This window comes from Carassius carassius, chromosome 22 (assembly GCF_963082965.1).
Source record: "Carassius carassius chromosome 22, fCarCar2.1, whole genome shotgun sequence".
Taxonomy (NCBI): domain Eukaryota; kingdom Metazoa; phylum Chordata; class Actinopteri; order Cypriniformes; family Cyprinidae; genus Carassius; species Carassius carassius.
In genome coordinates, this window is record NC_081776.1 from 20,637,463 (window position 1) to 20,690,195 (window position 52,733).

Consider the following 52,733-nt stretch of genomic DNA (forward strand, 5'->3'; position numbering starts at 1 on the left):
TGCAAACATGATAGCACTGCTCTTTGCTTTTTTAAGAAAGCTCTTCCTAATGAAGCTTTGTTGGAAGGGCATCATGAGGAAACAGGATAGGAAAACTTTAAGGTTGAAGGTCAAATTCAGGCAACCTCTGCTAATGACATTTTTCACTCTCTTTCACCTTGAGGCCCAGTCATTGTTTATTTAACAATTTTTGATCATGTTAATCATGTTAATTATCTACGATAGCTAATAAAATAGAAATCTGTATGTAGCAGCCTCTGTCTAATATGCCTAGAGATATTTTAATGCATATTTATATTTACAGCTACAGACAAGTATACAAGTGCTTATGCAAGTGCTAACAAGTCTTTGTATATATTAGAACAAAAGAACAATGAGCCGGATGGGAGGGGGTGAACGGACTGAAAGAAATGACCCACAGTCAAACTGTTTTGGAGTTTAGCTCAGTTGCATATACACAGCACATTATCAATACTGGCCAACCTTTCCTTATAATTATAAGAGCTTTTGACACTTGGCAAATTGGATTTGCTCAACACATAGAACTCCAGATCTACATATGTGTGTTTTTTTCAAGTTCTTTCATTTAGTTGCTCCCATTAAGGAGATACAAAGTGCAAAGGTGTGTTAACACTTCAACTTTATACTCAAAGTGTGTACAGAAATCCAATTTTTGAACATTTTATTTAAATTTTTTATGGAACTATGAATTTAGGAATTTCCTAAAAGATATATAGTGCTGCAGGAATTATATAGTTTTATAAGTAAAATCCTGAAACGAGTTAGAAATTTAGCACTTCCTGTCCCAATGTTCTGAAGTGGGTTTTTGAATAGGTTCTTGGTTACATATCTGAAATAATGTCTGTGTCTGTGGTTTGCACATGTTCAAGATATTTTCATGTTTTATCCTACAATGTGATTAAAGCTTTTACTTTACTACAAAAAGAGGGTTGCTAACAAGTTAAACGAGGCTACAGAGTCAATCGGGGTCATAAAATATCAAGTCAAACAGGAAAACTCATGAATCCACTTTTACATCTAAGTACCTCACACTTTCGTGAATGTTTTTTTTGGTTTTTGGGCTGAAGGCTGAAAGTTGTTGAAGCTTAGTGGTGGTGACATTTAAAGCAATGCAACTGTGGTGTAGTTAGTTTATAGCCCACATTTAACTTGTTACTTCTGCTAGTTATATATAGGCTAAATTCATTAAAGTTGTCAATTTAATTATCAAGAAGAACAAAATGTGTATAAGAATCACAAACTTTTTTGTTGGTCGGGGGTGAGGCTAACTTCCAGATTGGCCTACAAAAATATGGCATTACTATGGAGCCAAAAGAGTCTCAATAAAGATAAATGCACACACTACATTCACATATGCACACATAGGATTCATACATGCACACACAGGATACACAAATGCGCAAAAAATTCACAAATGCACACACAAAATTTAAAAAGCACAGAAGATTCACAAATGCATACAAAATTCAGAAATGCACACCAAATTCAGAAATACACACACAATTCAGAAATGCAAACAACATTTACAAATGCGCTCAAGATTCACAAATGCACAGGACAAGATTCAGAAATGTATTTCTGATGCACACACACATATATCTTGATTTACAAACTGCTTGCGGTCTGTGAACTTCACTGCATTTGTGTGTGAATTTTGAGACTCCCTTGACTTGGCTCGACACACAAATGCCTTTTTTTAAACAGGGAATGATCCAATCAGATATCTCCCTTGTTTTAGCCAATCACAAGAATGCACCCCACGTGGGGGATGCATTCACACCCACAAGGGTGTGTTCTCAGTCCCATCCTCTAAACACTGTCCATACATGACTGTGTTGCATCACACAAAGACAACATAATATTGAAGTTTACTGATGACACCAGAGTGATATGACGGATCACTGGTGGGGATGAAGCGGCCTACAGGAGGGAGGTGGCCAGTCTTGTGACATGGTGTGAGGTCAACGATCTTACCCTCAATATGGACAAGACAAAGGAGATGATAGTGGACTGGAGGAATAAGACGAGAACTCTTCAGCCACTGTTTATTCGTAAGATTGAAGTGAAGAGGTTGAGCAGCTTTAAATACCTGGGGGTCCACATCAGTGAGGACCTCACCTGGACACTCAACACCAAACAGCTGTTTAAAAGAAGGCACAACAGCGGCTGTACTTCCTGAGGAGGCTGAAGAAGTTTGGCATGTCACCCATGATCCGCAACAACTTCTACAGCTGTGTAGTTAAGAGTCCGGCAACCAGCTGCATCACTGCATGGTACTGCAGCACTACAGTGAGGGACTGCAAACGTCTGCAGAGAGTGGTGAAGACTGCTGAGAAGATCATCAGGACTCCACTGCTCTCTCTGCAGACCATTTACCAACGCAGAGTCCACAGAAGAGCTGCATCCATTATTAAAGACCCCACCCACCACCAACACAGACTATTCACACATCTACCCTCAGGACAGGGGTATAGGAGTGTAAATTGCAGGATTTCCAGATTAAAGAACACCTTCTTTCACCCAGCTATTAGATTCTTAAACAAGTAGCTAGCTAGTGGACATATCTATATTAGAGAACAATCAGTTCAAATGGTTTAATCTCATTTGAACATTTGTAATGTTATTGCTGTTGTTACTACCACTGTATATTCATTAATATTATTCATGTAGCCTCATCTCAATTTGCACATATATTAGTGTTACTACTGCTATTGTTATCATGTAGTTGGTAATAATGTACATTTGCATATATAGATGTCATAAACATAGTCTATATTTCTATTTTTCACATTCTATATTCATACTCTGTCCTCACATATATACATAGTCTGTATTTCTATTTTCATAGTATATATCCTTCATAGTAATATTCCTATTACTGCAGCAATAGTTTTTATTATTATGTTTCTTACATTGTTTGTATGTATGTGTGTATAAGGGAAAGTGAAAGTCAAAGTCAAAGTCAAAGTCACCTTTATTTATATAGCGCTTTAAACAAAATACATTGCGTCAAAGCAACTGAACAACATTCATTAGGTGTCAATAATGCAAAATGATAGTTAAAGGCAGTTCATCATTGGATTTAGTTATGACATCTCTGTTCAGTTAAATAGTGTCTCTGCATTTATTTGCAATCAAGTCAACGATATCGCTGTAGATGAAGTGTCCCCAACTAAGCAAGCCAGAGGCGACAGCGGCAAGGAACCGAAACTCCATCGGTGACAGAATGGAGAAAAAAACCTTGGGAGAAACCAGGCTCAGTTGGGGGGCCAGTTCTCCTCTGACCAGACGAAACCAGTAGTTCAATTCCAGGCTGCAGCAAAGTCAGATTGTGCAGAAGAATCATCTGTTTCCTGTGGTCTTGTCCTGGTGCTCCTCTGAGACAAGGTCTTTACAGGGGATCTGTATCTGGGGCTCTAGTTGTCCTGGTCTCCGCTGTCTTTCAGGGATGTAGAGGTCCTTTCTAGGTGCTGATCCAGCATCTGGTCTGGATACGTACTGGATCCGGGTGACTGCAGCGACCCTCTGATCTGGACACAGACTGGATCTGGTGGCCACGGTGACGTCGGAACAAGAGAGAAACAGACTAATATTAGCGTAGATGCCATTCTTCTAATGATGTAGCAAGTACATAGGGTGTTATGGGAAGTGTTTCCGGTTCTGGTTTACCTAATTAATGCAGCCTAAAAATCCTTTAACGGATTTGGATAATAAAAGCATATTAGTATGTTATGTGTATGCCAGGTTAAAGAGATGGGTCTTTAATCTAGATTTAAGCTGCAAGAGTGTGTCTGCCTCCCGAACAATGTTAGGTAGGTTATTCCAGAGTTTTGGCGCCAAATAGGAAAAGGATCTGCCGCCTGCAGTTGATTTTGATATTCTAGGTATTATCAAATTGCCTGAGTTTTGAGAACGTAGCGGACGTAGAGGATTATAATGTAAAAGGAGCTCATTCAAATACTGAGGTGCTAAACCATTCAGGGCTTTATAAGTAATAAGCAATATTTTAAAATCTATGCGATGCTTGATAGGGAGCCAGTGCAGTGTTGACAGGACCGGGCTAATATGGTCATACTTCCTGGTTCTAGTAAGAACTCTTGCTGCTGCATTTTGGACTAGCTGTAGTTTGTTTACTAAGCGTGCAGAACAACCACCCAATAAAGCATTACAATAATCTAACCTTGAGGTCATAAATGCATGGATTAACATTTCTGCATTTGACATTGAGAGCATAGGCCGTAATTTAGATATATTTTTGAGATGGAAAAATGCAGTTTTACAAATGCTAGAAACATGGCTTTCTAAGGAAAGATTGCGATCAAGTAGCACACCTAGGTTCCTAACTGATGACGAAGAATTGACAGAGCAACCATCAAGTCTTAGACAGTGTTCTAGGTTATTACAAGCAGAGTTTTTAGGTCCTATAATTAACACCTCTGTTTTTTCAGAATTTAGCAGTAAAAAATTACTCGTCATCCAGTTTTTTATATCAACTATGCAATCCATTAGTTTTTCAAATTGGTGTGTTTCACCGGGCTGCGAAGAAATATAGAGCTGAGTATCATCAGCATAACAGTGAAAGCTAACACCATGTTTCCTGATGATATCTCCCAAGGGTAACATATAAAGCGTGAAGAGTAGCGGCCCTAGTACTGAGCCTTGAGGTACTCCATACTGTACTTGTGATCGATAGGATACATCTTCATTCACTGCTACGAACTGATGGCGGTCATATAAGTACGATTTAAACCATGCTAATGCACTTCCACTGATGCCAACAAAGTGTTCAAGTCTATGCAAAAGAATGTTGTGGTCAATTGTGTCAAACGCAGCACTAAGATCCAATAAAACTAATATAGAGATACCCCCACGATCAGATGATAAGAGCAGATCATTTGTAACTCTAAGGAGAGCAGTCTCAGTACTATGATACGGTCTAAATCCTGACTGGAAATCCTCACATATACCATTTTTCTCTAAGAAGGAATATAATTGAGAGGATACCACCTTTTCTAGTATCTTGGACAGAAAAGGGAGATTCGAGATTGGTCTATAATTAACTAGTTCTTTGGGGTCAAGTTGTGGTTTTTTGATGAGAGGCTTAATAACAGCCAGTTTGAAGGTTTTGGGGACATATCCTAGTGAAAGTGAAAGTGAAGTGACATTCAGCCAAGTATGGTGACCCATACTCAGAATTTGTGCTCTGCATTTAACCCATCCGAAGTGCACACACACAAAGCAGTGAACACACACACACCCTGTGAGCACACACCCGGAGCAGTGGGCAGCCATTTATGCTGCGGCGCCCGGGGAGCAGTTGGGGGTTCGATGCCTTGCTCAAGGGCACCTAAGTCGTGGTATTGAAGGTGGAGAGAGAACTGTACATGCACTCCCCCCACCTACAATTCCTGCCGGCCCGGGACTCAAACTCACAACCTTTCGATTGGGAGTCCGACTCTCTAACTCTCTAACAGTTTTCCTCACTGGGTATATGATAATAAATGCTTTGAATCCTTGAATCCTTCCCCAAGTATGATGTCTCATACATCAAACACTCTCACATGGCAACATTTTTTCGATATGTCAGCTGGAACTGTAAGGCTGTCAATAATCCTGTTAAGCGCAACCAAGATCTAAACCATCTAAAGAGCTTAAAGGCAGACTTTGCTTTTTTTTTTTTTTAGCAAGAAACGCATCTTCGTTCTGTTGATCACTTTAGATTAAAATGAGACTGGATAGGACAGGTTTTCCAATCAATATTTTACTCTCAATCTAAAGGCTGTGCAATTTTTGTGCATAAATCTGTCCCTTTTGTACCCTCTGGTACTATTGTAGATCATAAAGGACGATAGATTATTGTATCAGGAACACTTTTCTCGACTCCTTTGACTCTTGCAAATGTTTATGTTCCCAATTATGATAATCCTACTTTTATTTCTTCTTTTTTTTATCCTGTATTCATCCTAATATACATTCGAACCCACTTATTCTAGCTGGGGATTTTAATTGTATCATGTCTCCTGTTCTTGATAGATCTTCCAAAATGATCATAGCACTATCAAAATGTGCCTTAGTTATTCCTACATTTATGCAAAAGTATGGAATGTGTGATGCATTCTGACATTTGCTTCCCTCTAAAAGGAAGTATTAATTTTTTTTTCAGGTTCACCAGACGTATTCTTGCATTCTTTATTTATTTATTTTTTTGGACCAAAAATTTCTTCCAAACTTAAAGGATTGTTCTTACCAAAGTATTGTAATTTCTGATCATGCACCAATTATATAAGAACTTCAGATTTCACATCAGCCACCTAAATACTGTCAGTGGTGTTTTAATCCAGGACTCTTATCTGAAAAGGATTTTATTGAATTGATTTCTTCCAATACATCAAGTTTTATGGTAATCAATATTACACCAGGCATGTCATACTCTACTATTTGGGAATGCTTGAAATGTTATTAACGTTGTCTAAATATGTCTTACTCATCCCAAAAGAAAAATTGTAAATTTAAAAAGAAGAAGAAAAATATATTATTCCATACTGCTTTTTGATAGCCAGTATGACTCTGATCCCTTGTTTGCTCAACAGATTTGTGTGGCTGTCGCGTCACGTATGATTCCCCAACTAAGATTACAGTCAGGAGCCATCACTGTAAACTATACAGCAAGTATACATTCTGAATTTTAGAAATTTTATTTTAATTTATATTCCTCAGAATCCCCACTCGCTTTTCGCAATGAACACTTTTATTAATGGAATTTCCCACTATTAATAAGTTGCCTCAAACATTCAAAATGAATAAATTAAGGAATCTATAGCATCTATGAAATCTGTTAAGGCCCCATGGCCTGATGGATTTCCATCTGGATTTTACAAAGTCTTTTCTAATTTGCTAAGCCCAATTTTACTTTTTTTTTTTTTTTGAGAAAGTCTTCAGATTGGTTGTTAGGGTTAGGGTTGCCTGCAAGCCTCTATTTAGTGATGATTTCGCTGCTCCTAAAGAAAGATATTAATACATTAGAATGTGGTTCATATCGTCCCATCTCTCTACTAAATTGTAACAATAAGATCTTATCCAAACTTTCATCTATCCGTTTAGAAAATTCTATGGGTCAAATAATTTCACCTGATCAAACTGGCTTTATTCTGGGAAATATATATATATATATATATATATATATATATATATATATATATATATATATATATATATATATATATATATATATATATATATTTTTTTTTTTTTTACATCAGACCCCCTTTTAATATATTATATTCTTCCCATTCAAATGATCCAGAGCTGATACTATCACTTGATGCAGAAAAGGCGTTTGATCGTGGTGAATGGAACTATCTCTTACAGATCTTAGGAAAATTCAGATTTGACCCATATTTATATCTTGGATTAAAGATGTATGTGCAGCCCCTAAAGCTACTGTATGCACTAATAATGTGTTTTCAAAGTATTTCAAATTACTTTGGAGCGCAAGACAGTGTTGTCCCCTTTCCCCATTGTTATTTGCCATAGCTATTAAAACCTCATGCAATTATCCTACGTTCCAGTGCACAGGTTTGTGGTATCAACCGTGCAGGTACAGTGGTTAAGGTTTCCTTATATGCAGATGACCTTCTTTTTTTATTTAACCCTTTTACTTTAATTCCTCAAATTCTTTCTATTTTAGGTACTTTCAGTAGTTTCCCAGGATACAAATTAAATCTCTGTAAAAGTGAATTGTTCCCATTGAACTCATACTCCCTTCAAATTTGATATTCAGACTTTCAGTTCAGGGTTGTCAGAAATCGATTTAAGTACCGCCAGGTGATCCGTAAATACTCTGACCTGTTCAGTGCTAACATTAGTCCTCTCCATAACCATGTCAAGTCTCTCTTCGTGTCCTGGAAATGTCTCCCTCTATCTTTGATAGAAAGGGTAAAAGTGATCAAAATAAAATGTTCTCCCTAAATTTGTATATTTTTTTCAGGGCAGCGAACATTAGAAATCTGATATATTGGGTGCAGCATGATTTACAATTAAAGAAGTGTGACGATCGTGTTCAGTGAGACACAGGAGAGAGTAGATCCAATTGCAGATATTTATTAATATAAAGGATAATCCAAAATCGTGGTCGAAAACAATCCCACCATTCATGAAGATCATTGGTGACTTGTATTTGTTCATGAAGAACAATGGTGACTTGCCTTTGTTCATGAAGATCAATGGTGACTTGCCTTTGTTCATGAAGATCAATGGTGACTTGACTCTGTCCTTGAAGATCAATGGTGACTTGACTCTGTCCTTGAAGATCACCAGTGACCGGACTTGACTCTGGAAGGTCAACGGTAACTAGTCCAGACTCTGGAGGGTCAACAGTGACTAGCCCTGAATCTCGGAAGGTCAACATTGACTAACCCTAACTCAGGAAGGTCCACGGTGACTGGCCCTGATTCTAGAAGGTCGACGGTGACTAACCCTGACTCTAGAAGGTCAACGGTGACTAACCCTGACTCTGAAGGGTCCACGATCACCTGACTCGACTCTGGAGGGTCCACGAGCACCTGACTCGACTCTGGAGGGTCAACCGGAACCTGACTCAACGTGACATGAACACTCCTGGGAATCGCTAGGATTTTGAATAGCATGGAGAAATAATCCAAAATGTTTCAGTGGCCATCTTGGGCATTGGCGCTGGGCTGGCGGCCATCTTGCATCGTGGCGCTGGGTTGGTGACCACTTTGTGCTGTGGCGATGTGCTGGCGTCCATCTTGCCTCGTGGCGCTGGGCTGACGGCCATCTTGTGCAGTAGCTCTGGGCAGGGCGGCCATCTTGTGTTGTGGCGCTGGGCTGGTGTCCATCTTGCCTCGTGGCGCTGGGCTAGGTTGGCGGCCATCCTGTGCAATGGCGCTGGGTCGGCAGCCATTCTGCGCATCGGCGCTGGGCTGGCGGCCATCTTGTGCAGCGGCACTGGGCTGGTGGCCATCTTGTGCAGCGGCGCTGGCTCGGCAGACTTGTGCCTCCTCTCCCCTCTCCGTCCACAATGGTGAGACAGCGGCTCCCATCCGAACCCAGGGTCGACGGGGGGCCAAAGTGAAGAGTGATGCCGGACCTCACTCACCACTCACTCCTGAGCGACCTCCCCTGGTCCCACGAAATACGACCAGGCGGGTACCCTCAAAACCATTTCCTCTATCCCGCTCAGTGGCTGGGGAGGAAGTATCAAAAAACATACAGCTGGATCTTCTGGATGGAGTCCTTCTGTGACGTTCGTGACCCAAAGAGACACAGGGAGAGAGAGAGATCCAATCGCAAGTATGTTTATTAAAGGGTAATCCAAATCGAGGTCAAAAAACAGCCAAGGTCAAAACCAAACAAGCAGTCCAAAACAAATAAACAAAGGAAAGGGACAGGAAAAGGAAATCGGAAAACGAGGAGTCTCGGAGAGCGAGAAGACAATGAGAAATCTTGGAGGACGAGAAGACTGGAAACACGAAAGGTAAGGACTCCATACAGACAACGTGAGAAGACAGGTAGTTATAGGGAGGCTAATGACAATTAAGTGAATGCACCTGGTGCAATTAGCAGGAGTGCAATAACTGTGATGACAGGACAAGACTAGTGGAATACTAGTGCCTACGGTGAAGTGCCTAAGGGGAAGTGAGCCTACTAGTGGACACCCAGGGAAACAGAGACTAGACAGCGTGACAAGAAGTCTCAGTGGGTACTGATGGAAGCTGCCTCTTGTACTCTAGCAAATTTATCATCCTTACTAAGTGTACCAGTTCCCTTTAAGTATACTACGAAAAATCCGTAATTTTCGTAATTATTAAAAAATAATTACGAAAAATCCAGTTGTTACGCATTATTAAGTATTTGGTCTCAATTCTGTTTAGTGGTAGACCTTAAAGACCCATGTACTATGGAGCAGATTTTTTGCAACATTTCATTTCCACCCTCTTTGATGGATAGGGCTTTTAACACCTGGAGGGAACATGTCTTAGCTACAGTTGGTGAGCTATACATTGACATCAATTTTGCATACTTTACAGAACTTAGGTTAAAATTTGACTTATCCAGCTCCCATTTAGATACTTTCAGATACAGAATTTTATCCATAAGCAGTTTTCTAAGTTCCCCTTTTGCCCACTAAAAATATACTTGATGATATATTAGGCCTAGATATATCTGTGAAAGGGCTATTTCTGAAATCTATACTATAATTAACACAAAACAGTTCCCCTCAATATGTCTATTGAAGGCGCTCTGGGAGGAGGAATTGAATATGAAGTTTGAGGAAAATATCTGGGATCTAATTCTTGCCAGTATACACTCATCTTCTATAAATGCTAGACACACACTCATTCAATTTAAGGTGGTGCACAGAGTCCATTGGTCTAAAACTAAATTAAACAAAATATGACCTGATTTTGATCCAACCTGCCTTCGCTGCACAACTGAACCAGCAACATTATTTCATTCTTTCTGGTCTTGTGCAAAACTGTTTTTCTGTTATTTTTTCTTTATAGATAGACTTCAACCCCTTAACAGTATTGTTTAGCATTTTGCCAAAAATTGTTCGATTAAGCATATCACAGGCTCATAATGTAGCTTTTGCAAATTTACTGGTTTGGTGACTTATGAATTGGAGGTCAGCAGCTGCCCCTCCTTATCACCAATGGGTTTTTGATTCGGTTTGTGATAAAACAAAAGTCTAAACTTATTTTTTGAGAGTCTGGAGCCTTTTCCAAAATATTTTAAGAGACTGTATCCTAGACTGTACCCAATTAAATTTTATTTTGTTTATTTATTTTCTTTCCTTTTTTTTCTTTCTTTCTTTATTTGAATGTATAACTATGATTAACTTTTTTTTCTTTTTTCTTCATCTGTATTAATGTGGTTGCATTTATTATGTGGATATGTTTATATCTATATTACTATGTTTACTGTATTGCTACTTTCTGTTTGACCTAAGATAAACCAAATAAAAGCTTAAAAATGTAAAATAATAATAGTAAAAAAACAACAACAATAAAACATTTTTATGTCATTTTAACAAGTTAAATGATATTCAACACAAGTATTACAAGTATTATTGGTAAACTCTATCTAAACAACTGTTCACACTATATACAATATACATTAAAAATATATTAATTGTTTTGAAATGGTTCTCTGCATTTCCTCTAACCACAACTGTTTTGTAACATTCTCAGTCTGTGGGCAGTGGACCTTGCCCCTGTATTGGCCATGTCCCATTGCACTTATTTCGAATTGCCCACACTTCTTACGAATGTTCACCTCTACAGTTTCCCTATAGGGTCTCGTGTGCATGGCTTCTGGGTTTGCAGTTTTTGAATCAGGCTGTGTCCTGATGCCTACACCAACTGTAGGCTGTAACTGGGTCTATATTATTTCCTGGACCATCTGCATTCTCTGAACCATTTGCACACAGGTAACCAACATCTGACTCTGCGCTGGTGCCTTGGGCCTGAGAAGGAGTCGCCAAACAGAAGTCTGCCTCTGCTTTGCCTGACCTGCTGCATAGACAGCTCCTGTTCTTTCTGTCTGTTTGTGTACCACTGAATCAAGGTGTTCTGGTTAACTTCCACCAGCTGCATTGATGTTCCTCCCATTAGCAAGCTGTTGGTTCCCCTTGCTGTCCCAGCCAGCTTAATGATGTTCTGTAATAGACATGATATGAAGCATGATGTAAATGTAATGAAACATCACATCTAAGAGTGTCATGCTGGGATTGTAATGTTCTACCTGAGATTCCCTGTGTTCACCACTGGATGGCGCAATTTCATCCCCCAGATCACTATTTTGTTAGAGACTTGTAGCACACCTGAATTGAATCACTACTAATAGCCAACCTTACTTAAATGCTTGACTGATGATTGGTCTTATTCAGTTCTGATGTCTGCTTGACTATGATGTGACCAAGGATTTGTAGTTAGAAACTGTCCTGTCTTCTGGTGAGCTTTTTTTGGGGGTTTTTCCCTTGCCTGAAAGTTAAGGACAGATCTCTGTTTGGATACCTTTTTTATGTTTTCTACCAAGCTGTGCTTTTTTGAGTCATTCTGTGGCTTCTGTTCCTGTAGTTCCTGTCAAATGCTGACAAAAGGCTGTTTGGTTCCTTTTTTTTCTTTTATTTTTGAGAAGTGAACTTTAAGGGCTCTTTAAGTTCTATTACAGAACACCTTGTCCCCCCCCCCCCCCCCCTCTGCAATAGGGATCGACCTGCTCCAGTGGAGCAGTGGTAACCACCAAGGATATACAGGTGTATCTCAAAAAATTAGAATGTCGTGGAAAAGTTTATTTCAGTAATTGAACTCAAATTTTGAAACTTGTGTATTTAATTTCATTGCACACAGACTGAAGTAGTTTAAGTATTTGGTTCTTTTTATTGTGGTTATTTTGACTTGCATTTAACAAAAAAACATCAATTCACTAACTCAACAAATTAGAATACTTCATAAGACCAATAAAAAAATAAAATAACTTTAAGTGAATTGTTGCCCTTCAGGAAAGTATGTTCATTTACTTTGCATGTACTCCGTACTTGGTAGGGGTTCTTTTTGTTTCAATTACTGCTTCAATTCAGTGTGGCAATGAGGTGATCAGTTTGTGGCACTGCTGAGGTGGTATGGAAGCCCAGGTTTCTTTGACTGCGGCCTTCAGCTCAGCTGCATAGATTCTCTATGGGGTTCAGGTCTGGTGAGATTGCTGGCCAGTTAAGCACACCAATGCCATGGTCATTTACCAACACTTGGTGCTTTTTGGCAGTGTGGGCAGGTGCCAAATCCTGCTGTAATATGGAATCAACATTTTCAAAAAGTTGGTCAGCAAAACCTTAATCATTTCTTGGTAAACGGGTGCAGTGACTTTGGTTTTCAAAAAACAATGGACCAAAACCAGCAGATAACATTGCACCCCAAATCATCACAGACTGTGGAAACTTTACACTGGACTTCAAGCAACTTGGGCTATGAGCTTCTCCACCCTTCCTCCAGACTCTAGGACCTTGGTTTCCAAATGAAATACAAAACTTGTGCTCATCTGTAAAGAGGACTTTGGATCACTGGGCAACAGACCAGTTCTTCTCCTTAGCCCAGGTAAGACACCTCTGTTGTCTGTGGTTCAGCAAATTCCTTGACACTTCTGTGTGTGGTGGCTCTTGATGCCTTGACCTGAGCCTCAGTCCATTACTTGTGAGGTTTACTCAAATGAATGTTTGTGGCTTACCCTCCTTGTGAAGGGTGTCAATGATTGTCTTCTGGACAGCTGTCAGATCAGCAGTCTTCTCCATGATTGTGTAGCCTAGTGAACCAAACTGAGACCATTTTGAAGGCTCAGGAAACCTTTGCAGGTGTTTTGAGTTGATTAGCTGATGTGAGCCAAAATCATCACAATTAAAATGACCAAAGACTTAACCTACTTCAGTCTGTTTGCATTGAATTTACTGTTGATTTACTGAAATTACCTTTTCCATGACATTCTAATTTGAGATGCACCTGTATATTTTAAATGGTATTAATGTGTTTTCTATAGTTTTCTTTCAAATGCAGTGTGGAATTTTACTGTAGTAGTGCTATTAATATGGCATCATAGTATTGCTATAGGAATGTTCTTTACAGTGTAACTATATAATACAAAATAAAATGGTAATATTATTTAAAATAATATAGGAATACTACAAACATCTAAATGCATAGTATTGGTATTGAAATATTATAGGGCTACTATATATTACCATTCAGGATGCTGCATACCAGCACTAGCATCTCATTCTGATCACCAGCATACTAGCACCAAAGCGCAACATATGCTGTTCTTGCTGGTATGACCAGCTATGCTGGTTTTTCGAGCAGGGCATCTGTAACATTATACTGTATATAAGATAGTGACTCATTTCCTAGAAATTAATCAATGAATTAATATATGAATTTGCTTACAGACTAAGAAATGTCCAATGCTGTCTCGTGGACCGACAACTTTGCTTGGAGGTGTGCTGAATTGCATCTGTGGTTTTCACACTCCAAAGGTAATATTTAATGTAGCAAGCATTTTTTTGTTGGTATTTCCTGAAATGGGTTTCTTTCTGAAATGTCAGGGCTTTTTTTAATCTTATTTTTTGGTTGTCTTAAGCTGCCCACTGCCTTTTGTGTTTTATTTATTTATTTGTTTTTAATTGCACTGAAGTATGAGCTCAGTTCAAATTTGAGGAAGTTCAGTAAGTAAGAATGAAAGCAAAAGCAAGAATGCTATGAGATGCTGGCTGAGACCTACTAATTTTCAAACCTTTGGGGAAAAAAAACGGGGCACCTGTTGTCTGCTGATTGGTCGGTTTGAATATCTCAGATTTGGTTTAAGTCACAGGGTCAAGGATAAATGTAGAATGTAACCTGTCTGCTTTCTCTCATCTCTGGGCTCTACTCTTGAATTGTCCTCTTCCTCTCTGAGCTAGACTCATGTCCCTCATGGCATCTCTCTCAATACTCTCAAGAGTCGGTACTGCTGATAAATAATTTCTCTTATGGATGACACTTCCATTCAGAAAGAAGTGTTTTTGAATGCTGCATTTACTTAAAATGGTAATATTAATATAGATCGTAATGCTTGCTATTATAACTCCTTGTCTCCTCACCTTTTTAGTTTACCAAGCCAAGATTTACTAGCTCATACATAGCTGCAGCAAAGCCAAATCTTAGTTTGGCCAGGAGACCTTCTCAGGTTGAAGACCAGCCCAGCGCAGCAGTGTCTTGTGCCTCTAGACCAAGCACTACAGTCTCTGTAAGTAATGGCATAATCTATAATGTATTCTATGAAGACACCTTCCACATTACATTCTATAAAAACAGTTTTTTAATATTTAAATTAATAAATAATAATAGTAAATAATAAATAGATTTAATACGAACTACTATAAAGTTATTGGTACTTTTATTGAAAACTGATCAAATTTCACAACTTTAAATCATAATGTTACTATCTTTTTAGTTTTTTTTTTTTTTTAAATAAATGTACTGTATTTTTGATCAAATGCAACCTTGGTGACCAGAATAGGTTTCTTTTTATAAAGGTTTGGACCTCAAATTTTTAAACCGTAGTATATGCTTTAATCTAGGATGAGTTATTGTAATGTTCTATTTGCAAAATCTATATTTTACTTCATGATTGTACAGACACCTGATCCTACAGTTCCAACCCCTGTCCCCAGAGCCACTGCAGATGTGTCCAGTCCCGCTCAGTCATGCAGGATTGTCTCGATTTCCTATTCGGCTTACATGCCCTGAAGTAGTTTCTTAAAAATGTAAGCTGAAAAATGGTCAATGTCTACGGAGTTTACTTAAAACTGATTTATTAAACGGGATATCAGAAATATTTCATTCATACCAAAGGTATCTAAGTGAAAACTTTAATTCCAATCATAATTTCATGTGAAAAGTCATTGCTAAAAATAGTAATCTTAAAGGTGTAATATGCAAAAAAATTTGTCCTCTAGAGGGCGCTATATTCCAAACAACAACAACAACGGCGTAGTTTGATGACGATGTGTAGGGGCGTGGAATGATGGGAACTGTTGTTTTCAACTCCACCGGGGATATTGAGTCAGACGGGAATCGAATAATCATTCATGGATGAGGTAAAGTTCTATTTTTATAAATGTTGTGTTTAATGACATGCTGTTGTTTAATTAAAATGAATTAACCGCAAGAAAAGTAAGGTTTAATACTAAATCGGTTATCATAGATGTTACTGTATTTGTCGAATTCATTGTTGTGATAACGAGGCGCAGTTTTACGTGTTCTAAACAATTGATGTAAAAGTACATTCGAACATACCCACATCATTTGCCAAAATACTGATTAATCTTTATGTATAACACATGCTATATTTATTTACATGGCCATAAACACCAGACGTGATAAACAATGTCAATAAACTAAACCTAAAGCAATAATACTTTACTTACATAAATATAACTATTACCGAATGCTACATTTGGAATATATAAAATTTAAGCATGCTGATTTGCAACTTATATGTGACTTAGGATTATGCACTCTACATAACTATGTAAAAGTGAAAACATTATATACATTTTCAAGTTTATTTTTATGTATATCTATGTATTGTCAGCTGCCATGTCAAATCTGTTTGTACAATTATTTATATTTGCTTATGTGTTATGTTGCAGGAAGACACGGATAGATCCTCATTGGATGTATCCATGTCAAATACTGATGAGAGCAGCTGGCATGAAGCATCACATGGAAGAACAAAAGGTGGAGACAGAGGAAAAAGAAAAGGGATTGGAAGAGCTTACAGAGTGGAAGAAAAAAACTGGAGCGGTTGAACTCAGCAGTGTAACAAGAGGAAGAACATCAAGTAGACGTAGAAGGTCTACAGGGGGAAGACAAGCAGCAAGAGGAAGAGGAAACACTGCATCATCTGGACTGTGCGAAGAGGACAGATTGAGGGTGTCTAGGCTGCAAGAGGACAGGATGTTGATGACACAGGTGAGTATTGACATACTTCAAGTATCCAAAATAGTTTCAGCATTTGGCATTAACTTATGAAATGTGCAATTTCAGAATCTTATAGGAAATATGAATGTGGCTGAAGCTCAAGGACTCTTGATTAGAGTAATGAATAGAGAACCAGGCCTCATCTTTGATGTCCTCCAACCACCTGCTCATCAAGAGGAACACCAATTACCAGATGTACCTCGATGGTGTTCTTGCACAAGATGCATTGAAATGCCATCTGATATAGAAAAAAAATGTTGTGGCATGACAGACCGCACATGTGTAAGCATGTTGCCCCACATGTCGTTATACATATTGGATGAGCAGGTATTGCGCTTGTCACGCCATTTAAGAAATGACATTTATGCAATTCATGACACACAGGAGCCTGGGGATGACAACCGGGAATACCGCTATGCTGCTTACAGAAATTGTCTTGTGGCAGTGTGGTTCACTTGGGGCGGGAAACCGCATTGTCATCCCTAGCTGCTGTGTGCGCAGAGTCCGTGAGAAATTCCCTGACCCAAATGGGCAGTACACTGGATTCATCGCTGCTGTGTTGTAGAAACATGCTGCTTATTCAGGTTCACCTATAAACGGGTATTTATGTTTAAAGGACTTGTTTATTTTGTTTAGTTGTCATTTATAATTATTTATTCAATGTTACATTTTTATTTATATGCTGTCTTACCTGTTTGGTAAAAAAATAGTTTGCCACTGTTCAATTTAAAATGTTTGTATTACAAATATAAAGAATATGTTATTCTTTATTTGCTGCGTTCTTCTTAAGAACCTGTTTAGAAGGGTGATGTAAATAAAACAACTTTTTGTTTTTTTGGTAAGATTTATTTATAACAAATAAAAAAAATTGTGTGAAATGATTTACCATTTATTTACATATTTGATAACTTTTCTAAGGTGTCAGTTACAAACATTTTTAGGTATACGCATCAAGTTTCAGAATAAAATTAAACTATAAAATTGTTTGGCTGACTAAGTTGAAGGTAGACTTCTGAACTTGTGGGTTCAGATTGCTGAGGTTTTAGCTCACTGCTTGTCTCTTGACTCTGGTAGTGTAGAGCTTGCTCCTTTTTGAGAAAAGGAAAGAAAAAAAGAAACAATTGAAATTCTATGAAAATTAATAAGTGCAATTTATAAATGAAGCCTAACATTGCACTGATCGATAACTAGTAAATAAAATAGAGAGTTGTCATACAATCTGTTCTAAATTACGATAAATAACATATTTTAGATGTGTGTGTGTATATATAGATTTGCATAATTATCCTAAAACAGACATCTTAGCTAAGATTTTTTGCTGTACATACCTATGCCTCTACTGACATGTGACTCCAGAATGCTGTCAATCGAAGGAGGTTGGACACTTGGAAGGAGGCCTAGTTTCCTGGGGTCCTCAGGCCTTGGAACCCTACGCCTTGGCATCCCCACATCAGCCTGGAGTCTTGCGCGCACAATTTCCGCTTGCAGATCAGGAATGTAACTGTAGTCTTTAGCCATCTTCAAGGCATATACAGTCCATCTACCAGTTTTCTTCTGGAACTGTCTGCGAAAGCTGTAATGAAAAATAATTTGTATTTAGACAAAAAAAATTACGCAGAAATAAATGGATAATAAGACGCATTCGAAGGACGAAATATCAAGTTCAACAGAAAGTTCTGTGTGATAGAAAATATATTTTTAAATCTTACATCTTTTGGCCATTTTTGTTGAGCATTGGCGGTCGATCTATATGGTGGTTATAATCCAGGGCTGCGAGTAGAGTTCTTGCCTCGTAGACCAGTGGTGAGAAGCTGAACCGCTTGCTGACGTACATCAACAAGTGATTGTGGAATGATTCCAGCTCACAGGTTGATCTGGAGAAATAAATTAGCCTATGTTCATATTTCGAGTAGTATTCAAAACATTGATCACAGTGATGACTACTGGTTACTAATTCCATTTTGAAACAGACATGAAGGTGCTTCCATAAGTTACCTGAAAGGTAGATATCGATGGACATTTCTGAGCCACCTCTTTTTTAGAACTATCGTTTCCAGTGCCTTGTGAGCTTTGGAACCACTCTCCAGCCATTGCTTGTCTTGTATTTCTGGCAGGCTACCGTGCAGGCAGTGACCAAGATACCATTCGTGCTCATTTGTGACATGGTGCAGCACACTGCTCCATAGTTTCTAAAAAACAAATCTTGTAATCAAGACCATACAGTCGAAGAAAAAATAAAGCATAGATATTGTAATGTGCTATCCATTCGTCCATCTGCTGTGTAGTGCACAATAAATCAATAAATGAGATTTGATTTCATATTTCAGAAAAATGCATTAAAAAAATTTTAAACAAGAGGCTAGAAAATTGAATTGTAATAATACTTTAAAAAAATGTTTAAAATATTTTCAGCACATAGAATGACATGTAGGTATTGCATAGATTTTTTTTTTTTAAATGCCATAGAACATACCTAATACAACTACACCATCCTTACTCTTCATACGTTGAATTGCAGCACATCTTTTGTCCTCCCACATGTCCTTTATTGCTCCTAAGCAGTAAGTGTCCTGTATATTAAAAAAAGTGTTCTTTCCTACAAAGCCCATGTTCATGCATTTAAACAGGTGTGCCACTTTGTAGTAGTTATTTCCCGAGAGCAGAATGTTAGTGGCCATCATGAAATCTCCTGCTTGCATTCCAAATTTCATTGTAGGCTGCGAATTCCAAGTCCACACTTTGTGCCCATTTGAACAGATCTATAAGACAAAATACACAAGAGTGATTGCAATACATACAAACAACGAATTTCCAAAAATCATATGCATTGAGTTAAAAAGTATATGGATTACAATAAAAAACTACTTTTAAAGTCTTGTTTGGAATTTGAAACTGTATTCATCTATATATGTAGGTTCACTAAGCTGAATAGAGACTGAGACTATGATATACATCTTTTTTATAACGAAAACAACAATAGGTTTTGTGTGACATGCACCTATTAAAATATATATTTTTTCCTAAGTTCATATGCTAATATACAGAATTATTGTTTTGCATTTATTTTATTACCCATTGGATGACACTTGCTGTTCCCCTTGAAGTCAGGTGGACTTCAAAAGGTGGTGAAGCCCGGCAGGTTTTACAATTCACCACTGGTAGCTGTAGAAGTTTAACCAACTGTTTCAACTGTGCTTCATATACAATAGATGCCCGTTGTCCAATTATGTCCTCCTCACACATGACTTTGTTGCTAGCATCAGATGTAAGGACATGATCTTCATGTAGGGGTATCACTTCATCTTCTTGTGTTAGATGGACAGTCTCTTCGAGATCAATTACTTTAAGCTCCTCGATTTTTCTAAAGTCATTAGTTCCTTCACCAGTTCTGTAAATACATATATAAATATTTACAACATTGTATTATTAGCATGTACAAGAAAAATAGTTTTTTCTATACTTTCATTTTGTTAGGGAAAAAAGAATGTGTAAAGCCTGGAAGCCAAAAACATTGATAATATAACAGTTACAGTACGTCAATCAGTTGATATTATTTTGTTTTACCTATATCTGTATTAAAATACATGATTCATGCAGACAAACCTAAGACAGATAGAGGGAACATAATCCTCATCAGAAGTGCTGTCCTCACTGTCTATTTCCCATGATGTATCATCTGGGTGTTTAAAATCAATTCTGCAAAATACATAATAGTAGTATTAGTAGTGGTAGAACTAATACTAAAAATAATAACCAAGTACAGTATACAGAAAATTACACAAACAGGAGTAGACAGCAAACAGCATTTTGTAACAATGCATTACACCACTTACACTGTGTTCTGAAGATCATTGGCATCTTCGCTCACAGTAATGGTGGACTCATCATGGAAGCTCATCTTTGAAAAACTGCACCACAACAAAAAAAGAAAAAAATGTAGGTTTGTAATGACGGTATGCATAACAATTTATTCTTATTATCAGCCTATATGATAAAATCATTTTTATCAACACATCTTTGTATTACAACACATGTAATAGTCACCTTTCATGTAATAGCTGTTCATCGCTTTCTGACATAGAAAGGTGTTCGACTCCAGGCACCAGAAAACACTGATCTCTGTAAAGCATATTTCATAAATTTATCCAATGTAATTCTATTCATAAACTCTGATAAATTATATAAAACAAATTTGCCAATGACTACCTCTCTGATGGTGAGTCACTGGACGAAGCTATGGTGGAGAGGGTTAGAAGAGGCATTCCAGGTCTCTTGTAAGGAGTTGACGTGGCTGGTCCTCCTTTTTGGTAACTTAATAAAAAAAATAAAAAAAATGTTGGACATTTGACACATCATTTTATGTCATGAAAAGTTCACCAAAGATGCAGTTTGAAAACATTACAGCCAATAGTTCATAACATGCCTAGAAGTATTCGCAGTGAATATGACCTCACGATTTTTCACATCATATGCATAGACAATGAGACATTCTAACAAGAAGACTTACACTGTCTTCTGTATTCAATTTTTATGTCAGTAAAAGAGTCAAAACAATTACTCACCTGTCAAGTAAAACACATGCAAGATCGGCGTCTCTTTCTAGTTGAAGTTTGTCACGAAGTTCTCTCCATTTAGGAAATGCCACACCGATGTTTATCCTGGTTTTATTTCTCTTCTTGTCCCAACTTCTTCTTGGGTCGTTTGGTTGACCTGTACGTTGACGCTTACGTTTTTGAGGCTTGTCTTTGTCGACAGAACCAGCTGCAATTGATAAAGAATAATTGTGCTCCATAACGACTGCACGAAACAGGCTATCGTTTGTTGCTCGATTGACGCTACAACTACAACTTCCGCATTTGTCCAGGACTCCACGCAGTACGAGCGGAAACCGAGGGTAACGCGGATATGACGCAATTGACTGGCGACTCCCAGCTCCCCCCTGCTCTAACGCCCCGTTTCCTTAGTTAAAATCGCAATTTTCTCACGATTTAAAAATAGTTGGAAACATTTGGAATATTGTAAGTAAACAACTTAACAAAATATATAACACTGGCCTTGTGATTTGGGGATATTTTAATGCAAAAATATTGCATATTGCACCTTTAAAGTGCTTAAAAAATAACATCCTTACTTAGCTAAATGATTTGTCTTTTTTTTTTTTCTTCTTTTTCATCACAGACTGCTCCTTCTGGAGCATTATTGCAAGGTCCATCTGTAGTTCAACTTCCTCGTTTGTGGTCTGAGACCATGCCACCACAAAACTGCACATTTTAGAGTGGCTTTTTGTTGTGGCCAGCCTAAGGCACACCTGTGCTATAATCATGCTAATCAGCATCTTGATATGCCACAACTGTGAGGTGGATGGATTATCTCGGAAAAGTGCTCACTAGCACTGATTTAGAAAGTCGTGGCCTAATGGTTAGAGAGTCGGACTCCCAATCGAAAGGTTGTGAGTTCGAGTCCTGGGCCGGCAGGAATTGTGGGTGGGGGGAGTGCATGTACAGTTCTCTCTCCACCCTCAATACCATGACTTAGGTGCCCTTGAGCAAGGCATCGAACCCCCAACTGCTCCCCGGGCGCCGCAGCATAAATGGCTGCCCACTGCTCCGGGTGTGTGCTCACAGTGTGTGTGTGTGTGTGTGTGCATTTCGGATGGGTTAAATGCAGAGCACAAATTCTGAGTATGGGTCACCATACTTGGCTGAATGTCACTTCACTTTTTTAAAAGAAAGATTTGTGAACTATATTTGGGAAATGGGCCTTTCGTGTAGATAGAAAAAGTCGTGGATCTTTGTGTTAGCTCATGAAAAATGGGGGCAAAGACAAAATTGTTGTTTATAATTTTGTTCAGTGTGTGTGAGTGATCTGGAAAAAACCTGTCTGATGTTGCGCTGGGAAGTTTTCAGGAAATTCTAAATTTAGGTTGTATGTAAAAATTGTCAATTAGGGTTTCATTCAATTATGATTCTATAGCATTTTATCTATCATCTCTGAAAATATCTTTGCAAAATGCACTTGTTTAGTACAGAAGAATAGCGACTTGGACTGTGGGGAAAGAAGACTGACTTTCTCTTATGCTAAGAGTGCTGTGGAGGTGCTTTCTCTTAACACAAAAAGTTAACCTATCAAAATAAATCAAGTAATCTATAATAAAGGTGTATCAATGCACATTTCACGTCAGTCCTGTGTAAACCACAGCACACTAAGTTTTATTTATTAATATTGTGAGATGGTGGAGTGCAAGAAAAAAAAAACTGTCTGAAGCTGCTCGATGCTGGAGATATATATATATATATAGTTGAAATCAAAATTATTCAATGTCTTGACCTGCAAGACATTTTGCTGCAGAGAACATTTTATGAAAACAATTCAAGAAAGGCTTCAGTAAAGTATTAGAGAAAGTTTAATACACTTTTGAGTGATTCTGAGAATGGAACATTGATGAATCATGATAAATTGGCTCTAAACATTGTTCAAAATTATTCAACCTCCGTTGTGCGGAATCTTTTATTCTTTAAAATCAATAAACACTGTCTGTAAATGTTTAGATTAGAAGCTTCTGTCACCTCTTCAGTCACAGAGTCTTAGCCCATTCCTGGCCTGAAAAAGCTTCCAGATCACTGATAATATTTGGTTTTCACATTGCCACTGCTTTCTTCAAATTCAACCAGATATTTGCAATGAGAATTAAGCCTGGAGATTGAATGGGCCACTTAAGAACATTCTATGACTGATCCCTGAACAAAGCAGTAGTAGATTTGGTTGTGTGCTTTAGGATGACTGTCCTGCAGGAAAGTCTACTGATCATCAGCTTCAGTCTTTACACCAAAGACAATACAATTCTTTTCAAAATGGCCTGATACTTCAAAGGATTCATGATGTCCTTCATACAGTCATGACTAATCCACATCCAAATTTGACGATGAGATTGTGTTCTTCTGCTTATGAGCTTTGCCTATTTTGCAGAAGACATACTGCTGATCCATGGGCCCAAAAGGTCCTGTTTGGTCACATCACTCCATGAAATATTCTTGCAGAGCTCCACAGGTCTACACAAATGAATTTTATCAAGTTCATTCTGCCTTTTTGTTCTTGATAAAGAGTGGTATCCATTGAGATGTCTCAACGTGAAGGCCGTACTTGTCTAGTGTTCTCCTTAAACACTGGATTGAAATAGTTTTCCTCCTTTCATCGGGTCATCTTGCAAGTCTTTGGCTGTACCTAGGTTTTTCCTCAGTTGCTCTGATTAAACATTTTATGATGTTGTGCTTTTTATTCAACACCCTCAAAGGTTTTGTGGTAAAACACACTTTAAGCTTAGGTAAAAGGCTGAGAACTGTGTTTCTAGGAACTTTCAATGTCTTGGAAATCTTAGCCTTAGACTTTCTAAAGTAATACAATATTTATTCTCTTTAGCTTTTGTGAGATCTCTGTTGACATTTTTGCTACTCAACTTCAATACATGCATGGGCCAAACTGTATGTGTAACAGCTCAAGCTAATTCAGTTTTTAATCGTTTCTAAAGACTTAATTGTGTTTTGAGACCGTTTTATTCCCCACCATACAAACAAGTGTTTTAAAAACAGCAATGTTGAATAGGGGTTGAATAATTCTGACATAGCAGTATTAAATCTTATAACTAAAAAATATTACCTTATATATTGACGATCACTTAATATGCCATTGAACTGTTATAGATGCAATTTTTATTTTATCCTGGATCTTCAGAAAATCTTGTATTTGTAAAGTACTGCAGTCTCTGAGAAGTTGAGAAATTTTGATTGCAACTGTGTGTATATGTGTGTATGTTCACTATTGTTAATATTTGTTGAACACTTTATTTCACTTTTTTTTTTTTTAAACATTAAATATTTTATTTAACTTTACTGTTTTTAAATACTACTTAATGTGTCTAATGTAGAGAAGTGTTTTAGTGTTTTGCAAAAAGTGTGAGGCTGAGAATGTGCTTCTAGTTGTGCAGATCTGGGCTGAGGTTTTGCTCTTAATGTAAGGTTTCACTAGCTGTGTGTTTTTAATTTTAGTGTGGAAGTCAAGTCACCTTTATATAGCGCTTTAAACAAAGATTGCGTGATCGGTGATGTCTCAGTTCAGTTTAAAAAGTATCTGTGCAATCATTTGCAATCAAGTTAGTAATCATAAAAAACAAACTTTATTCTTTTTTAAAATCTTTATTTATCATTTTATCCTTTTATTATTATTGTTTAAAAACTTAATCCAATTCCATTCTTTTCTGTAAGCATAATTGTAAAATAAATTTAGATTACTTTTTTGTTCATTTGTTCTGTTGGCATAATTGTAAAATAAAGACAAAATGGAAAATTATGATTTTTATTAACTTCATATAACAATTTCGTCGGTACACTGCAACAAAATAACATATGGCTATAAAAAGATAATTTGTACATTGTCATTCTTGTCACAGACATTTTTCAGCATATTAATTACGTTTTTTTTTTTTTAAAGGAAAACTCTTTAATGTTACTTAAGAATAAATATCAATAAAACACATTTCTACTGGTGTGCTTTAATTTTCATTTAAAGAATATAAAACAAAGTACATATGTACATTCTATTAACCTTGAAACTTAACAATTTTACAAAGTGGTCTTTAGCTGGTTAGCACCTACAATAGGAAACAGTGAAATATAAAAGTGCAATTTTTTTCTTTTTCCATGACGAAACCACCCAGCCATCCTGAAACCAGGTGGATCTAAAATGTCTGCCAAGAATGACAAAATGCAAATTATTTTGTTTATAGACATACATTCCATTGTTGCAGTTTACTGATGAAAGTTATATTAAAGTACAAATGATGAAAAAAGCAATTATACCAACAGAACAGTAATGAATATAAATTAAATTTTAAATAAGTATTCCAACAACAAATTAAAAGTAGAAATCCAAAAGCAATCATCTCCTTCTTTCCTTTTTTTACAATTTATGCTAACAAAATCTTAATGACTGTACAATTAAAACTGTAAATAAAACTAAGGTTTTAAAAACAAGTCAACTGTTCTTTTGTAACGGCCTCAGTCCTTTTACACTGGTTTTGAATTGTTACCACTTCTTGCAAGTGTTTGCCTCTACAGTTCTCATGTGGGGTCTCTTGAACATGGTTTGCAGATTGGCAGCTGGTTGTGAACTGGTGCCCTGCACAATTGTAGGCTGTAACAATGGCATTCCCTGGACCATCAGGTTTCCCTGAAGGAAGCATCAGCACACCCTGGAAACCTGGTGCTGCAGGTATAAGTATATTGGGTACCATCTGCACTGATGCTCCAGGTGCTGATGGCGTAACCAACATAGGAGTCTGCGTTGGTGCCTTGGGTCTGAGAGGAGGTCGTCCAGTAGGAGTGTGCCTCTGCTTTGCCTGACCTGCTGTGCTCTCTGGTAGCTTGTACTGGTGCTGCTCCCCTGGTTGTTCTGGCTCAGTCCGTAGGCGTTTGGCAGCCTGGAGAGGTTCCTGAGCTTCAGGGAGGGGCTGAGGCAATTGAATGCCCTGAACCAGCTCAGACAGTTCCTGCTTTTTCTGTCTGTTGTTATACCACTGAATCATGGTATTCTGGTTAACCTGCACCAGCTGCATTGAGCAGGTTCTCCCAAAGTGTAATTATGGTGTTAGCTTCCTGATTGGAAAGGCTGAGGGCTGTGTGACCCTGGAGATTCACCAGATATTCTGTCAGCCTGTCCACATTTTGTTATCATGTGACATTTTGGTAGTCACCATTTTTTTTTTTCCAAATACATTTGTTTGATAGATGGTTCCATAACTAATTCCATTGATTCGGTTATTTTCAGGTATGTTAATGTGATGCTGTTTATCACAGTCTGTATAGTACAAAGCCCTAACTAAATAAAACTGCATCCATGTTGCCTACTAATGACTTTAGTTTAAAATCTGAGCAAAGTCTGAATATAAAGCAATAGCAAGTAGATGTTGAATACAGAGGAGTGGCACTTACAGTCTCTTCATCGTCATCATCATCCTGACCAGCATCCTCTGGCTCTGAGGAGAGTGGTGAAACAGATGTTTCAGGGGGAAAAGGTGGGACAGCAGTCCCCGAGGGTCCAGGTGATGGAGGAGAAGGTGTAGGGTCAGGGACCAGTGAAGGGGATGTGGAACCCAGTACAGCCGTGTCACTGCTGGTGACCACTGTGGAAGAACCCAGTGTCAGAGTGGAGGAGGGAGGTGACAGAACATCCTCAGGATCTGCAATGGTGTGATCCTCGCTGACATCACAGAAGCCCTCATCTTCATCTCGCTCCTCCACATTAAGGTCCTCGATGAGTTCTGCCGTCTCTTCAGAGTCTGGGTTCATGTCCTGCAGTGCCTGACCAGTCTGCTGGAACAGATACTGCATTCCAATGAGCTCACCTGGAAAATATATATATTATATATATAAATTAATTGCTTTCTAATAATAAAGATTTCACAGCAAAATGACAGTAGGAGTTGAAGGTAGATGTTTGTACAATTCCACTGAAAGGCCTGTTACTTGAAAGAAAATATCAATCAGATGACCGAGGGCATGTTTCAAGAAAATTCTTTTCACCAGACCGTCTACCATCATGTCCAGTCCTGTTCCTTCCTGGGCTGTCAGCACACTTATGAGCACCTGACCAAACTTGTACCAACAGAGGTAAGCCAGAGCCCAGATCTAGCTGTTGCAGGACAGTCTGACTCCAGGACACATGCGAGGCTCTACACTTGGTACAGATAAGGGTTACTGTGACAATGTTGTATGTTCTATCAATGTCTAGAACCTGCCGTGCCCTTTTGTGCAGACCACCTCCTGTCAGCTGATGTTGTCCGCAGGCTGGATTGGGACAGAGAACCTTACCCCTCCACCGCTTGTATGGCATCCACAGCAGAAGAGAATGACAAGAGAATCTGTCTGGAGCTGGAGCCTGATTGTAAATAAGTGCTGGCTGTGGGGGGTAATACCAGAGCTGGAGGTCATCACGAAGTGCTGGCTTTCCTTTGGATCCAATTTTTAAAAGCCTTTTGCCAATCCACTTGTGATCCTCGGGTGGCATGGTCTCAGACCACAAACGAGGAAGTTGAACTACAGATGGACCTTGCAATAATGCCCCAGAAGGAGCAGTCTGTGATGGAAAAAGACCAAACATTAAGGTAGTTTATTTTTTAATCAACAAAGTATTTTATTTTAATCCCTGATTACTTTCACATAAAATCATCATTGTAATTATAGTTTTCACTAAAATACTTTTGGTATGTTGAAATCCAGTTGAATATGAAATAATAAAAAAAATTGAGACTTTACAACCAATATCTATTTATTCTGACACATGAATGTTAACATATATACACTGTTTATCATCAATAAATCAGTATCAAGTAAACTCAATTGACATTATGACAATAGCTTGATTACGGTTGTATTTTTTAGTGTGAAAGCATTACAAACCTACTGGTTATAAAAGTAAATTTGATAAAAAAATAAATTTTCAGGGCATGTAAGCCTTTTCACATCTCCATTAAGTGTCCATTAAGAAACCTACTCACCAAGGTTGCATTTTATCAAAAACACAGTGAAAACTAAAAAGATAGTAAAATTCTGAAACATTACTACAATTTAAAATTTAAAGTGAAATGTAACTCATTTCTATGGTGGCAAGAACACATTTTCAGCATCATTATTCCAGTCGTCAGTGTCACATGATCCTTCAGAAATCATTATTTAACATAAACCTTCATTATTAGTTGAAAACGTGAAAATAGCTGATAATAAAACTGCATTAAAGTGGTTGCCACACTTATGCTGTTGGGGAAAGCACACAAAGATGAAAATCAAGAGTAAATAATCTTTAATTAACCCACACAAAGGAAGGCAGTAACACACAGAACAAGACAAACTGAACAGACTAGAATTTAAGTAGACAGACCAATGAGGGACGAATGAGTAAATTAACTAGACACAGATTAACTGAATGACATAATCAAGGGGAGACAGAAACTAGGTTGAGGAAAATGAGGAGAGTAAACACAACAGTCCATAAATGTGACAGTGGTATTTTCCAGAATTACGTTTTAAGAACAGTATTTATTTGAAACAGAAATCCTTTTTTAACATGATGTTGAATAGAAATCTTTTCTAACACTAAATATCTTTACTGAGATTTGATAAATTTAATGCCTTTTTCAATAAAATTGATATCAATAACTTTTGAATGGTAGTTTGTATAAAATCTACAGTATTTGTAATATTGCTTTTTTCTTTATTAAAATATGGTTTTCTGGTATTAAAAAAAAATATTTTTAATAGTTTAATTTGTATAGAATGGAACGTGAAACGTGTCTTCATAGAGTACAATATAGATTATGCCATTACTTACAGAGACTGTAGTGCTTGGTCTAGAGGCACTAGACACTGTTGCGCTGGTCTTCAACCTGAGAAGTTCTCCTGTGTGAAAGCCAGTAAATCTTGGTTTGGTAAACTAAAAATGTAGGAATACAGAATGTGTTATAATAGCAAGCATTACTATTTACATTTACACCAGACGAAACCAGTAGTTCAATTCCAGGCTGCAGCAAAGTCAGATTGTGCAGAAGAATCATCTGTTTCCTGTGGTCTTGTCCTGGTGCTCCTCTGAGACAAGGTCTTTACAGGGGATCTGTATCTGGGGCTCTAGTTGTCCTGGTCTCCGCTGTCTTTCAGGGATGTAGAGGTCCTTTCTAGGTGCTGATCCAGCATCTGGTCTGGATACGTACTGGATCCGGGTGACTGCAGTGACCCTCTGATCTGGACACAGACTGGATCTGGTGGCCACGGTGACCTCGGAACAAGAGAGAAACAGACAAATATTAGCGTAGATGCCATTCTTCTAATAATGTAGCAAGTACATAGGGTGTTATGGGAAGTGTTTCCGGTTCCGGTTTGCCTAATTAATGCAGCCTAAAAATCCTTTAACGGATTTGGATAATAAAAGCATATTAGTATGTTATGTGTATGCCAGGTTAAAGAGATGGGTCTTTAATCTAGATTTAAACTGCAAGAGTGTGTCTGCCTCCCGAACAATGTTAGGTAGGTTATTCCAGAGTTTGGGCGCCAAATAGGAAAAGGATCTGCCGCCTGCAGTTGATTTTGATATTCTAGGTATTATCAAATTGCCTGAGTTTTGAGAACGTAGCGGACGTAGAGGATTATAATGTAAAAGGAGCTCATTCAAATACTGAGGTGCTAAACCATTCAGGGCTTTATAAGTAATAAGCAATATTTTAAAATCTATGCGATGCTTGATAGGGAGCCAGTGCAGTGTTGACAGGACCGGGCTAATATGGTCATACTTCCTGGTTCTAGTAAGAACTCTTGCTGCTGCATTTTGGACTAGCTGTAGTTTGTTTACTAAGCGCGCAGAACAACCACCCAATAAAGCATTACAATAATCTACCCTTGAGGTCATAAATGCATGGATTAACATTTCTGCATTTGACATTGAGAGCATAGGCCGTAATTTTGATATATTTTTGAGATGGAAAAATGCAGTTTTACAAATCCTAGAAATGTGGCTTTCTAAGGAAAGATTGCGATCAAATAGCACACCTAGGTTCCTAACTGATGACGAAGAATTGACAGAGCAACCATCAAGTCTTAGACAGTTTTCTAGGTTATTACAAGCAGAGTTTTTAGGTCCTATAATTAACACCTCTGTTTTTTCAGAATTTAGCAGTAAAAAATTACTCGTCATCCAGTTTTTTATATCGACTATGCAATCCATTAGTTTTTCAAATTGGTGTGTTTCACCGGGCTGCGAAGAAATATAGAGCTGAGTATCATCAGCATAACAGTGAAAGCTAACACCATGTTTCCTGATGATATCTCCCAAGGGTAACATATAAAGCGTGAAGAGTAGCGGCCCTAGTACTGAGCCTTGAGGTACTCCATACTGCACTTGTGATCGATAGGATACATCTTCATTCACTGCTACGAACTGATGGCGGTCATATAAGTACGATTTAAACCATGCTAATGCACTTCCACTGATGCCAACAAAGTGTTCAAGTCTATGCAAAAGAATGTTGTGGTCAATTGTGTCAAACGCAGCACTAAGATCCAATAAAACTAATAGAGAGATACACCCACGATCAGATGATAAGAGCAGATCATTTGTAACTCTAAGGAGAGCAGTCTCAGTACTATGATACGGTCTAAATCCTGACTGGAAATCCTCACATATACCATTTTTCTGTAAGAAGGAATATAATTGAGAGGTGTGAAAATTAGCAGGTCTCATCCAGCATCTCATAGCATTCCTGCTTTTGCTTTTGTTTTTCTTACTTTCTGAACTTCCTCGAATTTGAACTGAGCTCATACTTCAGTGTTATAAAAAAAGCAATTCTTACCAATGAAAATTGTATTGCAACTCTTTCTTCCACAGGTGCAGTTGGCTGGGGCTGGGGATGAGGCTGGGGGTCAGGCTGACTCTGCTCCATGGCCTTCTTTGCTATTTCAGCAGCATGAGGTTGTTCCACCACCTTTTGTGGGTTACTTCAGACAACCAAAAAAATTTATAAAAATACATATAACCATTCAGAAAGAAAACCATTTCAGTGAATAATACAAAAAAAGAAATACTTGATACATTAATGTTACCTTTGGAGTGAGAAAACCACAGATGCATTTCAGCATACCTTCAAGCAAGATTGTTTGGCCATGAGACAGCATCGGACATTTCTCAATCTGTAAGCATTATAACAAGTGTAATGCACAATACAAGTGAGTACCTTAAAAGAGCATAAAATACTTCATTAAAGTCATATATATTAATTAATTCATTGATTAATTCACGTTTATTTTATATATAATGTTACACCTGGTATCGCTCTTTAAAGGAGAGAGGTACAAGTTGGGAGCATTTCACACCTCCAGACCACCTGTTCATTCATAGTCCCTTCCCCCTCTCAAATCTCTGAATCTCGCAGTACACAAAGGTCTTTGATGTAGCTTTTCATTAACAGTATGACATAAATCTCAAAATACCTGCAACATTAAATAAAAGTCTATAATCAATTGACACACTCTGGTTAACACTGTTGTAAGCCATAACATAACATAACTATCGCAGGTACATGTCTGTACTAAAGCCTAATGTGTTGTTCTCTTATGCAAATACATTAAACTAATAATTTTTGATTATGCAAGTCAACAAACACTTAATCTTTTTTTATTCCTCTATCATACAAAGGTAACAAACACTCACCCTTTGATAAATCTCGTACCACTTTTTCTGTTGAGGAGCTGGCCTGTTACCCTCATTTGATGGCCAAATTCCTGTGCTGGTAAACTTTTTTTAGACGGGAAATCCATTCAACATCCAACATCGCTTTATGTGATTTTTGTTGTTTGCCAGACATTTTTATTGACTTTGATGAAACAGTTTTGAAAAAAAAAAACAATTAAATGACACACTAATAAAAACATGTAGAAGTTTGCAATTAGATGATAATTTTTGAACTGTTGTCGACGGTAATATCACTGTAATTAGTTTTAAAATGAATTTTCGCTGTCCTCCGTAAAAATGATGCTGAACTCTGGGACAATGACACTCGTCGTAGATCACGAACTTCAATAATGAACTTTTTGACCTCTGTCACGCCCCCTGAGGATTATGTCATTCTTTCATACAACTTCGGCACGGTTCGGCAACTGCCTACAGCAGGCCTCTCTGCCACACACAACCAACAATACAACACACGCCAAACAGCTCCGGGATAAACTGTGCCAGTACTTTAATTCAGACATTGGTGCAGTCCCCTTTCAATGGGGCAAAAAAAACTTGCCTCGTTCCAGACAGCCATATCTTTAAATAATCACGAATGATAATCATTAGAAATGCAAACAAATGAGAAAAGCAACTATGCCCCCATTGATTTTGTTGTTTACTTGCTTCGTCACTTCCGTTTTTTTTGTAGCGTGCTGGTGCGCTGGTTGAACAGCCAATCAGAATGATCAGATGGCCCGACTGGCTGACAAGCCCGACGCCGATTCAGCATGTTGAGTCGGCCATTACAAAGCCAACGAGGACCAATTTCAGCTGATGGTGCGGAACACACTGAGAAGATTTAGTCGGTCGACGGCCGACCCTCGGCTTGGTGTGTTCCAGGCTTAAGGGAAACAGGTCAATTTAGCTCAAAGGGAATCATTTAAGATTTTATAGGGAATTTGAACAGAATCACTGTTTCACGGCTGATCACTGAGACACCCTGCGATTCACTGAACGAGCCGTTTAACATCAAATCTGCACTGGATATTAATATCCAAAGTATAGTGAAAACACTATCAATTAGCACAGTAACAAGATCGGCAGTTTAAGACATTAACTTGTGAGTACAAAACACAAGATATTTATATTTTCAATATGAATAAGGCTTTATTAGATAAATCTAAGCCATATAAACTAAACTAACACATAAGCACACGCACTCACACATTCACAAGTTGCAGGAAGATAGAAAGTTAGCTAAAGTGTTATACATTTGACATCATGAAGGTATAGTAAAAGCAATGTATTGTAAAGGTTTTTAAAGGTAAAAGCTGAAAGTGTGGAATTGTGTTTTATAGGTTAAAGCTGTTAGGGTTTAAGGATAAAAAGTGTCTTCAATTTTTTTGGGGTGCTCTAGATATGGGGTTTCTTTTTTATTTTCAAGACTAGTTTCTAGTGTTTAATTTTAAGTATTTGATCCTGGGTTATGATGCTTTATTATGGTTATTTGGGCTTATTGTATTTTTTTCTTGTCCTACTTTTGTTTGTGTTTAAGTTTTTTTACCTGCTTTTGGCCATGACAACTTTCAAATAAAAGAAAGAAAAGAAAATATTGATTCCTGGTAATTGAGTAAAATCCAGTCCAAACCTTCAGAAGCAAGCATACCCTTTCAAGTGGGGAAAACTGCAGTGTTGAACTTTACTAGAGTGAGAGCACTTGACAGTAAAAAAAATGATCTGAAGACTGGAACAGAGAATTCTGAACAGCAACCAGTCAGGCCTGATAAAACGGGAAATCATCTCACCCAATCCTGCTGAAAAGAAGATGGCTGACTCAAAGACACTGGAGCAGCTAAAAGGCAATAGGACATCCGCAAAGCGACAGTTCTCATTGCTGGCTAACAACGTAGTCCGAATGCATGCCATCACACCTGAAGAGGAGCTCAGGGACAGTTTCAAAAAGCACATAATTGAGGCCAACAAGGTCATGGAAGCCAACGATGACGTCGAGGCCCAGTACCTTGTAGAAGCCGAGCTGGACACAGTTTCCGAAGGAGTTCCCAGGTTGAATAAGCAGCCAAAGGCTGATATAGGGAGAACTACGTGAGTGTGAGATGAGACTGAATGAGCTCAAGGAGCTTACCCAAAAGACACTCTGGGCCAACTTCGGAGAAGGGGAACTGACAATGGCAGTAAAGGCTGCGGAGAAGGAAATAGAGAGTGTGGGGTCCTTTGGACCTGGTGAAAATAAAGAGGTTTTTGACTTAATGTTTGATAACATGGGAACTGGTTAAGAGGGCAAAAGAGCTGCACGCACAGTGGAAGTGTTGGGCTCCTCCTGCTGAACAGAAAGATTTCCAGCTGTGGGTCAGAGATCTCAAGCAGGTCATCCCCAAGTTAATGTCAGGAAAAGCAGAGTTCATTCAAGTAAAAGCTAAAGAAGATGCCGAAAGAGTTGTGAGTGCAGTTTATATCAGGTATCCAATAGAAGCCATTAGACTGAAGTCTAGTTCCCTCCCCCAGTTTACTGGCATCAGGCGAGACTTTCATAGCTGGAAAAGGGACTGGGAGCCCCTCCAGAGGCAAGGAGAACCCACTGGTTCAGAAGAAGTCAAAAAGTTTCAGTTTCTTGACAGCTTGGATGAGAAAGTAATGAGAGATCTTTGAGATTGATGACCTATAACACAGCAGATGACATTTTTCGTGTCCTAGAGAATCGGTTTAGAAGCCAAACTGCGATCGCTATTGAAATAGTAAAGGAGCTCCAGAGACTTCCAGCTGCCAAATGTCACCAGCCCAAGAATGTTGTTGAGCTCATCCAAGCCGTGGAGAAGGCCCTTGCAGACCTGAGTGACCTGGGTGACACTGGCACTTTAAGGAATCCTCTGGTGACAAAGTCAATTGAAAGTATGCTTCCAGATGCACTGAAGAAAGAGTGGCTTCTCCATGCAGCTGAGAGAAGCAGTACTGACCCAGAGAAGCGTTCAACTATCTTCTGGCCTTTCTCAAGAGTCAAGAGAGCATCTACGAACAGCTGGATCAATTGAGGAATGAAGAGCCACTGAGGAAAGAAAACCGACCTGAGCAAAGGCAAGCTAGGACCAGAGCATCAATCCAGTCAAGTAGCAATCTCGTGTGCTCATGCTCACAGAGAAGAAGGACGCAGTGCGGAAGCTGGGAGACTGCTGGAAATGTCTGGAGGTCCATGACGAGGGTAATCACTGCAAAATTCCTGATTGTAGAGAGCAGAGAATTACAGACCATCACTACTATCTGTGTCCCAGTGCTGAGGTATTCAGAGACAGTACGGCTCAGAGGAGGATAAAAACCACAGTGGGAGGTGAGAGCTGGAGGAATTACACCGAGGCTCAGGAGGAATTCTTCAGAAAACACTCACCTGAATTAGGACAACAATGTCGGGACGCATTCTGTAACACAGCAGCGAGCACCTCCCATATTTCAAAGAGTCATTCAAGTCTTCTGGTAGAGAGCGGCCTAGCAGAGTGGCCTGTCATCATGATGCTGTTGGAGGTAACAGCAAATGCTGGGCAGAAAATTGGGACTCTTATCGACCTAACTTCCAATTCTAATTATATCACCCATGAGGCAGCAGGTTGGCTCAATCTCAGAAGTGAAGACATCACGCTTGTAGTCCATGGTGTAGGAGGCATGAAAGCCTTTATCAAGACCAAGCGGTACCTCCTGAAAATTTGGGTCAACACCTTAAGAGGCACTCTCAGATCCAGCCAGCTGGTTTGCTATGGACTAGACAGGCCGACATGTGTCAGCCAAAAAAAACACAGGAGTTCTTCCCAGACATTCCACTCAGTGACCTGGAAAGACCAAGGGAGATCCACCTCCTTGTAAGTCACAAGGAAGGCCAGCTGGCTCCGCAGAAAATCTGCACGGTGGGGGACCTTGTGCTGTGGGACAGACCAATTGGAAAGACAGTTGCTGGCACCCATCCTGAGGTGGTAACTGTATCAGCCCACACATCGAGAACACATTTCGCAAGGTCTATGAGAACTGCTGTGGTAAAGTATGAAGAACCCATCTGCGTGGTCCCCATTAATCGTCAACAAAGCCAGCAACTTCAGGGATTCAGTTGCGGAATTACGTACTATATCTAGGTTCCTGGAGTGGTGGAAATGGGATAGTATCGGTGCTGGCTGCATCCCGAAATGTGGGGGTTGTCACTGTGGAAACTGTCAGCCAGGTGGCAAAGAGATGACCCTCGCTGAAGAAAGGGAGCTGGAGGAGGTAAAGAATTGGCTAACATAGGTAGCTGCTGATGACCACGGTGAGAGTCCTCACTGGCATGCCAAGTACCCCTGGGTAGAAGATCCAGCCACATTACCCAGCAACAGGAGTGCAGTTGAGGCAACTTTCCTCAGTAATGAGAGGCAGCTGACCAGGGAGCCGGAGTGGAAGGCTGCCTATGCTGCTCAAGTTCACAAGATTGTTGAGCGCCGGGTGGCAATGAAGTTCTCTAAAGACGTCCTTCAGACGTAGACTGGCCCAGTGTGGTACGTTAGCCACCTCATCGCACCCAACCCACACTCCGTCACAACTCCGGTGAGACTGGACTGGAACAGTAGTCAGAAGTGCAGGGGTGAGTCTGAATGACCTCCTGTTAAAGGGCCCGACATCCTAAATTCTATTTGTGCTGTGCTTCTCAGGTTCTGGAGGGGAGAGTTTGCAGCTTTCGGAGACATAAAGAAAATGTTCAATTCAGTGTGGCTTGAAGATCGGGAGGTGCATTTGCATAGGTTTCTGTGGCGTGACTCTGAAGAGGAGGAGCTGAGCATATATGCAGTCACAAGAGTAAACATTGGTGACAAGCCAGCAGGTTGTATTGCTCAACTCGCCATGAGAGAGACAGCAAATTTCCCCCAGTTTAGCCATCTTGAGGAAGAGTATCGGGTGCTAGAGGAGGACAGCTATGTCAATGATATTTTGACCTCTCATATGAAACTTGGACCAGCTCAAAGTTATCACAGAAAATGTGGAGCAGATCCTGGAAGCAGGAGGGTTCAAGTTTAAGCCGTGGGTCTTTTCTGGTGAAAGTAGCAGGGAGTCTTTTGGGAAACAGGAGCAGAAGGCTACTCAAAAGACTGTAATCATGCCAAATTAGCTCAAGGAGGAGGACAACAAAGCTCTTGGCCTCGGCTACACCCTGGAGGATGACAAGCTTCAGGTTATGGTTGGAATAAACTTTTCAAAGAGGAAGAGAAAAATTAGACTTGGCCAAGACCTTCAAAAGGAAGAGGTGAGAGCTCAGACACCAGACTCACTGACACGACGAGAGTTGCTTAGCTAAGTCTCTGGGCTGTATGACCCAGTTGGTTTGATGACACCTGTAAAGCAGAAAGGAGCCATTTTGGTTCGAAGAGCATTTCAAGAGGCCAAACACAAATGCAGCACTGTCAGGGACACTTGGGACCTTGCGCTATCAAAAAGTCTCAGAGAAGATGCAATCTGCCTTTTTGAAGAATACGCTGAGCTGAGCAAAGTTCCCTAGAGCCTTGACACCAGTGAGCATACCAGCTGAGCCTGATGCAAATGCCTTTTCTGATGGGAGTTATCATGCTTATGGTGCCGTCCTGTATCTGCAGTGGGGCTGTGATCAAGGCCCAACAGTGAGGCTGGTGGAGTCCAAAGCTAAGCTGGCTCCCCTAGACCACAAGGGGAGGAGCAGTCAAGGTAGAGCTATGTGGAGCAGTGTTCGCCATTTGGTTAAAGAGGTACTTTGAGCAACATGGCTGAATTCAAGTTAAGCAGTGTTACCACTTTGTTGATAGCCAAACAGTACTTTGCTCAAATCAACGTGAGAGCTATGGCTTTCAGACCTTTTTTGGCAACAGGATTGGAGAAATCCAAACCAGCACAGTATCAGGATTGGTGGTGGATTCCTGGATCTCTGAACATCGCTGACATCATTACTCATGGGGCTGGCCCAAAAGAGTTGGCTGAAAATTCACCATCGCAGCAAGGACCAAATTTCCTGAGTCTACCAGTTGAGGAGTGGCCAGTTAAGTCTGCAAAGGATGTATCAGTAACTGCCAGATAGTGTGTTGGAAGGATGCAGAAGAAATCTTTTGCTTTGGCTCTCACAAGAGCTAAGGTGAAGGAGCCACCAGACCTAGAGCATCGAATCCACTTGCTGGAGCTGCTGTCCGAAACCTGATGGATGAAGGACAGTTCAGCAACCTGACTCGTCTGGTTAAGACGATCGCCTGGGTCTGGAGGGCAGCAAAATGCTTTGCAGCTGAAAGTAAGAACCTGGGAGCTCCAAAGTGGGAGGCGGTTTCATCAGTCAGGGCCATCACCATGATAGAGCGCCAAGATGCTTTAAGGGATCTTTTTCTTGCCACAAAAGAGGGGGTGACCTTGCCAGCAACCACAATAGACCGGCTGGTAGTCTTCAAAGAGGAAGAAACTGGGTTACTGGTTTGTGGTGGGTGAGTCCAAGCCTTTAATGAAAACCGAGTTGGTGTCCCTCTCTTACCTTGCAATGCCTGGGTCTCAACATTGCTGGTTCAGGAAGCTCACAGCAAGGGTCATGAGGGTGGGGCTGCGACTCTATTGAAGGTGATAAAGAGAGCATGGGTCATCAAGGGACGAATAATTGCTCAAACTCATTGAGAACTGTGTGGTCTGCAAGAAAGCCAGAGTGAGAAGATGTCAGCAAGTGATGGCTGATCTGCCTCAAGAGAGAACCAGGCCAGCATCTCCATTTGAGTTCACAGCAGTTGACCTGTTTGGACCCGATCAGGTCAAAGATGATGTTAGGAAAAGAGTCACAATGAAAGTCTGGGAGTTGTATTTTGCTGTATGGTCAGCAGAGCAAGCTTGCCAACACAATGTCAACTGAAAGCTTCCTGAAGGCTTATCAGAGGTTCACAGCAAAAACAGCCACCCTAAGAAGATATGGTCCGATCCGGGGACTAATATTGTTGGGGCCAAGTCTGTTCTGAAGGAGTTGTAACAGTTCCTGGACAGCCTGGATAGTTCTGCTGTGGAGGATACTTCACCTCAAAATGGAACTGACTGGCATTGGAAAATCCTGTCAGCTGATTCACCTCATCGGAATGGCTCTACTGAAGCAGTTGTTCGGATTGTGAAGAAGGCATTCCAGAGTCGGGAAAGAGAGTTCAGATGATGCTTCAGCGAGCCTCTAATCTGGTAAATGAGCGGCCCATTGATGCCAGAGTGCAGAGCCTTGAAAATACAGTGTGGTACATCATGCCCAATACACTCCTTCTGGGAAGAGCATCATCAAGTGGTGACTGGAAAACATTTGACTTTACAAGCTATCCCTATAAGAGACTCCAGGAAATGCAGCATCAAGTCAACAAATTCTGGAGATTCTGGAGCCAACTTTCTGGTGCTAATCTTTTTGTGAGGAGCAAGTGGCACACTGCACAGAGGAATGTTGCAATTGCAAATATTGTTTGGCTCTGAGATCAGAATGCATTGAGGGGCCACTTTAAGCTTGGAAGAGTCATCAGTGTCAACCCTAACTCCAGGAACATTATACGGGATGTGAATATTAGAGTTGTGGCAAGCTCCTGTATTCCGGAGGAGAGGCCTGTAACATCAGCATCCAAATATCCTGCAATATCAGTCCACAATTCTTCACCGGGACATCCGACGGTTGGTGGTCCTGCCAGTGGAGGAGCAGGCAGGGAGCCCAGGAGAAAATCTCTGACTACTAATTTGACTGTGTGCGATCTTTTCAGCGGTTTCCATGGGAAGACCGAGTGGGAGGTGTTGAGCTGACCTGCAGACCACCCCCTTTCTGCCTGGGTGTTTTGGCACTGGGTGTGGCACCCAGCTGCAGACAGCTAATTAGTCACCAGGTGGGAAGGACTCTAGTGATCAAGGGAATTGGAGTCACTCACAGGATGGAAAGCAGCTTGGCAAGATGTGTGGAGAAACTAGGCCTGGAAAGTGATAATGCAGGACTAAAGCTTGTTTGAACAAGGAAGGAGTCGGTGAGCATTAGTTTGTGCAGTGTGGTGGATTTTAACATTGAAGTAAATCATGTAATTATACTTAGGGAAAAATGTGTTTATAAGAAAAAATTTTTTTATGAAAATCATGTGTTTGAATTGTAAGCTAAAGTGTTATACATTTAGCATCATGAAGGTATAGTACAAGCAATGTATTGTAAAGATTTTTAAGGTTTAAAGGAAACAGGTCAATTTAGCTCAAAGGGAATCATTTAAGATTTTAAAGGGAATTTGAACAGAATCACTGTTTCATGGCTGATCACTGAGACACCCTGCGATTCACTGAACGAGCCATTTAACCCTTATGCGTTGTTGGGGACGTTTTCGTCTACTAGGGGGTAAAGTTGAGTCTTATTTTCGCCACAACTTTCTCTGTGTTTGAGCTAATTGGTGCTAATTAAACTTTTGGTGACAAATCTTATTTTGACCCATATTTTGGGAAAATGCTTTGAAATTTTTAAAAAACTCAACGGTATACTGTGGGCAAATTCACTACCCTTTCGTTATGTTTGTGGATGAAAACATCCACTAAATTAAACTGCTGTAAAAATGTATCAGATAAATATTTTTTTCACATTTTTTTGCATAAATCTATTAATCAACCTCAGTCCTAATCAAAACTACCAAATGTTTAAAAAAATTCCAAGATTTTAATTCTTTAATTACTAAGTTCATAAATGATTTCACTGATTTTGGAAACCCCCCCCCCACAAAATTACATATTTTCAAAATAAAAAGTGATTGTGCACTGGATTTTTTTTCCTTTTATCACAGTCTTGGGCATGTCAAAGATAACAAGATACAAGATAAGTAACAAGATTGGCTTTGATGCATTGTTAGTTTTTGTGCAGCATTAGATTTTAATTTTTTTCTCCCTAGTTTGTTGTTGGTGGCTGTTTTTGCCCCATTGACTTCCACTATAACGACATTTTTTGAATGCAAAGCCATGACACCATATAATCATGCATTCTTGATTGTTTGTGGTTTTCCCTTTTGGGAAGAGGTAAAAATGTTTATTTTTACAGTTGATCACTAGGTGGGACCATTAACCCTTTAGATAGGCCTGCTGCTGCCTTTTGATGGTGAAAAGTACAGATGACCTATATGTGAAATGCTCATCTTTTCTTGGTGGTAAAGCCAGTTTAAAACCTTAAAATCCTGTAAAAAAATCTACTTTGCATCAAATTTATGAACATAATGTATTTTGAACCAAAATGCAATACCAACTTCAAATAAACTGCAGCTCGCTGGAGGGGTCAAGCTACATAATAATTTCTAAAACTTTGGTACAAGTCAAGCCCTTTCTCATGTTGCTTGCTGCTCTTCTCACCATTAAATGACCAGCACGATGGCATGCAAGTGTTTAAATCCACGTACTTTGCTTTTGTTTAGTCTATTCGCTTGTTAAGTCTGACGTCACGTAGCAGCACTTCCGTGTCCAAACGCTCTATCAGTTACCACGAGAAAACAACAAAAGGTGCTAATATAAACTCACAATGTGATAGAATAATAGCGAAAAAGTTATAATCTTACCCTTTAACTTCATACCGAAGTCCCAGATAGACAGACAATGAAAATATAAATATAAAAAAAATATATAAAAATTATTTGTGTTTGGGACGCTGTGAGTACGGAGACTGTAGTGTATATCATAAATTTGAAAGCGTTTAGCTTAAATTATCAATATGGATAAACAGTGCTCATAAACGGCTGGTGAGGTAATATTCTCAAGTGAAGAGAATTGAGGCCTGGACCCGGAAACAGCACTTCTTACGTCATCACTTAACAACAGAATACTTTCACCACCATTAAAAGGCAGCAGGTGCATAAATACACTTTTGTTTACTCCATGTAGTTCTGAGAGCTGAGGTGTACATTTTGATTTTCTGAAATACATCAAGGTAAGTGTAGCGGATTTCACCCAGCACCACAAAAGAACCACCGACACCAGGCTCTTCGGGGAATCACTGCAGTTTATTAAAGACAGGACAGGGTTAATACACTCGACACACTCTCGGTTCTGTGATCTCTGTCTCGCTCAAATCCAAAGCTGTTCTGCATTTACTAATAAAGCATTAACAAAACACTCTTTTTGTTTGTTTTCTTTCGTAACATACATCACAAATTACATATAACACATCTCAGACACGTATTCAAATCAAGACAATATATTTATAATAAATGCATATAATAAAATGTTCAATGTATATATTTGATACCTTGGAAATACTTTGAAAATACATTTAAATACGTTTCAATCTAACATTACAATGACATATGATCGTATACTGGTATTTTCTCTGTTGCAATATTACATACCTGCAGTTTATTAAAGACAGGACAGGGTTAATACACTCGACACACTCTCAGTTCTGTGATCTCTGTAAGGAGTGTGAAAAGAGAATAGTGAACCCCTCCCCCATTAACACTGTAACTGCATCTGCTTTAAACTAAAATTTCAAGTACACAGTACACAATACTAGACAGATAAAGACAATATACTTTGACAAATGTAACTGCATGATATTCTATGAAAGTAATCCACCCTTTTTAGTAATATTTATGAACTATATTAGTTAGAAACCCGCCGTTCAAAATGGCGTGCGGGCGGCAATTTGAACCAACATATTAAGAGCTGATTAACACAAACCTCAGAATATCCACAAAAATATTAGTATTCCAGCATACTAAGTGACTCAATCCATCATTAAAACAAGTCATCCTCCGATATTGGTCGACATTTTTACTTAATTTCTTAAATTTAAACACTTTACTTCAGAGCTCGTTTATAACATACCTGTCTCGCTCAAATCCAAAGCTGTTCTGAGCATTGAGCGAGACGCGATTGGATGACTCGGCAGTGGAAATGACGTCACTCAACTATAAAACTTAATACAGCATTTTAAAACAAAAACGTACATTTTTACTAGATTCTATATAGGGTACAAACAGTAAAACGTGTCCAGAAACTAAAAAATAAAATAGAAATAGATTTTATATATTTCTGGGAGGGAGGACAAAGTTTGCTGGAATGTTCACAAAACTCAAAACACTACATAAGTGCGCAAAGGTCTTTCTCACACACACACACACACACACACATACACACACAATATAATATGCTGTTATACTCCATATAGCTTCATATACAAGTCAGAATCTAAGCTTTTTTTTGCACAGGCCTATCTAAAGGGTTAATGGTCCCACCTAGTGATCAACTGTAAAATAACAAATGTTACCTCTTCCCAACAGGGAAAACCACCAACAATCAAGAATCTCACACACACAAACACTATAATTTGCTTTTATTCTCCATATAACTCCATATATGAGCCAGAAACTAAGACTTTTTTTGCACAGGCCTATCTTAAGGGTTAACGGTCCCACCTAGTGATCAACTGTAAAAATAAAAAATTTTACCTCTTCCCAAAAGGGAAAACCACAAACAATCAAGAATGCATGATTATATGGTGTCATGGCTTTGCAATCAAAAAATGTCGTTATAATGGAAGTCAATAGGGCAAAAACAGCCACCAACAACAAATTAGGGAGAAAAAAATTAAATCTAATGCTGCACAAAAACTAAAAATGCATCAAAGCCAATGTTGCTACTAATCATTGACATGCCCAAGAGTGTTATAAAAAGTAAAAAAAAAAATCCAGCCACAATTACTTTTATATTGAAAATAAGTCATTTTGTGTGTTTTTTCCCCCAAATCAGTGACATCATTTATGAACTTGGCAATTAAAGAGTTAAAATCTTGGATTTTTTTTTAAAAAACATTTGGTAGTTTTGATCAGGACTGAAGTTGATTAACAGATTTATGCAAAAAAAAAAAAAATGAATCTGATACATTTTTACAGCAGTTTAATTGAGTGGATGTTTTCATCCCGAACATAATGAAAGGGTAGTGAATTTGAACAATGCACAAGGGTTAACATCAAATCTGCACTGGATATTAATATCCAAAGTATAGTGAAAACACTATCAATTAGCAAAGTAACAAGATTGACAGTTTAAGACATTAACTTGTCTTACAACACAAGATACAAGAACTTTTCGATATGAATAAGGCTTTATTAGATAAATCTAAGACATATAAACTAAACTACATTTTCCGGACTATAAGTCGCACTTTTTTTTCATAGTTTGGCTGGTCCTGCAACTTATAGTAAGGTGCAACTTATTTATCAAAATTAATTTGACATGAACCGAGAGAAATAAACCAAGAGAAAACATTACCGTCTACAGCCGCGAGAGGGCGCTCTAGTGCTCCTCTAGTCTACACTGAACAGCACACAGCGTCATTTTCCTCGTCATGACGTATTTTTGGACTGATGCGACTTATATTCAGGTGCCACTTATAGTCCGAAAAATACGGTAACACATAATCACACGCACTCACACATTCACACAAGTTGCAGGAAGACAGAAAGTTAGGAAAGGATGAGTTTAAGAGAATGAAAATGTGGAATCCCAAGTTTACAGCAATATTTGAAATTGCATAGACATGAACAGCCATCAATCACTTAAATAACCCTCTCATCGAGTTCCTCAATGAGGTTAAAATTATATACTAAATACACCAGTATAGATCAGTTTGGAGGTACTTGCATTGCCTATGTAAAGGGGTTTCCTTTGTTGTCATTGAAAGGGGGTTTCCCGATGTCGCTGATTGGCTGGAAGTTCAGTAGTCGCTGAAGTGACGTCTTGGGAAGCCCATGGTTGGGCGTTGGCTGACGATGCAGAGTTGTGTGGGCTGGTTGAAGTTAAACGACGCTCAAGATCAGACTCGGAGACATGGCGTTACAAAACTTAACTCAGAACATGAAACTCTTGTTTTGTAGTAAATCTGTGATTATTAATGCTAGTCAACACGCCAAAAAAACAGGGTTAGTACAGTTTTAATATAATTAAACCATGGTTAATTTTCATAAGGGTAGTAGAGTAACTCAAGTATTTTTGTTTAAAATAAAAAAACTCGACTAGTAGAAATCAGTCTTGCAACCCCTATATTCTGGTGCGGATTAATGCACAGGCTTACATAGGCTGCAGCCTAGGGGCCCCACGTGTTCAGGGGGCCTCGGATTGGCCAGACATTTTTTTTTTTTTTTGGGATTCCAGTTTTAAAAACGTTATCTAATCACTGTTTAACCTAATAAAAATACTGACTAATATACTGTTAAATTATCTGTGACTATATATAGATTTTAATAGCTTGATGCTCTTTAAATATTTTGTTGCATTGTAAAAAAAGATTCGGTGCATAGGACGGACCTATCCGCGATCGCTCTCCGTGGTTCTGACCAAAGAAGAGCGCTTTGGAATCTCCATTACGCATCATAAGCATCATTCCTGGGCAGCGTTTCCCGATAACGTTGTCTCTTAGCGCGCTACGAAGACTCTTAAGGTATGACTTAACTAAAGGTTAAACCATTGCTAGGCGTCTTCAGGGGCCAGGGCTATCATCCACTCGCGAGGCAGAGGTGCTGAGGACAGAATGTGCATTTCTCTCTGGCGTTCATGGCGAGACCGCATCATCAACTTCATCTTTGCTGCGACACAGAAAACACCAGTTTATTAATAAATAATTCATACATGTTTTCTTGTGGTCGTGCGCTTGAGTGCGGCTATATTTTGTAAACGCTCATCTATCTGGTATATAGGCTAAGTAATTAAATTAATATAAAGGGGCGATTTGTCCACGAATGGCTTAAATGAACAACTACTTGTCGACTAGAAAAAACTTTAGTCGGAGGCAGCCCATATTCCACATATTTGCAGCCTGCAGGCCATTCTGGGTTGAGCGAGCGACCCTGAGCGGAATGAGCAAGCGGAATATTCAGAAATGCGCTCTCCGCTCACGAGCTCTGATCGGAAAAAACCCGAACCACTGTCTGCTGAACTTGCGCAGAAACATCAAAGACAGGTTAGACATAACCAGCTTTTTAAAATTATTTTATTAAAACTAATATTTAGACTATTTTAGCAAAAATTATGAGCTTATTGCCGATTTTTTATAATTCTTGAGAAAGTTAGAACATTTTTTTTTTGAAGAAAAGTTTTTGATTGGCCTGTTGAAAAGTGGGTGGGCCTAGGCCTGTCAGGGCGCGAACAAAAGAAGACCCTAATTGGCCCATAAGAAACATTTAAAAAAACAAGCAGGTGATTGGGTAGATGTGAATTGGTTATCCAATCAGCTGCTCCTGGTCAAATCATGTCAATCATTTTCATTTGGTCACTGCTATTGCTGGAGGACATAGTGGCAGAATGGCTGAAAGAAAGCATGAAAGTGGAGCACAAAAACGTAAATTACTAAAGTTAAGAGAACAACGGGACCAAGATATATTGAAAAAAATTCCTAAATTGACTGGATGTTTCAAAGCTGCTGAATCTTCATCCAGTCAAAGACAAGATCCACCGCAGACTGCCGGAACGGAGCAAGCTGAAACGCCTGCAGCTAGCTCATCATGTTATCGGTAAGTTAATATTTCAGGGAATTTGGGGAGTTATTCCACAATGCAGTGTTTTCTCTATGTTTATTTTATTGTGGCGGTGCGCAATGGCAATTTCTTCCGCCTCGCTTTTTATTTTTGTCAAAATGTTCGCTTTCTTCCGAGTCGACTATTAAACGAACAGCTCGCGGGACGATTCGGGTGCTAGGCTATCATCCACTCGCGAGGCAGAGGCGCTGGCGCCCTTCTAGCCCTTCGCGCTTAAAAACGTCACCGCGTCCGCGGGAGATGGCTTTGAAACCCAGACACCAAAATCAAGAAATAAATAACTATGGCTAACATTACAAGAAACATCAATGCTCGAAATCAAAGCCATTTTGGTCGCATATGCACCTGAAATAAAATCTGTGCGAGTGCGACCTAAAATATATTAGGGAGCTGACTACTGCACGAAATTTAAAAGGCTGATTTGACGTTTACTTGACTGACGGGACAGCTGTTTCGGTGGTTGCCTAGCAACATAAAAACCGCAGCGCACTGCTCGTTCTGTGTTATCGAACCTGAACAACGCGTGTGATCGGCTAGAGAGAAGATGAAACGAACCCTGACAGATTTCTTTTGTAAGCCGTCACCTAAAGAGGTGGAACACGCCAATGCCAATGGTGAGGATTTTTTTTTTTTATTATTAATATTAATACATAGCTTATTTAGTTTTATATAGCAATGATTAATATCATCAACAGTTGGCTAAACTATCCATCATCTGCTGGAGCATTTATGGATGTACAAGACCAAAACAAACCAATTATGTGGCTATTTAATATGCACGTGAATGACGCAATCTTTATGTTCACCTCTTCATTCTTGATGATGATGCTGGTTGTATTCTGGCCCTCATGACCTCTGACCTAGGACTAGGTATAAATTAAGTACATTTGCACAATGATATGCTATTAGGCCTAGACCTAATTTGTTAGGAATACCAGTTGTACCATAAAATAGGATGAGAAATAGTATAGTTTTATTACAATTCTATACAACAATATTGAATATGGGGGCTCACACAAAGAGTGTTGGGGGGGGGGCCTCACACAAAGAGCAGCCTAGGGGCCCCTGACAACCTTAATCCACCCCTGCCTATATTGTACAACATTAATTAGTATTTAGTTATTGTAAAGGGTAAGTTTAAGACTATCTAGTCGTAGACGTAAATAAAACAGTTTAACAGGTAGAAAATTAAATTAGAAACATCTAAACCTTTCAGAACGCAGAAAGTGCGCCTCTGGTCATGCACATCCTTTCCTGTAACAAAGTTGAAAGCTAAGCCCAGACGGAGAAACAGCTGATCATAGCAGTACAAGGACAGCCATTTTTATGGATTTATTAGCAGAGCTACTGCAATGTATTTTTAGTACTGGAAATCCATATATTTTTTTGCTAAAACTTCTGCATCTTCATGGAGAGCAGGTCATGGTTGCCTAGCAACAGCAGAGGCCACTGGAGCGCAGGCGTAGAGTGCAGGCTACAGAGTGTTTTGGAAAAAAGGAGAAAGTGGCACGCCTACCATTTTCCACACGTTTTCAGTGATGATATAATGCAAATGTTGTTTTGTTTAGAAGGAGATTTTTTTTTTTTTTGCTGGACTCGGTCGAGACCAACGATAACTTTTTGCGAGTCCATTGACCAAGTCCGAGACAATTCCGAGTGCAAACACCACGAGTCCGAGACAAGTCCGAGACGATAGAAAAATGTCTCGAGTCCGGACTCGAATCCAAGACCAGACTCGAGTACTACAACCCTAGTGAGAGCCAGTAGATCTTGGTTTGGTAAACTAAAAATGTGAGGAGACAGAATGTGTTATAATAGCAAGAATTACTATTTATATTAATATTACTATTTTAAGTAAATGCAGGTTTTTAAAAACACTTCTTTTTGAATGGAAGTGTCATCCATAAGAGGAATGATTTATTAGCAGTACTGACTCTTGAAATTACTTTAAATTTGCATGATGGAATAATTGTTAATATGTGTACAGTTAATAATAGCCAGCGTCTATGTGAAATGTTATCTGAGATAGAGAAGGAAAAATAAGAAATGTAGCTTTAACACATGAGAAGTATTGAGAGAGATGCAATGAGGGACATGAGTCTAGCTCAGTGACCTTCAACCCAGGCAGAGCTCAGTTAGAGAGGAAGAGGACAATCCAAGAGTAAAGCCCAGAGATGAAAGAGAGAAAGCAGACAGGTTACATTCTACATTTATCCTTGACCATGTGACTTAAACCAAATCAGAGATATTCAAACCGACTGATCAGCAGACAACAGGTGCCCCCACTGTACAAGAGGGGTGACAATTAGTAGGTCTCAGCCAGCATCTCATAGCATTCTTGATTTTTCTTTTGTTCTTCTTACTTTCTGAACTTCCTCGAATTTGAATGGAGCTCATACTTCAGTGCTATTATTAAAAAAAAATGAATCGTAATTCTTACCATTGAAAATTGTGTTGCTACTCTTGCTTCCACAGGTGCAGTAGGCTGGGGCTGGGGAAGGGGATGAGGCTGGGGGTCATGCTGACTCTGCTCCATGGCCTTCTTTGCTGTTTCAGCAGCATGAGGGTGTTCCACCACCCTTTGTGCTGGTCCAGAAGAGGGAGTGGGCTGCTTAAGACGACCAAAAAAAAAAAACATAACTAAATATAAAATTCAGAAAGAAAACATTTCAATAAATAATACTAACAAAAATACTTGCTACATTAATGTTACCTTTGGAGTTGGAAAACCACAGATGCATTTCAGCACACCTCCAAGCAAGGTTGTTTGGCCACGAGACAGCATCAGACATTTCTCAATCTTTAAGCATCATAACAAATGTAATGCACACTACAAGTGAGTCCCTTAAGAGAGCACTCTTGTACTCTATGAAGACACGTTTCACGTTCCATTCTATACAAATTATTAAACTATTTGAACTATTTTTTAATAACAGAAAACCATATATTAATAAACAAAAAAGCTATATTTTATAAATAGATTTCATACAAATTACTATTCAAAAGTTATTGATGTTAAGATAGTGTTACTTTTATTGAAAAAGAAGGCATTAAATTGATCAAAAATCTCAGACATTTAATGTCACAAAAGATTTCTATTCAACATCATGTTACAAACGATTTCTATTTCAAATAAATGCTGTTCTTCAAACTTAATTCTGAAAAATACCACTGTCACATTTATGGACTGTTGTGTTTTCTCTCCTCATGTTCCTCAACCTAGTTTCTGTCTCCCCTTGATTATGTCATTCAGTTAATCTGTGTCTAGTTAATTTACTCATTCGTCCCTCATTGGTCTGTCTACTTAAATTCTAGTCTGTTCAGTTTGTCTTGTTCTGTGTGTTACTGCCTTCCTTTGTGTGGGTTAATTAAAGATTATTTACCCTTGATTTTCACCTTTGTGTGCTTTCCCCAACACCATAAGTGTGGCAACCACTTTAATGCAGTTTTATTATCAGCTATTTTCACGTTTTCAACTAATAATGAAGGTTTATGTTCAATAGAATGGTTTCTGAGGGATCATGTAACACTGAAGACTGGAGTAATGATGCTGAAAATTTGTTCTTGCCACCGTAGAAATAAATTACATTTCATATTTTAAACTTTAAATTGTAGTAATGTTCCACAATTTAACTATCTTTTTAGTTTTTAACTGTATTTTTGATCAAATGCAACCTTGTTGAGCAGAATAGGTTTCTTTTATAAACTTTTGGACCTCAAACTTTGCAACTGTAGTGTATGATTTAATCTAGGACGAGTTATTGCAAGTTATTGTAATGTTCTATTTGCAAAATCTATATTTTACTTCATGATTGTACAGACACCAGATCCTACAGTTCCAACCCCTGTCCCCAGAGCCACTGCAGATGTGTCCAATCCCGCTCAGCCATGGAAGATAATTTCATATTCTGTTGGTCCAAAAATGTAATTAAATCAGCTGTCTCCAGACACTTAATGGAGATGTAAAAAGGCTTACATGCCCTGAAAATTGAATATTACTTTTATAACCAGTAGTTCCTTAAAACACATTCATGCTGAAAAAAACAACAACAATCAAACTATTGTCATAATGTCAATTGAATTTACATGATACTGATTTATTGATGATAAACAGTGTATAGATGTTAACATTCATGTGTCAGAATAAATAGATATTGGTTGTAAAGTCTCATAATTCTTTTTATTTTCTTTTTTATTTCATATTCAACAGGATTTCAGAATTATTTTGTTCCTTTTTTTGGATGACATCAGTGTATAATGTAAAGTTATCAGTTTCATTGTCATAATAATCACTGTAATACCATGTAATACAATGATGATTTTATGTGAAAGTAACGTCTCGGTTACGTACGTAACCCTCGTTCCCTGATGGAGGGAACGGAGACGTTATGTCGAACGACATATGGGTCTCACTTGGGAGGCCAATCATCTCTGAATTTAAGAGAAAACGCCAAAGAAAATTGGCTAGTGGATTAACATACCTGAGCCACTCCCCGTGCCAACGGGTATAAATAGGGCGACAGGTGCATCCACTCATTAGGTTTTACGCTGAGGAGCCGAGAACTTTTCCCGGCAACAGCGAACGGTTCAAGGTTGTGGCATGGGGACATAATGTCTCCGTTCCCTCCATCATGGAACGAGGGTTACGTACATAACCGAGACGTTCCCTATCTGTCGGTCACTACGAGTTATGTCGAACGACATATGGGGTCCTATGGAAAACGCCACAACCTGAACATCGTCACAACCCTGTGGCGCTGCAATTGTTGACAAGCCCTGGCGTGTCACAAAAGCTACGCTTAAGGTCGTAACCTTCCCAAAGCCCCAGCGCAAATACACTGACCTTGGTACTGAAGGGGCCAAAGGGTGAGTACATCGCTACTGGAGAAGGCCACGCTGCTGTTCCGCCCACATAAAGTTAATGGAAGGGATTTCAACCTTCAGGGAAAGATTGCTTCAAATCTTTCCTATTTGTTCTTTCAACTGGCAAGACAATGGGGAAGCGAGCCTAGGAAAAGGTCGCTACGGAGACCACATCCTACCCGTAGGGAGGTGACATGTGGATATACCGATATGGACTGACCCAGTGGGCAGTACTACATATGGAAGGGTTCTCTGAGGCAGGTCCTACCTTGGAGTAGGGATGGAACGGCTGCCAGAAGAGACTGACAGAACGGGTCTGTCAAGGGAAGACACGGGTTTGCCAAGAGGGAAACCTTACAGTGGAAGAATACACATATGGGATTACCCGTAGGGAACCAAGCCATATGAACACCTAGCCCAGTACAGGGGCTGACCGGAACTCCGGGCATGCTAACGCCAGTACTGGGCCTGGCGACAGACTGCTCCGCCAAGTCTGACTGCTGAGGGTGCTGGAGGATGCTCAACCAGGGTACGCCAACCGGGGAACTCTACTTGTTACCCAACACACGGGAAGAAACTGGCTCCACACGGAGGTTGTAAAACCTCGCAAAGGTGTTAAGTGTCGCCCAGCCCGCAGCTCGACAGATGTCTGCCAGAGAGGCGCCGTGCACCAGAGCATAGGAGGAGGCCACACTCCATGGCATCCACTATCCAGTGGGCCAACCCTCTGCTTAGAGACAGCCTTCCCCTTCTGCTGACCTCCAAAGCAGACCAGGAGCTGCTCAGAGCTTCTAAAGCTCTGGGTGTGATCCACGCATATGCGAAGCGCTCTTACGGGACACAGCGACGCCAAGGCTGGATCTGCCTCCTCCAGGGGCAGCGCTTGCAGGTTCACCACCTGGTCTCGGAAGGGAGTGGTGGGAACCTTGGGCACGTATCCAGGCCGGGGTCTCAGGACAACGTTAGAGTAGGCCGGCCCGAACACAAGGCACTCTTCACTTACCGAAAATGCTTGGAGGTCCCCAACCCTCTTGATGGAAGTGAGCGCGATCAGGAGCGCTGTCTTGAGAGACAGGAACTTAAGCTCGACTGAATCCAGCGGCTCAAAGGGACCCCTCTGAAGTGCCGCCAGGACAATAGAGAGGTCCCAGGAGGGAATCAGGGGTGTCCTAGGAGGATGTAACCTTCTGGCTCCCCTCAGGAACCTAACGATCAGGTCATGCCTCCCCAGGGACCGGCCGTCCACTGCATCGTGATGGGCTGCAATGGCAGCCACATACACTTTCAGGGTGGAGGGTGACAGCCCACGCTCCAACCTTTCTTGCAGAAAAGAAAGCACGACTCTGACCGGGCATCTCTGGGTCCAACCAGGGGCTGAATAGGCGGCGACACATCGGTGTGATGGTGACACGATGTGTACCGCGGCGCCATGCCCATCTCGGGACTCGGGAGTGCAACCAGTGCTGAAGTGGCCTCATATGAAGCAACCCGAGCGGCGTGACTGCGGCTGCGGATGCCATATGCCCCAGGAGCCTCTGAAAGTGTTTCAGTG

At 39.4% G+C, this 52,733-nt stretch overlaps 1 long non-coding RNA gene across 2 annotated transcripts; it reads left to right on the forward strand.

Annotated features, from left to right (window-relative positions):
• The first annotated feature begins 11,927 nt into the window (after positions 1-11,927).
• On the forward strand, positions 11,928-50,215 carry LOC132098426 (uncharacterized). Of its 2 annotated transcripts, none has more exons than XR_009422919.1 (4): positions 11,928-11,996; positions 13,979-14,065; positions 14,677-14,814; positions 50,139-50,215. It is a non-coding gene; the product is annotated as an uncharacterized LOC132098426 (long non-coding RNA). The 2 variants fall into 2 exon arrangements; XR_009422918.1 differs by lacking the exon at positions 50,139-50,215 and adding an exon at positions 15,207-15,376.
• Positions 50,216-52,733: the final 2,518 nt, after the last annotated feature.